The sequence below is a fragment of the Cornus florida genome, unplaced genomic scaffold (genome assembly GCF_030987335.1).
Source record: "Cornus florida cultivar Cherokee Brave unplaced genomic scaffold, ASM3098733v1 CherokeeBrave_3.0.0_Hap2_Chr06, whole genome shotgun sequence".
Taxonomy (NCBI): domain Eukaryota; kingdom Viridiplantae; phylum Streptophyta; class Magnoliopsida; order Cornales; family Cornaceae; genus Cornus; species Cornus florida.
In genome coordinates this window covers 90,292,270-90,355,280 of record NW_026775576.1, presented here as the reverse complement: position 1 = coordinate 90,355,280, position 63,011 = coordinate 90,292,270, and the positions used below count along the sequence as shown (strand labels likewise).

Sequence of the window (63,011 nt, the reverse complement as noted above, 5' to 3'; positions counted from 1 at the left end):
GATTTCCTCTTACGAGGAGCGGTATCTTTTGCACCGACTGGTCTGCCACACTTCAGGCGTGTTTTAGATGCATTTACTGCATTACTAACAGAAGGTCCCTCAGGGACAGCAATTCGAACTGGAATATTTGCAGCTGGTATATGTGATTTTATCACTTCCTTTGTATCAGTAAATGCATCAGGCAATTGATTTGCAACATTTTGCAAGTGAATGATCCTCTGAATTTCTCGTTCACATTGATTTGTGCGAGAATCAAAATAAGACAATTCCAGGGCATTCCAAGTAAGATCACGTTGCTACTGAGCCTTTTCTTCCCCTAATGGTGGGAAAACTGTTTCATCAAAATGACAGTCAGCAAATCGTGCTTTAAAGACATCACATGTTAGGGGTTCAAGATATCTACTAATAGTTGGAGAATCAAAACCAACATAAATTCCAAGTTTACGTTGATGACCCATTTTAGTACGTTGGGGTGGTATAATTGGAACATGTACAACACAACCAAAAACTCGTATGTGAGAGATATTTAGTTGTTGACTAAAAACAAGTTGCAGTGGTGAGTACTTATGATAAGCAGTTGGTCGTATACGAACTAATGATGCAGCATGTAATATGGCATAACCCCGGGCATGAACAGGTAATTTTATTCGCATAAGCAAAGAACAACCAATAAACTGAAGTCTTTTAATAAAAGATTCAGCCATACTATTTTGAGTATGAGTGTGTGCAACAGGGTATTCAACATTAATTCCAACTGACATGCAATAATCATCAAAAGTTTGAGAAAAAAATTCAGCGGCATTATCAAGACGGATTGTCTTAATTGGGTAATCAGGAAAGTGTGCCCGTAATTTGATGATTTGAGTAAGGAGTCTAGCAAATGCAACATTACGGGTAGAAAGCAGACAAACATGCGACCATCGTGTTGAGGCATCAATTAAGACCATAAAATAGCGAAATGGTCTACAGGGTGGATGAATTGGCCCACATATATTCACGTGAATTCGTTGTAAAAATGAGGGAGACTCAACAATGACTTTTGAGGGGGATGGTCTGATAATCAACTTATCTTGTGAGCAGGCGGTGCATAGATGATTATTTGGTAAGATGATTTTTTGATCCTTTAGTGGGTGTCCATGTGAATTTTCAATAATTCGACGCATCATTGTACTCCCCGGGTGACCAAGTCGATCATGCCAAAGCATAAAAAGTTTTGGGTCACAAGATTTTTTATGTATCACAGCATTTGACTCAATTGTCCTAATAGTTGTATAGTATAACCCAGAGGAGAAAACAGGAAGTTTTTCTAATATCAACTTCTTGCCTGAGGTAATGGAAGTAATATAGAGATATTCCACATTTATTTCATTTCCAGTCTCAATATGATACCCTTTACGACGCAAGTCTTTAAAACTTAACAGATTTCTCCGAGACCTTGTAGAATATAAGGCATCACTGATTTGTAATTTTATTCTATGTGATAAAATGATGTTGGCTCGTCCGGAGCCTTCAATCAAGTCAGTGGGACCTGATATTGTACTGACACTGGCGTCTGTCAGAATTAAGTAGGAAAAATATTTTTGATCTCGAAGGATTGTGTGTGTCGTTCCACTATCTGCAAGACATATATCTTCTCTATTTATTTTGGAACTAGTAAGATCCATTCCTATGCATGCAAATTTCTTTATCAGAAAAGAAACTTTTATAACAAAAGAAACTTTAATACAAACTAGAAAATAAAAATTTTAATACAAGAAAAATAAAAACATAGTAGACAGAACATGAAAAGAAAATAGGTTTAATTGGTGTGGACATTTCCATCATCGATCAGGAAGTCTATCTTTCCATCACGGTCCTCAAAAAAATCTGATACATCCAGATTTGTGACTGGCTTATTACGATCAATGAAATTCATTTCCAGATTTGTGATGTCAACTGGCTCTCATCATGATCAAGGAAATTCATTTCCTTTTGTTTCCCCTTTTCTTTCATTGAGGCTTGGTAAAGTTCAGTCAGATGCTTAGGTGTACGATAAATGCTTTGCCAATGCCCTGTCATTCCACATCGGTAATAGGTATTATCATGTGTCTTGGAAGGTTGAGCCACATCATTCCCTTTTCCCTGTTTCATTTCATTATGATCTCTCCTTTAGGGATATGGTGTGGATCTCTGATTGGGAAAATGTGAGGATTGATATCCTTCACGGTAATAAGAATGATTCCTACCACGACCATATTCATTGTTGTAACAGTTATTTTTACCCCGACCATATTCATTATTGTAGTCATTTCTACTACCACGACCACGTCTACGTCCGCATCCACGACCATGAGATGAAGCAACATATGTTTCAGGGATCGGTGTCGATCCAGTTGGACGAGACTGGTAGTTTCTTAACAAAAGCTCATTATTTTGCTCTACCACAAGCAAACATGATATCATCTCTGAATATTTTTAAAATCTACGCTCTCGATATTATTGTTGTAAGAGCACATTCGAGACGTGAAATGTGGTGAATGTTTTTTCCAACAAAATTTCATCAGTAATAGTATCACCACATAATTTCAATGTAGAGCTGATTTTGAATAGGGCAGAGTTATATTCAGCTACAGTTTTAAAATCTTACAATCTCAGTTGCTGTCAGTCAGCCCTGGCCTTTGGGAGAATAACTGTTTTTTGATGATCATATCTTTCTTTCAAATTGTTCTACAAACAAAGTGGATCTCTTTCAGTGAGGTATTTAGTTTTAAATTCCTCACTAATATGGCGCCAGAAGAAAATCATGGCATTTGCTTTATCATGTAATGATGCATCATTTTCTTCTTTAATTGTGTCTCAAGGCCCATGGTATCCAAATGGATCTGAGCATCCAGAATCCAAAATAAATAATTTTTGCCAGAAATATTCAGGGCCACGAATTCCAGCTTTGTCAAATTTTACATTTTCAGAATAACTAGATGTGACAACAATATAAAAATATAATTTAGCATCGTATATAAATAAAATGGCATTAAATGAAATAATAACATAATATGAATTATTTAAATAACAAATGTGGTAAAACCAGCCATAGGGAATAAATTATTAAATAATAAAGCAAGTAAGACCAACCATAATTAGTAGATCATTAAATAATAAAGGTGGTAGAACCGACTATAGTGTAAACACATATATCATTTAAGTAAACAAATTTATTTTATGAACAATAATACATAATTAAAATTTTCTTACCCTTTGGAGTCAGAAATACTATTTTCTTCGATAAAGCAAACCAACCCAGCAATCTATCAAAACTAATATCACAAAATAGATATATAGTTGGGAGAGAAAGCTTCTTCTTCAAATCTCAGATGGATAGAGCTCGTGCTGATAACGTATAATAAATAGATGTATGTGTGTGTGTATATATATATATATATATATATATATATAGTATAATATGTATTATAACTTGCAGAGAGAGAAACGAAAGAGAGAGAGAACGAGTATAACAGAGAGAGAGAATTTTATTTCACACTTTCATTTCATACATATAAAGCCTATTTATAGGCATATACTGAGGCTTCTCTTATAAGCCAATAAAGTAATCTTACTCCATACGCCAACAGGAAAATCTTCATTGATACCTTTAAGAATTCGTGGACCCCACACATTGATAGATATATACATAACATTTAACCACTAATGTATTTAATTAATACAACTGTAATAAATAATACTCCGTAATAATAACACTTGATTCATTGTTATTTGTTAACAGAATTCCCCAAAAAAAAAAAAACCACCACCAATTAAAAGATGAGTACAGAGGCAAAGATTCCGATTTACAAATCACCGAAAATAATTTTCTCAAAGTGCTATGGCAAGGGTGCAAATCCTCTGTTGTGCAATTTCTATGTTGTCTCCTGCTATGAACGTTAAGTGGTCTTGATTTGGCCACGTTTTACTCCACTTAATAGACACTAATGTTACGTTTGGTGTGCAGGAATGAAATGGAATGGAAGTAGGAATCGAATGAGAATGGAAATGGAATGAGAATGAGAATGGAATAGAATGGTCATTCTCATTCTATTGTTTAGTTGTGAATATGAAATGTGTAGGAATGAAATGATAATAACCATTCTAGTGTTTGGTTGGACCAATTTAAAATTTAGAATGAAATAAATTTCTAATTGAATTCTCCAAAATATCCCTCTTAGTAACAAATAAATTAAATTAAATTAACAAAATGATATTCTCTAATAATTTTTTAAAAATAAATGGTGGCAGTGGCTGTGGTGGATGGTAGAAAGCAGTAGTAATGTAGGTGGTGGTGTTAGAAGGCGACGGTGGTGGCAATGGTGGAAATTGGTGGTAGCAGTGGTGGTGGAAGGTGGCAGTGGTGTTGGTAGAAGGCGGTGGCAGTAGTGTGGTGGTTGTGGTGTAACTATAGTGGTGGTGGAAGGCAGTGGTGGAATGTGGTGAAGGTGGTGATGGAAGGTGGTGGCGGTGGTGGTGATGGAAGGTGGTGGCGGTGGTAGAAGGTGGTGGTGGGTGATGGCGAAAGGTGGTGGCGGTGGCGGTGGCGAAAGGTGATGGTGAAAGGTGGTGGTGGCGGTGGCGGTAGTGGAAGGTGGTGGCGGTGGCGGTGGCGGTGGTGGAAGATGGTGGTGGTGGTAGTGGTGGTGCAAGATGGTAGAAGGCGATGGTGGTGGTGGAAGGCGATGGCGGCGGCGTTGGTGGTTGTTGAAGGCGGCAGCGGTGGCGATGGTGGTGAAAGGTGATGGTGGCCGTGGTGGAAGGCGGTGGCGGTGGCGGTGGTGTAGGGCTGTGGCGGTAGCAGTGGCGGTGGTGGAAGGTGGTGGTAGTAGTGAAAGACAGTAACAGTGGTTGTGGTGGAAGGTGGTGGCAGTGGTGAAAGGCGATTGCGGCGGTGGTGGTGGAAGGTGGTGAAAGGCGATTACGGTAGTGGTGGTGGTGGAAGGTCGTGGCGGTAACAATGGTGAAAGGCGGCGGCGGCGGTGGTTGCGACAAATGGTGGCGGTAGCGGTAGTGAAAGGCGGTGGCGGTGGTGGTGGTGGAAAGTGGTGGGCGATGGTGAAAGTTGGTGGTGGTGGTGAAAAGCAGAGACGATTGTGGTGGAAGGTAATGGTGATTTTTAGACTTAAAATATGAGGGTGTTTTGGGAAATCGATTTTTTTAAATAAATTACTTGGGAATGGAATGGCCATTCCATAGGTTTAGTTGTGGAATGGATTTTCATTCCCAGGAATGAATTTTCATTCTAATGGAATGGTCATTCCCACTTTAAGTTGCATACCAAACAAAGGAATGGTTGGAATGGGCATTCCATTCCATTCCATTCCTGCACACCAAACGTAACATAAGATTGTATTTGGCAATTACACTACTGTTTATCAGTAATATTTCACCACCATTTATAAGTAACATCACAAAAGTCTAAAAGTAATATCACAGGAGTCTAAAAAGTAACATCTACGAGCAAATAGAACACCTTTCAGGAGTATCAATACCGTCACATGAATCGTAAATGCATAAATGTGATGTACCAAAAAATCTGCAGTTCCTAATAGAATAGGTAACAAAGCCACTTTGCCGCCCACGGCTACTAAATCATCACGTCATTTCTAAGAGGGTAACATCACTACTTAAAAAGTAAAGGTTGTTGACAACCTCATAATTCCCTTCAAAATCCTCTTAAAATTAACATGTGACTATTTTTTTGGATGTTCTTTTTTTATTATAAAATTTAACTTAAAAAATATATAAATAATATGTTAAATTGAGTTAGATTTATGTGTGATTATTAGTTTTTCGATCAGTACTATGTGAATACCTTTTATTGATGATGAAGGTGGTGAGTGTGACAATTAATATTAAACTTTACCAAATTTTTTCTTTTGATTGTGAAGATGATGTGTGTGACAATTAATATTAAACTTTGTAAAAAAAAATTCAAAGATATGTTAAATAATTTAAAACTAAGTGCATGTTTTTTTAATATTTTGAAGGAAAAAAAAAAAAAGATGTGGCGAGTGTTTTGTTTGTTGTCTAGAGTTAATCCAAGTGATTTTAATTTTGGTTTAAATTCTTTAAATTAACATGTGTTTTTAAAATACTTTAATTTCAAATTATAACATAAATGATATGTTGAATTGAGATGTTGAATTGAGTTACGTTTGTATGTGACATGTGCATACCTTATTTTGAGGGTGAAAATACTTATAAATGGTGGTAAAATGTTACTTATAAATGGTGGTGAATTGAGTTACGTTTGTATGTAACATGACTTAGTCTGCATTATGTGCATTCCTTATTTTGAGGATGAAGATACTTATAAATGGTGGTGGTGAATTGAGTTACGTTTGTATTTGACATTACTTAGTCAGCATTATGTGCATACCTTATTTTGAGGGTGAAGATACTTATAAATGGTAGTGAAATGTTATTAATAAATGATTATGTAATTGCCAAACGTAGTCTTAGTATATATTAAGTGGAGTAAAACGTGGCCAAACCAAGTCCACTTAACGCTTAATGTAGGGACGGCATGGAAATCACAGTAGAGGATTTGCGCCCCTTAATTGTCGTTGCTTGTCAATCACAATCAATATAATAATATATAACACAATCAATATAAGAATATATAACACGAGGAAAATAGTTATTAATGCTGAAAATAGTTTGTATATATATAGATATTGAATTATTTATTTATTTTTTTGGTGTGCAGGAAAATATATGCACAATTTATATATTAATCGTTAAATTCTATTAGGCAGTGAAAAGGGTAACACCAAGAATAATATATAGATATATATACTATATATACACACATTATATAGGGTTTCCTTTCAAGAGGTGAACAGTTAAACAAATCACTCATCCAAATGATAACACAACACACATATTTCCAAAATCCAATGGCAGGGCAAAAGAACCCACTAGATATTTTCTGACACTTCTGATCTCCAGAGTGTTTGATGCATTTAGAATCTCATTATGAGAGACAATGAATTCAGGAAGGCCACACAAATTTCTAGCCAGATGTGTACCAATTACATATCCATAAAACCAGCAGAGTAGAATCCATAAAATTAAAATAAAAATAAAAATAAAAATAAAATTATATGTATACAGATAGATATACTTACAGAGAGATTGACCACTAATGATTTTAGTGAAATGCTGGGCAGCCATCAACTGAAATGCCTGGGGCAGTAGGACAAGAAGCCAACACGCAGCGGTCACCTAGATCGCTGCTTCCCCACCAATCAAGCGAAATGTTCTTCGATTGCAGGGCAAAGAATAACAACACGGACATGAAGGCAGTTCCGGCATCAAAACCACCGGAAAGGACATAATTGTAGCGCTCCCACCACTCGGGTCGATACCTGAAGATGACAAAGCCGGACAGGAACCCAACGATGATCCAGCTGGTGAAGTTCACGGCAGAAGCTGGGGGCATCATTGCTGTGGCGCCCAACAAGACTGGCATGTGGATGAGGCGAATCCATCGCATCTTTGGGAATGTCTTGTGTGCCAACCACACTAGTAGAGGAGCAACGGCTCCACCCATAAAGAACCAGTTCACCTTCGAGTATGCACCGAGGTTTCCAAAGATCCTGCGCGGCCCAACCAGGCCCCAAATAACCGAGGCATCGTAGAAAACACGGTCCATGGGGCACTTCCACTGGCTGTCATGAGGCAACACCGAGGTATCACAGAGGTCGGGAATGGCTCCCATCATCCACCATGCGGTTGCCTGGTATACTACCACTGCTATAAGTGTTCCCACCACCTGAAAATCGATTAAGTTTAGCTTTCCACTATTCTTGTTAATTGGTTTCATAAACAATACTGAAAGTATTTTAAGGCGGGAAAAGAATCCGACCTGTGCCATGAACATCATCCTAGGAGGAATCTTCATGTAATGTCCCAGCTTGAAGTCAGATAGAAATGTTAGAGCCTGAGTCATACTGATGTATCCATACACCTTAAAGCACATGTTGGCGACAGGTCGCTCTGGGTACATATACCCTATAATATACTCCGTGATAATGTTCAAGCCTGGTTGCTGTGAATGTCAACAAGGAAAAAAGATGAGTGTGAATTAATGTCAAAATAGTTTTCAATTCATACAAGGCAATTCCAAAAGCTTTGGTTTTTTACCTGGTTCGTGGTGGCATTGATGATCCCTATTGGAAGGGTGAAAATAAGAGCAATGGCGCAAGCTAGCAACACACCCCACCAAGGCAACTGAAGTGTGTCATTGTAATACTCGCAAGCAAAGATAATGGCGGCAATGTTCACTATGAGAATTATTATAAACCACCACATGGGCACTTGTTCGTATTTCTTCATAAGCCTAGTGTGTACATCCATCTTCTTATTCCCACCAAAGGCCTTCCTGCTTTGCTTCCAAATATCACTGCATGTATCAAGGTTCAAACAAGCTTAGCGCGGCCTGAAAACCCAAGGAATTTACTTTTAAATGGAAAAATGCAAGCAAGTTAGTTAGCATTATAGACACCAGGCAGACTTGTTATAAAGAGAAAATTTAGGCTGAGAATAATAAAAATGAAGGATTCTATTTTCAAGGTATTGATGATACGGCGGTGCATACCTTCCATTAAAGAGGAGGACATGGACAAGAGTTGCAGAAAGCGTGGCGAATCCAAGACCATATGTCATAGCAAAGAAGGTGCTCATATAGACTGGGCCAGAGTTGGTATAAGCATCCACGTCAAGATGAAAGTTGGAATCAATGATGCTTGAAATGTTGTATTGCGAACCACTCGACATGAAAAGCTCGTTAGAGTATATGGGGAAGTTTTTGGCGTTGTAGAAGTTGAGAAAGTAAGTAAGGGGTGTCATCACATACATGACAAGGCAAAATCCAAGGGCAACATTGGCAGTGGCAAACCATGGGCTAGCTAGTGGACTCCCAAGGTATGATGCAATTGTAGTCCAGTCAAATCCTAAGGCGGCAATTCCGAGTCCATTTGTACCCGAGCCTAATTGTTGCACCAGGACAGACTTGGGAGCAAACCAACAAATCCAGGAGACAGATGTTAACAATGTAAAAAGATAGCCCGGAAAGGCGTAGTAAGCGAAGCTGCAAAGGAAGGTTATGAGGAAAAATTGGGTCCGAGTCATGCCACCTCTGGGTCTCTTCTCTTTTTCATGTAGAGCCCTGCAATACTAACATATGTTACACTTTGATCGGCAATGAAATTGAGTACAAAATAATTATCAACAGAAAGAAAATAAACACCTGAATAATGAGACTTGAACCAGATTCCCCGGCCACCACATTTCTCCTGGCTCAACCAGATGTTTTCGGAAAAGCCCAGCCCAGCCGAAACCCAACACCTACCGTTTAAATAAGAAGAGCAGGTTGGAAGAGTGATGAATGTAAAAACTCATACATAAATGGTTATAACAAAAATAAATAAAAATTTTAATTAGTTCCTAATTTAAAATTTAATTTCTTATAATGGAGTACCTGAAACCGTGATTCTATTGAAATTCCCAAACTCCAATAATCTATTTGGATCCTTATAAACAAATTCCTAGATTTTGATTTGCAATTGAAATTTAGGTCAGAAGAAGAGATAGGGTACCCTGAGTGGTGATCATAACAACAGAAACAGAGAGAGATAGTTTCTTCTTATTAGTGTTTAATTGCACTTAATGTAGCATAATGTAGATTCAAATTTTTATTAGTTACACAAATAAAGTTTGTTACCTAAATACATACATGCTCTCAATTTGAATCTTGATAAACAAATTAATTGATTTTGATTCTCTATTTTAAATAGAATTAGTAAATTGGTTAGAAAAACAAACAAAAGAGTATTCCATCAATCAATCAAACAAACAAACAAAAGCAAGTAGATAGAGATAGAGATAAGAGTACCTGGGTGGTGAGCATAACCAGAAAAGCAGGGAGAAATGTGAGCTTCCTCTTGTACAAGAGTTTAATAGCACTCAATATGTGAGTTGCATAAACGGTGCCAGCACCCGAATTCGCAAAAATGGTGATCAAAACATGTTCTTTGATGTTAAAAGGTCCCGGATTCAACGTGAACTGCCACCGGCTACCCTGAAAGAAGACCCGATTCGTAATGGTCCTCGCCATCAAGTGCCCGAGAGGCACCACCGCAATCTGAGCCGATATGGAGCCGATTGTCAATGGCTCCGTCCGGTACCAGAAAAACTGATTGACGAAGGACAAAACAAGACACGCAGTGATGCCCAAAACCCACATTCTGAAAGTGAGCACGGGCATGGTGGGATCATCAGTTTTGGGCACCGTCATGTCCACTTGTTTGATCGGGCAGACATCGGAGGACTCCATGGCCGCCGCCGCCAGACCCTCCTCGCGTATCTCAGCCATGAATGTGGCTCAAAATTGATGATGAATGATGTTCTTGTTCTCTGATACCAAATAGTGTCGTTATACAGAGTACTACTGCAACTACTTATGATACATATATCATCGTCAAATCAAATCACAAATAATACATATATGTGTATGGATATATATATATAGAGGGAGGTACCATAATGATAGTAGTGTTGGTGTTTGACTAGGACGTTTAACAGAGATTCCAGAGTATCTGTGGAGTTAACTTCCTATTGGATAGGTTAGCGCACTATAAGGATCCTAAACCCACACTGATTTTTTTTCCTTATTGGACGGAGTGGTATTTGTTAAATTAGTTGGACTTACCTTAAAATAAAAGTACATTAATTTTTTTTTTTTCTAAAAGTACATTAATATTATATATATATATATATATATATATATATATAGCATTCCTTTCTGTCTCTATATAAGCTTGAGAATCTATTTATACAATATAGGTAGGTAAGCTTCTCGGATATTTCGTGATGCTATAAAATTCCAACTGTAAATAGATATTTTTGTATTTATGACACGCGGGAAAGGAAAGAGTGGTAGCTGTCGATGCGTTGTTTGTTGAATCTTTTGATTCTTTTTTGTTTTTTATATCAGGATTTCTCTCTCTTTTCTTTTCTTTTCTTTTCTTTTCTTTTTTTTTTTAACACATAAGCAATAAAGTGTTTCTGAATTGGAAAAGGAACCCTAACCTAATCCCATGTGGACCACGAGGTGGTGTGGAGCTCACCTGGTTAAGAGGTGAGTCCACCCACATTTAAAACACAATTGTTGGATTCCTCGACTTTGTAATACCACTCATATAAAAATAAAAAATTTCCATTATTAGATTTTGTAATTATTAAATGATCATCATCAATTTAATCAAAACTAATCTAATGTTTACATTTCTGTGTAATATAATACACTTTTGTGAGTCAATTTTTCTTAATTGAATTAATCATCTAATAATTTATGGTTCGAGATGGGCAAGAGCCGAGGGAGAGAGGGGGGCCAAACTAGTAATAAAAAAAAAATTAAAAATAAAAATAAGAATTGGAGGGCCAACTTTAAAATCTCTATACAAAATTACTATTATTAACTACAAATGCATGCCCTGGTCACGAGAAAAACTTCTTTGTACTTGTTATGCGCATTCGGACCATTCGTATAATACATACACCGCTCAGGAGAAAAGTCGTTGCACATCCGAACTGTCTATCTAATACACGTGCAATAAGAAATGATTGAATGTGCCCGTTACACAGTACAAGAAGTCCAAAAAAAATTTCTCCTCGCCCTTCCCTCCGTCTGTCCCTAGAGATGGGAATAAATTTTTTGAAAAGGAAGTTCTTTCAACAATAATTAGACAATAAAGGAACACAGATTTTTTTATTTAAAAAAAAAAAAAAAGAAAAAAAAAGGGAAAACATTTTTGTTTGAGCATGTCCTTGTGATGCATGCACAAGAGCAACAGTGCTACCCTAAGGCTTCGTTTGGTTAGATGGGAAATTTAATGAAAAGTGAAAGAAAGAAAAATTAAGTTTTCATTGTGCATTTGGTTAGCAAGAATTTTTTTGTAGGAAAATATTATTTTGTTAGTTTGGATAGCATGAAAAGAAAAAAAAAAAAAAATGATTCTATTTACCAGAAACACCCTTATAATTATAAATAGTAATAAAATAAATAAATTTGAGTTAGACTCATATTCTTTATACTTAATTATTTATTTTAGTAAGCAAATAGTGAAATATGAAATAAAATAATATGTGATATCATATATAATTTTTTGTATTTTTTTACAAGGACTAAAACCTCGAAGTTTTACACTTTAAAAGTTGAGTAAGTACCAATATAATTGACTAATTTAACTTGTGTATATGAAAAAATATTGATTATTATTACTACGAATAAATTATGCCAACTCTGTTCTATTTTTAACAAAATATTGAGTCATTGGATGTATCTCATTGAGTGGAACACTCTAGCTAATATATACATATATGTATGTATTATTATGGTATGTTGTCTTGAGATGACATGGTTTATGAAATAATAGTATTACCAACTGCGAAAAATTGAGCAATTGCAGCCATCATTGAAAAATAATGAAAAATAATAATTTAATAATGGAAGGAAAAATTAAATTAATTTTACAAACACACATAAAATAACAAACAATTAAATTAGTAATAGACAAATTAAGTAATTTACAGAACAAGGAAACTTTTCATTTTCAATGAAGTCTATTTAGTTTAGACAACAGATATGGGCATAATTGGAAAGCAAGAAATAAAGTGCTCAATTTTTATGGAAAAGTAGATTTTCATGTGTTTTAAGTTTGAAAAAATTTGAAGAAAATTTTCAAATGTGAAAAATTTACATTTCTCAAAATTTTCACTTTCTATCTAACCAAAGTACTGAAAAATTTAAAAAAAATTCGTTCTTTCCCTTTCTTGCTGCTTCTTGTTGACCAAACGGACCTAAGTGAATTATATAATTCAGAGTGAGTATCAAATGGTTTATTTTAATAGCACTTGAAAAAATGTCGTCTGTGATGTCTTATCCTAATAACAATTGGCAGTGAGTGACAAAGCTGCCAAAAATCATGTGTGGCGCACTTACACTTACTAGATCGTTTGGGTCGTGCTGAAAATCCTTTTTGACAAGGACACACAAACACACACACACATATATATATATATACTATTATTAAATATTTCAGTATTTCAGTATATAAATTCTATATTAAAAAATATTACATGAAAAGCTCTTATAAAACTATAGAGCTAAAGAAATAATAATCACACCTTCTCGGCCTTTTGGCTAAGATTAAGTGTAGTACTAAATTTTTTTGGATCGGTCTTTTGGCTAAGATCAAGTGTAATAGTACTTTCTCGACCTTTGTGCAAAAAGTTTAGTCTATATAAAACTCTAATTTTTAGTTCAATATAAATAAATAAAAATAGTTATTTTTTATGAATAATTATCATAATATAACCGGCCAGGCCCAGTTATGATTGTGTAATTATCAGAAAAGGATACGTGTCATCATCCTATTAATTTCAGAAGCCTATAAATAAAGGCATGAAGGAAGGAGGAAGGGATACAGAAATTGAGAATTCCAGAGTAAAATAGAAAAATTCTGTCAAAGAGTTTCAGTATTTATTTATTTATATAAAAAAATATTTATTAATTGATATAATACTATTATTAGATGTGCAAAAAATTTCAATATTTAAGTACAAATTACCTATTTATCTATTTATTATGAGTTTTGCTCTTGGGCTTCACCCCAAAAGGCCTCATATCAATTGGAGGTGACACACTTACATATAAGCACTTCACCTTTCCTCTACCCAGGCGATGTGGGACTGTGCACCTGTAGCTCGCCAGTGTGGTAGCCTGACAGTGTCTCTCGCACCCGCTCACGGCACACCCGCCCACAAGGTCATCACAATCCACCCCCCTTAGAGGCCCGACGACCTCGTCGGCACACTTCCAGCTGGGTCAGGCTCTGATACCATTTGTAACGACCCACTCCACCATATGGTATGATATTGTCCGCCTTGGGCCTGAGCCCTCACGGTTTTATTCTTGAGTTTCACCCCAAAAGGCCTCATACCAATTGGAAATGATGCACTTACATATAAGCACTTTACCTTTCCTCTACCCAGGAGATGTGGGACTTGTGTACCCGTAACTCACCAGTGTGGTAGCCTGACAGTGTCTCTCGCACTCGCCCACAGCACACCCGCCCACAAGGTTATCACAATCCACCCCCCTTGGAGGCCCGACGTTCCCGTCAGCACACTTCCGGCTGGGTTAGGCTCTGATACCATTTGTAACGACCCACTCTACCACATGGTATGATATTGTCCGCTTTGGGCCTGAGCCCGCGCGGTTTTGTTCTTAGGTTTCACCCCAAAAGACCTCATACCAATTGGAGATGACACACTTACATATAGGCACTTCACCTTTCCTCTACCCAGGCGATGTGGGACTGTGCACCCGTAACTCGCCAGTGTGGTAGCCTGACAGTGTCTCTCGCACCCGCCCACGGCACACCCGCCCACAAGGTCATCACAATCCACCCCCTTGGAGGCCCGACGTCCTCGTCGGCACACTTCCGGCTAGGTCAGGCTCTGAAACCATTTGTAACGACCCACTCCACCACATGGTATGGTATGAGGCCTTTTGGGGCGAAGCCCAAGAAAAAAACCGTGCGGGCTCAGGCCCAAAGCAGACAATATCATACCATGTGGTGGAGTGGGTCGTTACAAATGGTATCAGAGCCTGACCCAGCCAGAAGTGTGCCGACGGGGACGTCGGGCCTCCAGGGTGGTGGATTATGATGACCTTGTGGGCGGGTGTGCCGTGGGCGGGTGCGAGAAACACTGTCAGGCTACCACACTGGCGAGCTACGGGTGCACAGTCTCACATCGCCTGGGTAGAGGAAAGGTGAAATACTTATATGTAAATGTGTCACCTCCAATTGGTATGAGGCCTTTTGGGGTGAAACCCAAAAGCAAAACCGTGCGGGCTAAGGCCCAAAGCGAATAGTATCATACCATATGGTGGAGTGAGTCGTTACAATTTATTAATTGAAAATTACCTAATAAAATCATGGAAAGTGTTTCTGTATTTCAATATCTATTTATTTGTATAAAAAAAAAAAAAAAAATTATTAATTGATATAAAAATAGTTTTTGTAAAAATAGTTTCTATAATACTCTAAAAATTATCTAATAAAATCAATCACATTCTTTATAAAACTCTAATTTTTAGTTCAACATAAAAAGAATAGTTATTTTTTATGAATAATTATCACAATATAACTGGCCCGGCCCAGTTATGATTATGTAATTATCAGAATGTCTTATTAATCCAAGAAACCTATAAATAGAGGGAAGGAGGAAGGGGTACAGAAATTGAGAATATTAGAAATCCAAAATTTTAGAATAAAATACGAAAATTTTGCCAAAGAATTTCACTATTTATTTATTTATATAAAAAAAATTATTAATTGATATAAAAAGAGTTTTTATCTGTCCCATTATTAGATGTGCAAAGATTTTCAGTATTTAAGTATTTATTTATTTATATAAAAAAATATTTAAAACAATAAAATCTACATAATAAAATTTAAATTAACCTATTTATCTATTTATTATTATGAATTTTTTAATAAAAGAAAATCTAATTAGACAATAATTACTGATATAAAAAAATATTTATTAATTGATATATAAAACAAAATAAATTTTCTAAAACTCTACCACAAATTAGCTTTTATTATGAGTTTCTTTATAAAATTAAATCTAATTAGACAAGGATATAGTTAAAGAAAATAAAATAATTTCTATAAAACTCTATCACAAATTATCTATTTTCTTTTCAATAAAACTCTATCACACTAGATAAAGATATATTTAAAGAGATTCTATAAAAGTGTAACACAAATTACTTATTTATCTATTTATTATGAGTTTTTTAATAAAATGAAATCTAATTAGACAAGTATTATTAATATTAAAAATTATTTATTAATTGATATAAAAAGAGGTTTTAAAAGAGTTTCTATAAAATTCGAACACAAATTACTTATTTATCTATTTATTATGAGGTTTTTTTAGTAAAAGTAAATCTAATTAGACAAGAATTATTAAAATAAAAATATTTATTAATTAAAAATTACCTAATAAAATAATGCAACGTGTTTCAGTATTTTCAGTATTTATTTATTTATATAAAAAAATATTTATTAATTAATATAAAAAAAAAATTGTAAAAATAGTTTCTGTAAACCTCTAAAAATTACCTAATAAAATCAGTCACATTCTATATGAAACTCTTATTTTTAGTTTAATAAAAAAATAATAGTTATTTTTTATGGATAATTATCACAATATAATCGACCCGGTCCAATTATGATTATGTAATTATCAGAAAATGACATATGTCTTCATATTACTAATCCAAGAAGCCTATAAATAGAAGCATGAAGGAAGGAGGAAGGGGTATAAAAATTGAAAATTCTAGAAATCCAGAATTCTAGAGAAAAATACAGAGACCCTGCCAAAGAATTTCAGTATTTACTTATTTATATAAAAAAATATTTATTAATTGATATAAAAAGAGTTTTTATCTATACTATTATTAGATATGCAAAGAGTTTTAGTATTTATTTATTTATATAAAAGAAATTTAAAAACTAAAATCTAAATAATAAAATTTAAATTCTAATTAGACAATAATTATTAATATAAAAAAATATTTATTAATTTCTATATAAAACAAAATAATTTTTCTAAAACTCTACCACAAATTAGCTTTTATTATGAGTTTCTTGATAAAATTAAATCTAATTAGAGAAGGATATATTTAAAGAAAATAAAATAATTTCTATAAAATTCCATCACAAATTACCTATTTTGTTTTTAATAAAACTCTATCACACTAGAAAAAGATATATTTAAAGAGTTTCTATAAAACTCTAACACAAATTACCTACTTATCTATTTATTATGGGTTTTCCAAATAAAAGAAAATCTAAGTAGACAAGTATTATTAATTTTAAAAATTATTTATTAATTAATATAAAAATAGGTTTTAAAAGAGTTTCTATAAAACTCTATCACAAATTACCTATTTATCTATTTATTATGAGTTTTTTTTTTAATAAAAGTAAATTTAATTAGACAAGAATAAAATAAAAAATATTTATTAATTACAAAATTACCTAATAATATCAATTACATTCTATATAAAACTTTTATTTTTAGTTCAATATAAAAAGAATAGTTATGTTTTATGGATAATTGTCACAATATAACCAGCCCGCCCTATTATAATTATGTTATTTGCAGGAAATGACACGTGTCATAATTCTATTAATCCAAAAAGCCTATAAATAGAGGCATGGAGGAATGGGTACAAAAATTGAGAATTCTAGAAATTTAGAATTATAGAGTAAAATACAGAAGCTCTGTCAAAGAGTTTTAGTATTTGTTAAAAAAAGTTTGTATCTGTACTATTATTAGATGTGCAAATAGTTTCAGTATTTATTTATTTATATAAAAATAATATAAACACTGAAATCTACATAATAAAAAGTTTCTATAAAACTCTAACACAAATTACCTATTTATCTATTTATTGTGAGTTTTTTAATAAAAGAATCTAAATAGACAAGTATTACTAATATAAAAAATTATTTATTAATTGATATAAAAAGAGGTTGAAAAGGGTTTATATAAAAAACTCTAACACAAATTACCAATTTATCTATTTATTATGAATTTTTTAATAAAAATAAATCTAACTAGACAAAAATTATTAAAATAAAAATATTTATTAATTGATATAAAAAGAATTTTTAAAATAGTTTATATTAAACTCTAACACAAATTCCATATTTATTTATTTAATTATTATAAGTTTTTTAATAAAAGAAATTATAATTAGACAAGAATTATGAATATAAAAAAAAAAATTTAATTGATATAAAAAATAAAATAATTTTTCTAAAATTCTATCGCAAACTACTTTTTATTATGAAATTTTTTTTTTAAATAAAAGCTAATCTATTTTGACAAGGATTATTAAAATTTAAAAATATTTATTAATTGATATAAAAAGAGTTTTTAAAAGAGTTTCTATTAAACTCTAACACAAATTATTTATTTATTTATTTATTATAAGTTTTTTAATAAAAGAAAATCTAATCAGACTAGAAAAACTGTACCACAAATTAACTATTTTATTTTTAATAAAATTATATTATATTAGACAAAGATATATTTTAAGATTTTATATAAAAACTCTAATACAAATTACCTATTTATCTATTTATTTTAAGTTTTTTAATAAAAGAAAATCTAATTAGACAAATATTGTTAATATAAAAAATTATTTATTAATTGATATAAAAACAGGTTTTAAAAAAGTTTCTATAAAATTCTATCACAAATTACCTATTTATTTATTTATTGAAATATAATTAGACAAGAATTATTAATATAGAAAAATATTTATTAATTAATATAAAAAAAGTTTTTAAAAGAGGTATTTATCTATTTATTATGAGTTTTTTTAATAAAAGAAAATATAATTAAACAATAATATATTTAAAGAAAATAAAATAATTTTTATAAAATCTACCACAAATTGGCTATTTTATTTTCTAAAAAACTCTATCACATTATCTACAAAACATTCAACACGTGCATCGCATGTGCCTTTTCCTAGTATACTAATAAAGGCACGATGCACGTAATGAATGTTTTATAACTTATCGAATTTTTTTTTTCATATATTTTTTAATTATTTTATAAAAATTATTTTATTTTATTTATATATATCCTTATCTAATTAGATTTTTTTTTATTAAAAAACTTATTTTAAATAGATAAATATATAAGTTATATGTGATAGATAACCGTTTTAAAATTAATTAATAAACTTTTTATATTAAAAAATAAATACTAAAATGCTAAAATCTTTACACTTTTATACTTTATTTATATGTATTATTATATTTTTATATATTTTCTTTAAATATATCATTGTCTAATGTGATAGAGTTTTATAAAAAATAAAATAGATAATTTGTAGTAGAGTTTTATAAAATAATTTGTCATTTGTGGTAGAGTTTAATAGAAATTATTTTATTTTCTTTAAATATATTCATATATAGATTGTTTTTATTTTCTTTTATTATAAAACTCATACTAAAAGGTAATTTGAGGTAGAGTTTTAGAAAAATTATTTTATTTTTATATCTATTATTAAATATTTTTTATATTAATAATTCTTCTCTAGTTATTATATTTTTATTTATTAAAAACCTCATAATAAATACATAAATAGGTAATTTGTATTAGAGTTTTATATAAATTCTTATAAAAAAAATATTTTATTTTCTTTAAATACATCATTGTGTAATTTGATTTCTTTCATTAAAAAACTCCTAATAAATAGATAAAAACAGGTTATATGTGATAAAGTTTTAATGAAAATAAAATAGATAATTTTTGGTACTATTTTATAGAAATTATTTTATTTTCAGAAAATTTATTTATAATAAATAAACAAATAGGTAATTTGTGTTACAGTTTAATAAAAACTCTTTTAAAAACTCTTTTTATATCAATTAATAAATATTTTATATATCAATAATTCTTGTCTATTTAGATTTCCTTTTATTAAAAAACTCATAATAAATAGATAAATAGGTAATTTGTGTTAGAGTTTTACAGAAACTCTTTTCAAACCTCTTTTTATATCAATTAATAAATAATTTTTTTATCTTAATAATGCTTGTCTAATTAGAATTCTTTTTATTAAAAGGCTCATAATAAATAGATAAGTAGGTAATTTGTGTTACAGTTTTATAAAAACTTTTTAAATATATTCTTATCTAATGTGATAGAGTTTTTTTGAAAATAAAATATTTTTTACATTAATAAATCTAGTCTAAATAGATTTTCTTTTATTAAAAAACTTAGAATAAATAAATAAACAGGTAATTTATTTTAGAGTTTAATAGAAATTCTTTTAAAAACACTTTTTATATCAATTAATAAATATTTTTTATATTTATAATTCTTAATGAATATTTTTTATATTAATAATTTTTGTCTAATTAAATTTCCTTTTATTAAAAAACTCATAATAAATAGATAAATAGATAATTTGTGTTAGAGTTTTACAGAAACTCTTTTAAAACCATTTTTTAGATCAATTAATAAATAATTTTAATATTAATAATACTTGTCTAATTAGATTTTCTTTTATTAAAAAACTCTTAATAAATATATAAATAAGTAATTTGTTTTAGAATTTTATGGAAACTCTTTAAATATTTTATCTTTATCTAGTGTGATAGAGTTTTATTGAAAATAAAATATGTAATTTGTGATAGAGTTTTATATAAATTATTTTATTTTGTTTAAATATATCCTTGTCTAATTAGATTTAATTTTATTAAGAAGCTCATAATAAAAGTTAATTTGTGGTAGAGTTTTAGAAAAATTATTTTATAATATATCAATTAATAAATATTTTTTATATTAATAATTTTTTGTCTAAATAGACTTTCTTTTATTCAAAAATTCATAATAATAAATAGGTTAATTTAAATTTTATTAGATTTTAGACTTTGATAGACTTTTTTATTATTATTTTCTAAAAAAACTCTTTGCATATCAATTAATAAATATTTTTTTATATAAATAGATACCTAAATACTGAAACTCTTTACACATTTAATAATAGTATAACTAAAAACTTTTTTTATATCTATTAATAAATATTTTTTATATAAATAAATAAATATTGAAATATCTTAGTAGAGTTTCTGTATTTTACTGTGAAAATTAGATTTTCTTTTATTAAAAAGTTCATAATAAAAATTCATAAAAATTTAGTACTACGCTTAAAAATCACAAAACAAATAATAAGCATATTACTAGTATAAACATATAGATAGACTTTATTAAAAGATCATTTTATTTTTTACGTCTAAGGTCTCAAATTATATTGAGCCGCCCCTGACAACACTTTAACTGTGTTGTAAAGGATGCCAACTCGAGTAATATACATATTTAAACTTTAAAAGAAAAAAATACATTGATTACATGTCATCTTAAAAACTTCTATGAGAAGGAGGGAGTAGTTAAATTTTACTACCATTTAGTAGTGAGTTTTCATTAAGCGGTGAAATTTAAAATACCAATGATATTCAGATAAGCGTCTAAATTCTTTGCATGAGTGAATTTGTATTGCAATGTATCGCGTAGACCTTATGCATAAGAATTTATCTGAGATAAGCGGATTAGATACAATCCTTATCTGGTGGTTCACAACGAGTCAAGTGAGGTGTGATTCTGTACATGTACGAATGAATTGTGAATATTCAAATGTAGTACAACACTTCAACTGTGTTACAGAGGATGCGAACTCGAGTGGAAGGGGGAGACTGAGACATGTGATGGGGGTTTGCTTTCCCAGATCAGTGGATACAGCTGTATGAGTGAGTGGTGGAAAGGAAGTACTGGACAAAGTCATTTGGCTGCATTTACCAAAAGTCTTGTGGAGGGTCTTAGGCTATGTTTGGTAGGATGGGTTTGAAAGGGGAGGATAACATTAGTTATAAGGGAAAGGGAAGGAAAGGGAAGGGAAGGATAAGTTTAATCCTCAATCGTGTTTGGTTGATTAACGAAGGAAAAGAAAGGGAAGGATAACAATCATGTTTGGGCAAAGAAAGGAAAGGGAAGGATAATAAAAAATTTACTATTATGCCCTTTATATATTTTAACAGATAAATTTTTAGATCTAAATATGCAACAATATTTTTGCCCCAAGATTCGATTCTAAGGCTCAGTTTGGTAGCAAATGCCACATTCATCTTCTCTTTCCAAATCAATATTTCAAAACTCAACAGCACTTAACTAATTTATGCAGTGGTATTGAGGCTAAGCAGCCCAACTCTACCATGAGAAAATTTGCTCGTGTGCAGCTGATTAAGAATGGAAAGAAGATCGCTGCATTTGTACCCAATGATGGTTGCTTAAACTATATTGAGGAGAATGTAAAAGTCTTCGACAAAACTAGTGTAGATCTTCTTTAATTGCTTGCTTTGTGTTGTAGGACACAAAGCAAGCTAAATCTTATAAAAGGAGCCGGCTCAAGTAAAAGTGGAGGAGGCTCCAATATGAATGGAGCAGGCTCTACTTTAAGTAGAGGAGGCTCCAATATGAATGGAGCAGGCTCCCAAAATGGGAGGCGGCTCCTTTCAAGAAAAATGGTTCTGGGAACCAATTTTTTGTCATGTTAGATGGCAGAAGTAAAACAAAGAAAAAGAAATGCAATTTACCCAAAAATAAAAAATAAATAAATAAAATGTAACTCACTTTTATTCCTAAAATGAAGTTGAAATAACATTCATACTCAAGACCACAAATGAATTTGTTATTAAAAGTTTGATTTCCTTCAACAAAAAAGATGATAAAATCAACAAAACAATAATAAAGTCAATGAAATAATCATATTGGTAAGTGCTAAAACAATCAACAGATCGCATAGAAAACCCAATTACTAGATCTTCCTTCAAGCAAGTAACAACAGAGAAAAGTAATAAAATGATCATTAATTTAATCTTTAAATTTGGCTTCTTACTTTTTTGGGTGAGAGGGGTTTGATGACAAGATAATCAATGATGATCAACAACATAAAACAGTAAGTTAGGTTCTTTCTGACTTTATTTAAAAAAAAAAAAAAACTTAACAACCCAAGGCATGAAGTGGATCGAACATACAGATCCACCAATTTCTTGCAAATACCATATCTTCAACTGAAAAGAATCAAAGACACCAAAAGATTCTATAGTGAATTATGTTTGTGCTAATTTCGACTAAAAATTACAAGTTTAACCATGTTGATATCAGGTTCAGAGCTTCATTACAGCAAGGAATATACTAAATACCGAATTAAAAGACTAGGGCTTTGAATCAGAAGCAAAAGAAATTGAAACCCATAAATCAAACCTGTTAATCTCAGATGGGTTGTTGAGATCTTCCTCCAAATCAATGGCAAAATAAGGATTATAAAAAGAAAATAAAAAATGGCATGCAGTTTAGACAGAGTGAGCTCCAACCACTAACATTAAACTTTAGCTACTGGAATGAAGAGAGCAGGCTCTACCTTGAGTGGAGGCGGCTCTATTGCTGTGCAAGACTAAAAAATAAAATAGACTTCTACAGAAGAACTTGTGCACATACTCCATCAGTAGCGCATCAGTTTCTCAAGGGGTGATATAAAATTACAGAGGAGTGACACTGCAGAATGTGGCAGATGAGAAGCTTGAATGGGCAGTTTCTCAGCATAAAGTGAGGAACTATTTCATTAAAGTTCGGATTTCCTATTGTTTTGTTGACTCAGCTGCCTCATAGGTACTTTTAGGAATCTTATTATTATTCTTATTATTATTTGTGTCGATAATAAAACTTCCAGATGGACCATTACCTCAATTTTATTTTCCTATTTGGTATTGCAGGTGAAGAGCTACAAATTTGCTATATTGATGCAAGTATGGATCATGGTGCTCGGCAAACTATCCTGTCTGAAGGGTTTGGTATGGAATGCCATTGTCTTAGGTGCTTATCTGTGCACATAGAAACTTAATCTAAATTAGATACTAATCCATAATTTTGCCTTGAGTTCTGATCTAATTGAGGAAAACTGAGACATATCTAGTCCGTCGAAGTTTATTTCAAAGCCCTGTGAAATTTTTTACACTTTTGATGATCTTTAGGCTTTATGTTTGAAGACTTCTACAACCATCAGGTTATTCCAAAGTTTATTGTGAAAAATAAGTTGAGAAGACTTCAATGTAGATAATTTATTAGCAATTATTGTAGATTCTTGCTTTACCGTATTTTGAAATATAAATTTTAAGGTTTTCTAGTGCTGTTAAGATTTTATTTATGAATATTTGAGCAACATGGTATTTCGTATTTCGTAAACAATGAAATAAAGGGCAAATGAATAAATATGAAGTAAATATTTCATTTTATAGATTGCAAAGATCAATATCCCTCCGTTTTCAAGTATGAAGTAAATATTTAATAATTTTACAAGTTTTTTTTTTTTTTTTGGTCCTTCCTAAATAAACTTACAAGATTGGTTCTCTGGGTCAAAGTTATGAAGCGTTGCGCTATATTTTTAAACATGATTATAATAGCTGTGTTTTATCTAATTATTTTTCCTTCTTTAGGTACATCTCTTCTTCTTCTTTTTAAAATTAAAATTGTTGTCTGCCAAAAGTTTCTAATTTCAAGAGTTCCCATTCCCGATTGGTCGTGTGATTCTACGTAAGCAAGTCCTATGGTGACTAACATAACAATTATCATTGGATTATTCGTAAACATGGAACTCAAATTCATCTTCTTCTTTATTTTATTTAACACACTGTTATGTGCACCTTTTACCTACAGCGCCATTTTACCCCCATTTTGGCTTCAGTGAGTATTCTCCCAAATTCTGAAGTATTCAGCCTTCACTTCAAGACTTGCCACCATCCAGACAAAGGTTTTCTAGTGCTGTTAAGATTTTATTTATGAATATTTGAGCAACAAGGTATTTCGTATTTCGTAAACAATGAAATAAAGGGCAAATGAATAAATATGAAGTAAATATTTAATTTTATAGATGGCAAAGATCAATACATAAGGAGAGTGAGGACACAGCTACCATGTTCGACAAAAACATTGATCATGAAAACGACTTTAACAGAAAATCCTGTCAATAAATAAAACATAGCAAAAAAAAATTGGCCTATGCTTCCCAAAAGCGAATATGGTAAGTGAGGGCACACAGAAACAGTTTGAAACGGAGGGATATTGTTCTAAGGTGGAGGAGGACGATATGCTCTTCGAAATACTTGAAAATCATCATTAAGATTATCGATTGTCACTTGCATTTCGTCAAGCTGAGCTTGTTGACTGTCAAGTTGATCTTGTTGTTTTTCAAGAGTGGCTTGATTTTGACGAGTGCCTTTGAGAATTTCCAACAACAGATCACGATTGGTGCATTTCAGAGTTGGAACTTCCTCATCTTCAGTACTGTCATCACTTTCTGGTTCTTCTTCATCCCCATTATCAACATCCTCAATCTCTTCTCCTCTAGCTCTAGCCTCTTCGAACTTTCGTTGCCTAGGATAAAACCACTCACCGTTTGAGTCCCTTTTTAGCCCCATTTGGTCAAGATTGAAAGCATCGAGTATATCTCTTGGGCCTTGTTTGGCTGATTCACTTTGATCAAGTGGAACATGTTTATCCATGAAGATGTGAGTGAGAACCATGGCATAGTGGAGGGGACTCTTTTTCTTTATCTTGCATGCGAACATGTGATGAAAAATGATATATACCAAATCAAATACTTTTCCATTTAACACGCACCAAATCAAAAAGATTTCCATGTGAGAGACTTTTGAGCGGCTGCCGGTTTTAGGAAGAATGGAGTATGCAATGATTTTGTGGATCAAGCGAGCTTCCATGGTTAATTGTTTGGATTTGACCTCTTTGGTATTGGTGGTGCGGGAATCATAGCTCATTTGACGAATTGCTGCTAGTTTGTCAAAACCTTCCCCGCTGTACCATCTTTGTGGTGAGTAGAATTGAATACCATCCTTAAGATGAAGAATTCTGGCAATGCTGCTAACATCAAGATGGAATACTATTCCAGCCACATAGCATTGAAGTCTCTCTACACCAGGCATTTTCTCAAGGTGGGTGTAGAATAATTGCACAAGTCTAGGATAATACTTCTTGTTCATCCCAACAAATGCACCAAGGCCAATAGCATCGAAGAGTTTATAGGTGTTGAGGTTGAGGTCGTCACAAATTGTCTGTGACAAAACTTTTCCTTTGGCCACTTTCCTAAGATTGAAATTTTTTTCATATAACTTCTTGTATGTAGGAGTTCGATACAACATTGTTGCAGAGATTTGAATGGGAGGATTTTCTTCACTAGGGCCGGATTCATGATCATGGGTACGTCTACTATTCCTATTTTGGCCACGAGAAGGATTTTTTCTACGTGAAGAGGAAGCCATAGAATAGAAATTTTGAATGCTCAAGAACCATTCAATGGAAATCAAATTTAAAATTCCAAGAATTTGTGCAAATAAAAACTAATTTTATTTGCACATCCAGTCAAGTTATGAGTGCTAAGAAACTTCATTCTAGAGACCCCAGAACAGTTAATGAGCATCAAGCAAAAAGGTTTTGGAATTGATAAAATCAGCCTTAAAATGTCAACCCAAGATGGAACTTGAATGGAATCGTACTAAAATTTGCAATTTAGAGCATAGATTCACAAAGCCAAGCCAATTTGTGTTCAAATCAGTATATAATATTTCTAGGGTTTTGAGGGTTTGACAGATATGAGATTGATAAAGATACAAATAGATATTCAAGCTTGAATAATGATGCCAATGAACATCAAGAAAGCATGAATTCAAGAGAATGAACAATGAAATCTTACCAAAGATGATGAATTTAGTATTTGTGAAGAAGAAAGATAAATGGCGAATTTAGATGAAATGAGCATGATGAAAGAGCAAAAGAAACAAATTAAGAGCAGGAATATATATAAATTGAAGAGGGAATTTCATGGATTTAACATACCAGTGAAGGAACCCATCATATGGAAGAATTCGCCCAAAGCAAGGTGAAGTCTCCTAAGTCAGTTTGCTCTCTGGAATGTTTCAATAATGAATAGAAATTAGGAAGTGCCGAGATATAATGGGTCAATGAGACACTTGAAGGGAGCCGGCTCAACCATATCATGGAGCCGGCTCAACCATGATCATGGAGCCGGCTCAACCATGATCATGGAGCCGGCTCTTGAATTTTTCTCAATTTTCTGCAAGTTTTTGCAATTGAAGATGCAAAAGGATTTGGAGATTGATGTGCTTATAAAATATATGGAATGAGACTAAAGGATAAGAAGATTGATGTGCTTAGTTGGAGTCGGTGGTTCCAACTAATTCTAACTTTTTTTTTCCATCCATATCAGTGGTTAGGTTGTATATAACTTCTACCACTTTAATTCTTGACTACTACTCAAACACTAATTTCTTGCATATGTTACATAGAACTAGTTAAATTTAGATCATTCAGAAACATAAAATTTGTTTATATTCCAAAAATCTAAATCATTCACATATCGAAATGGGTCAATGAGTTAGGAATTTAGTAGAACAAACTACTACTAAAAGAGGGATGAAGCAATGAGAATAAAATTTCCAGAGATGACATGCATACACACCATGAGGTAATGAATACATGTTCAAATTATTTCATATATTAGCAGTCAAATACAACAAATCTACCTCCCATATGATTGCTGACAAATCTACCAAATTTACAATAGATACTGCAGATTAATAGACTATGTAGTCCATTCAACATAAAGAAAGATTTTTATTTTTATTTTGAAAAAAAGAAGGAAAAGAACAAAAAAGAAAAGAAAAAGAAGTTAACAAACAAGATTTCAAGCTGAGGTAGAAAACATAGATAACGATTGTTGATGATGTGTTTCAAAGAATAAATAAATAAAATAATGATCATTGTAATCTATAAAAAATAGTCATCACAGTATTTTTAATCCCAAATTCTGACCAATATCCGTATTACCCCTGAAATACAAACATGTAAATGTGATTGTCCTCAATTTTCTATGACATGATGAATTTCTCATTCTAATTTTCAAGATAAAATAAAATCGTACACAAAAAGTACTGTATTCTCCCCATTCCCTAGTTCGCTAGATGCTAACAATGTTCCAACCTAACTCTTCATATATGGCACAATTGCCAGGGCCTTCTCTAAAACCTCAGTCTTGCCTCTAGTGTCATCACATGCCTCTGACCCTACCTCTTTGAAATTTAAACAAGTATACATACTTAGCAGCTGCAACACATCATTGCCTTTTAATATCATGTATCCAGTACTCTGATCCCTTCCTTCCCCACTCCCATGCTCTTACATGCATACCCATCATGCATGTAAGGAGAGTGAGGACACAGCCCGCGAAAAGGAGCGGAATATGTGAATGATTGAGAGGTGCCGAGTGGAGCCGGCTCTTCCTTTTTGTAGAGCCGGCTCCACATTTTTTTTGGAGCCGCCTCAACTAATTGCTGGAGCCGGCTCTCTTGGGCATTTGAGAAATCCCGAGAGTTGGTGTATGCAGGCCAATAAAGGAGCCGGCTCAACTTATTTCTAGAGGCGGCTCTTCTTGGAGATGCCGAGAGCTCCAATTTAGGGAAAACAATAGAGCCGGCTCTTCCTTTTTGTGGAGCCGGCTCTATTGTCTGCAGTGGAAGATCCTGAGAGTATAGACATTGAGAATTTTTACAATTAGTCTGTTATGCATTTCTAAAGATGCAAATTAAACATCACTGTTAACACTCAGTTTATTCTAATACAGTTAAATTCAAATATTGTTGTTTCCTTTTTTTTCTATGTCATTTCGGTTTTTTTCTTCTACAAATGGAACCATTTGAAATCTCCATTCTCATTTGTTAATATTTTACCAGATTTTGCAGTTTGAGCTTCATATGTGATATCATCATCTTCTGAATTTAATGTTGGGAGGTGATAAATGTACTCTAGCTAATACACTGCACTTGAATATGAAATTACAACAATAACATTTTAATTAATCAGAGTATAAAGAATATTTTTGTCATTTAATTTTAGTGAGGAAAAAAAAAAAATGAGAGTGCATCCATCATTTTTTTCATTATATTGATCAAGTTCAGGGTTGGATAATGTAGTCCTCATGTGGTTCTCACATGATGCAGTTCTTACTATGATTTGGCTGTTGCGGCCTGTATGGTAGTTGAAGGGAGGTGACTAATTTCTCATAATTGGGGTTGACAACCTTAAGTATAGCATCAATATATTGAATTTGAAAAATAAGTATAGCATCAATATATTGAAACTGAAATTTAAGTATAGCATCAGTAGTATATGCTGTAATTCGAAGCAAAGAAATCTATTTCACTCTGCTTTGATAACCACTAACACAACTGCAATTTCAAAGGAAAATGAATGCTACGCAATCAACAAAAGAAACCTCAATAACCACAAACATCACCTGCTAAATAAAACCAAGAGACCAGAAATATAATCATTATAAAATTCCATAACCAAAAGAGTAGATAATAATAATTACATCATAGTCAAGTTCCTAGATTTACATCATTGTAAAAGGTTTCCAATACATACTTTTTCCGTAATATAGCAACACAAAGTTTCACCAACAAAAAAGGAATTCATTGCATTCCCAGAAGTGTTTCTCAAAAAAGGAACCTATACCCAACAAAAAGAAAGACTACCCATCATCAATCACCATCATGTTGAACCATACATCATTTTCTCCAAAATATTCTTACGCTTTGCAACTGGAACACCAAGGAATATCCTCGTTTGATCAGGATGGTTAGCGAGATAAAAGTAAGCATCATCAATTAAAAATGGCTCAAGTCCAATTGATTCTAGCTCATTATAGATTTCCTCCTCCGAATGCACCTTACGATTATATTTTTCATAAAGAGCATTTCTCTCTTTAATAGATTCTGCAACAGAGGAAATTGCATTTGCTATGTCTTGGGTATCATTAGAGACACCACGTGAAGACCGTTTCCTCTTTCCTTTTGCACTTGAAGATGCAATAGAAGTTGCCTTAGGGGACATTGTCCTTTCAATCTCATCAGCCACATGCTCAACATTTTCCAAAGTCACCTCATTTTCTGCTACTAGCTGATCAATACCATCAATACTTCCCATTAACTCGTCATTGGTTGAGCTAGCCCATTGAAAACGTTTCTCCTTAGCAGTTGCAGCCTCATCACCCGTCGCTCTATCTTTTGCAAACAACTCTAGCAACTTATCATAGTTGTTAATAGGTGTAGTTCTCCATTTCTCCGCTTGCGGTTTTGCCTATTACAAGCATATAAAAATATATATATATATGCTAAACATTTCATAGTGTAAAACATTCTTTGGGTAAAACAACGACACTAGAACAACATAGAAAAAACATTTCAAGAGTTTCCATATGAATTAGGCCTTAAACATACTTTAATAGTAAAAATAACTCTAAATTAATAAAAAAAAAAAATAGTACCTCAATCATTGAATTCCAAACCTCTGGCTCCGCACTCCACATCTTTGTCTCACGACTCCAAGCAAATCCGCTCAATCCATTCTTAAACAGGTCATACCACTCATTGAAATGAGTCTTTATAGTCTTCAATCGATTCTTAATCCTATCTTTGGTAAAATCCATTTCAAGTTTTGCACACAATTCTTTAACCATTTCATCATATGCTTTACTAGTAAAAGTTCCATCAACCCTATTCCCTTTAATATGTTGGTAATACAGCACATCAATGAATGCATCTTCCATTTGTTGCGTCCAAACAAACCTATCTTTCTTGTTCCCTTCATTTTTGTTTGTTGTGTTACTCATTTTCTTATCTACATAAGAAATTAGCAAATGAGTAGAATCTAATGTAAAATTTCAAAATAGAGTGTGACCAACAAAAATAATAATAATAATAATAATAACATCATGACAAACAAATTAACATGAGTAATATAAGAATCAAAGACTATGCTTTTTCTTCTTTAACAATATATCATCAAATCAAACTTGAGCTACCAATAAAGTCTTAGTAAAGACCAAGTACTTGTCATAAGAGAAAATAAATAAAACTAGGGTTTTAAGCATTTATCAAACAAGCAAAAGATTTAGACTTATAACACACATAACATTAGTCACATTTGATTTGCTACATAGTCATTCCACATGTTCATTGCAATGATGTCCCTTATATGTTCTCCTTCAACAATATCCCTTGGAGTTCGATCATCATCTACATCTTCATCTTCATCTTCATCTTCAACTTGAACTTCAACTTGGTTTAAGAGTTCCCGATCTACTTCATCAATATGTCTTTCATCAGGATCAACGCCCATTAAATAATTATGCAGAATGCAACATGCAAGGATAATCTCTGTTTGTGTTTCGATTGAGTAAGTGGGCTCAGTTGTGCTTCCTATAATTGGAAATCGTTTCTTTAATACACCAAATGCTCTCTCGATCGCATTACGTAACGACGCATGTCGTAAGTTAAACAATTCCCGAGGATTTTCAGGTCGATGTGAAGCAAATTCTTTCAAGTGATATCGAACACCTCTATAAGGCGTGATAAGTCCACCTCGTAGCATATATCCACCATCAACAAGATAATATTTACCTATTAACAATAAAAGTTGTTATTATTGAATAACTATAAATCAGAAAATAATATTTTATAAATTTTATATAGAAATTACCTTTAGGGATTCTCAACTTATCCTTTCTTTCAAATGCACTCTTAATTACTCTCGAGTCTGATGCAGTCCCTTCCCATCCAGGCAAGACATATGTGAATCTCAAGTCAAATGAACAAGCAGCTAACACATTTGTGGTTGGAAAATTCTTTCGACCACGATATCTTGGAGCGTCTTCAGTAGGTACTCTCACACGAACATGTGTTCCATCAATCGCACCCACACAATTCTGATATAAATTTATTTTATAAATTTTTTATATCAACATATGTATAAAAATTTTAAAATAAAATTATAATTTTACCTTGAAGTATGGATAGAACCTACTATTGCTAAGTATCTCCGGAGGGATTTGTAAACCATTAGGCTGTCGGAGAAATTTTTCTTCTAACGAGATTATTGACCTTAACACACTAAGGAAATGGCGACTTGTAGTTTCACCGGAGCGACGAAAAAAAAACTGAATCGTGCGATTCCTCACATTGTGTGATAATATGTGAAGAAATTTTGCAACTTGTTCTTCAACTGATGCATTTTTTGTTGCCTTAAGACCAGCATCCCTTTTAAGAATCTCACATAAATTTTGGAAAGCCTCTGGTCCCATTTGAGTTATATCACGACATCTTTGATTTGTCCTAAGTTGGTTCATAAGTTCATTTCGTACCATTTCTCTTTCAAAAGTTGATTGTCCAGTGAGTCGATTAACATAGTTTCTCCTTTGAAACTTTTTCCGTAAAAGCCAATACACAACCAAACAAATAACTTGAGTTGCAGCCAAACGCCTTCTTTGTTCCCACAAAAACCATTCATTTGTTGCCATATTATTTCGCCTCTCCATCTACCATTTCAAGACTTGTTGTCACCCTCAAAATTCAATAAGTGTAGATTAATAAAATAAGGGTATAAGACACACTCAACAAATATATGATGTTCTGATAGTATATATATATAAGAATACCCACCCAAACATAACCTATGATAATTATATGACACTTATGATCAGACATAAACAAATTGATTATGTTGGTATTGCAACAAAAATCTAGTTGCAATATTTCAAATAATGACCATAATAAGACATAATTCGGACTGTATCAATGACATTCTCATTATGGCATGCTGTTTTTCATAATATTTCATGTCCATAATCGCCCACTACAACTTCATAACACCTGACCAGGGCGTGAAATAAAAACAGAATATGCATTTTTTTTCTTCTCAAGTTTCCTAGTTGCTTTTAAATCCCTCAGGAAATAGGAACAAAACTTTGCAAGGACTAAATTTATGTCAAAAGGCACTGGGACTGCATATTAGTGGGGTTATTACAGTTTGCCATGTGAGTTCTCCCCCCTACAGAATAAGGATTATCAAGTCTGTGTGTGTGTGTGTGTGTTTTTTTTTTTCTTTCTAAATTCACATTAATTAAAGATAATCGCACAAAATTACAGAGTTCACAAGAGAGAAACTATAACAAAAAGATAAAAGAGAGAAACCCACAAAATTACAGAGTTCACAAGAAAACCATCGACATAATTAAAGATAATCGCAGGAATTTTTTTCCGTAGAATATAACAAATCTCCAACTGTATACGGATAAAGAGGAAAACTTAGATGGATTGAAGAAACACACCTGAACATCCAATACTCCAAGAAGATGATGAATTCAGATGAATTTTCGAACGGTTTGCGTAGCTCCAAAGCCGGTGTTTGTAAACCAATGAATTTAACAGTGACGCTTTCCCTTCTATCTCTATCATCAACTTCCTACTCCTGCACAGAGACCATGCAGTGAACCCACTTCCCCCTTTTCTCTCTCCTGTTTCTTCTTATACCAGTGAATTTTGGCGCCTTTGTTCCCGCGCCTTCCTTTGTTCCCGCGCTGAAGACAGGGCCCTAACAAATATGAAGAGCAAATTTGAGGGTAAAATTGGCCTAACAAATATTTTGATAGCCATTGCTTGCCATTCCCTTCCCTTTCCTTCCTTATCATCCCAATTATGAAAGGTTAAGAAATTACTGTAGGCCTTCTTATAAATAACCCTCCAAACCCCTCCCTCTCCTTCCCTTTCCCTCCACTAACTTTACCCAAACACAACTTTTTTATTACCCTCCATCCCCTTCCCTTCCCTTTCCCTTCAAACCCATCCTACCAAACTGACCCTTAATGATTTGGTCATTTGGAAATTGGAAAGGCCGCCTCCAAACCCTGTTGCCAAAAGCTTCGACAGACAAGACAGGTGGCACCAAAATTATTTGAAAATTATTAGATTTGGCATTTTTCACATTGAGGTAGTTTATAAATATTTTTAAAATAAATAAATAAATACGAAAACTTTAAATTTATTTTTATTAAAATATTTATAATTATAAATTAATAAATAAGTTAATTTTAATTTTATTAGGTAGATTTTAGAGTTTTATAGAGTTTTTTTTCTTCTGTTTATTTATTTTTTTTTTATAAAAACTTTTTTCATATCAATTAATAAATATTTTTTATATAAATAAATAAATACTGAAATACTGAAACTTTTTACACATTTAATATTTTATTTTCTTTAAATATATCATTGTCTAATTAGATTTAATTTTATTAAGAAACTCATAATAAAAGTTAATTTGCGGTATTTTACAAAAATTATTTTATTTTATATATCAATTAATAAATATTTTTTATATTAATAATTCTTGTCTAATTAATTTTTTTTTATTAAAAAATTCATAATTATAAAAAGATAAATAGGTTAATTTAAATTTTATTAGATAGATTTTGGAGTTCGATAGAATTTTTTATTTTATTTTATTTAGAAAAACACTTTTCACATCAATTAATAAATAATTTTAATATAAATAAATACTTAAATACTGAAACTCTTTGAACATTTAATAGTAGTACAGATAAAAACTCTTTTTATATCAATTAATAAATATTTTTTTATATAAATAAATAAATACTGAAACACTTTGGTAGAGTTTCTGTATTTTATTCTGAAAATTATATTTTATTTTATTAAAAAATTGTAATATGTAATACGCGTTATAGTGTTATAGAAAATATTTTTAAAACTTTTTTTATATGAATTAATAAATATTTTTATATTTTAATAATTCTTGTCGAATTAGATTAACTTTTATTAAAAAAACTCATAATAAAAGTAATTTGTTGTAGAATTTTAGAAAAATTATTTTATTTTTTATATCAATTAAAAAATATTTTTTATATTAACAATTCTTGTCTTATTAGATTTTCTTTTATTAAAAAACTTATAATAAATTAATAAATAGGTAATTTGTGTTAGAGTTTAATATAAACTCTTTTTATATCAATTAATAAATGCTTTTTATTTTAATAATTCTTGTCTAATTAGGTTTCCATTTATTAAAAAACTTATAATAAATAAATAAATAGGTAATTTGTGTTAGAGTTTTATAGAAACTCTTTAAATATATCTTTGTTGATAGAGTTTTATTGAAAATATAATAGGTAATTTGTAATAGAGTTTTATAGAAATTATTTTATTTTCTTTAAATATATCTTTGTCAAATTAGATTTAATTTTATTAAAAAATCATAATAAAAGCTAATTTGTGGTAGAGTTTTACAAAAATTATTTAATTTTATATATCAATTAATAAATATTTTTTATATTAATAATTTTGTCTAATTAGATTTTCGTTTATTAAAAAATTCATAATAATAAATAGATAAATAGGTTAATTTAAATTTTATTATGTAGATTTTATTTCAATTAATAAATTAATACTGAAACTCTTTGCATAAGGGCCGAGAAAGTATTACTACACTTGATATTAGCCAAAAGACCAAGACCAAGAAAGGTTAGCCAAAAGGCCGCCCAAAAAAATTTAGTACTACACTTGATCTTAGCCAAAAGGTCGAGAAGGTGTGATTATTATTTCTTTAGCTCTATAATTTTATAAGAGGCTTTCATGTAATCTTTTTTACTTAAAACCAATGTGGGATTTTGCAATTTGAATTAAACTTTTTTTATATTTTGATAATTTGAATTAATTTTAATTTTATTAGGTAATTTAAATATTGAAATACTATTCTATATATCGTGGGATATAATAATTAATGAGAGCCTCTTTATTGTGAATTAAACTCTTTTTATATTTTGTTAATTTGAATTAATTTGAATTTTATTAGGTAATTTTGAGTTTTATATAATTTATATTAATTAATAAATAAATACTGAAACTCTTTGCACAAAGGCCGAAAAAGTAATACTACACTGATCTTAGCCAAAAAACCAAGAAAGGTTAACCAAAAGGCCGACCCAAAAAAATTTAATACTACACTTAATCTTAGCCAAAAGATCAAGAAAGGTTAGCCAAAAGGCCGACCCAAAAAAATTTAATACTACACTTAATCTTAGCCAAAAGGCAAGAAGGTGTGATTATTATTTATTTAACTCTATAATTTTATAAGAGGCTTTCATATAATCCTTTTTACTTAAAACTAATGTGGGACTTTGTAATTTGAATTAAAGTCTTTTTATATTTTGTTAATTTTAATTAATTTTGTAATTTTGAGTTTTATAGAATTTATATCAATTAATAAATAAATACTTAAATACTGAACTTGATCTTAGTCAAAAAAACCAAGAAAGGTTAGCCAAAAGGCCAACCCAAAAAAATTTAGTACTACACTTGATCTTAGCCAAAAGGCCGAAAAGGTGTGATTATTATTTAGCTCTATAATTTTATAAGAGGTTTTCATGTAATCTTTTTTACTTAAAAACAATGTGGAACTTTGTAATTTGAATTAAACATTTTTTAGATTTTGTTAGTTTGAATTAATTTTAATTTTATTAGGTAATTTAAATATTGAAATACTATTCTATATATCGTGGAATATAATAATTAATGAGAGCTCTTTATTGTGAATTAAACTCTTTTTATATTTTGTTAATTTGAATTAATTTAAATTTTATTACGTAATTTTGAGTTTTATAGAATTTATATTAATTAATAAATAAATACTGAAACTCTTTGCACAAAGGCCGAGAAAGTAGTACTACACTGAGATTGATCCATCGGGAAGGTTCGGCCGTTACAGTGACCTGCTAGGCTCTGGTCTTAGCCAAAAGACCAAGAAAGGTTAGCCAAATGGCCGACTCAAAAAAAATTAATATTATATTTGATCTTAGCCAAAAGGCGAGAAGGTGTGATTATTATTTTTTTTAACTCCATAGTTTTATAAGAGGCTTTCATGTAATCCTTTTACTTAAAACCAATATGGGACTTTGTAATTTGAATTAAACTCTTTATATATTTTATTAATTTTAATTTTATTAGGTAATTTTGAGTTTTATAGAATTTATATCAATTAATAAATAAATACTTAAATACTGAACTTGATCTTAGCCAAAAAACCAAGAAAGGTTAGCTAAAAGGCCGACCCAAAAAAATGTAGTACTACACTTGATCTTAGCCAAAAGGCCGAGAAGGTGTCATTATTATTTTTGTAACTCTATAGTTTTATAAGAGATTTTCATGTAATCTTTTTTATTTAAAACCAATGTGGGACTTTGTAATTTAAATTAAACTCTTTTTATGTTTTGTTAATTGAATTAATTTTAATTTTATTAGGTAATTTTGAGTTTTATAGAATTTATATCAATTAATAAATAAATACTAAAATACTGAAACACTTTGCACATTTAATAATAGTATAAATATAGATGTAGATATACAAACATGCAAATTGTGTACAAGAACTTGTTTTGAACCTTTTATTTTATTTATCTTTTAACTAAAAAAAAACCTTTTCTTTTATTTTATTTTGATGTAAGTTACAAATTGCGTGACAACTTCTCAAGAGTAGGTAATACCGACGACTGTATCAATTTTTAATAGAATGACAAAAGGATCAACTAAAAGTAGTAAACGGAAATTAATACGAAAAAATAAAAAATCAATGATGACCTAACTTTGTGTTGGGTGGTGGGGGAACATTTTCTGTGAGAGAGAGAAACCGCACAAAGCAAATACAATGTGCAATGTATGGACGGACCATGCAAAATGAGGGGATACAAATCCTCCACCGCCATTCATTCATTCCTTTATGCGCATGCTTCTTCTCATTCTTAAGAGATAGCCATCAACTCACTACAACACTAAAAGTAGCATTCCAATAAAAATCATCATTCATGTCCTCCCCTGTACTACTACTGTTCCTATCCATATCATAATATATGGCGCACCACACTCTAAGCTGTTCCAAAACGTCATATCTATGTAGAATACGTTAAAACCAAAAGTTGCCTCTAAGGGCTTATCACCGCTTCTACTTCTATTTTCTACTAACATATAACAACATACAACTCACAACACTTTAACCTAATAAGCCATCTTCACATGCACAAACCAACTGTGTTTGTTCAATCTGAAGGTTTCTCGCCATGCTCAAATACAAAACAAACCCAACCCAACCCAACCCTAACTTTTGTGTAGACAGATGTGGCCTAAGAATAGAGATGATTATTTTCATCACAACAATCTACAAGATTGCAATGCAATGTAAATATTAACGGAGAGCTCTTCCTCAAGCTACAAAAGTCCAAAAATTCAAGCCTAGTTCAAGTCCAAAATGATCATCATTTAATGATACACAACTAGAAAGTCTATTAACATTAAGATTCAACAGCAGCTCCGACATATTTGCGATGAATCATTTGATGATACACAACTATAAAGTCTATTAACATAAAGATTCAACAGCAGCTCTGACATATTTGCGATGAACCATTTAATGATACACAACTATAAAGTCTATTAACATAAAGATTCAACAGCAGCTTTAATGACAAGAGGTAACGGGTCTTTCTATATGATTCGACTGAACCAATTATAGTCAAAAAAAGAGCAATTAGCAGGGTGGCACCCACAACGCAAAGCGATTTGAACAAAATACCCATTCATGAAACCAAGCTGATTCACCAATTTCAGAAAGAGTGTTGTATATTTTTTTTATTTTTTTTATTTTTCTTTTACAAGTAATGCAGAAGCACCCATGTCCCCAACTAAGACTTCAACCCCGCACTTCCTCTTTCTCAGCATGCAGTCAATTCCCACTCGAGCTGACAGCTAGTGGTAAAAGAAGAAACCGTGTTGACATCTAGAGCTTGCAAGACAAACACAAGGTCACAAGCCTTCATCATAATACATTTAAGACGTAAGAAGGCGTAAGAAACACTTTCCAGAAACTCCAGTACAATAAAATTTTGTTTTCGAAAATGAAATTTATTGATTTCATTCCTCAAACTACGGATGCTATGCAATGTTGGAATCTTTTACATAGCATAAGTTTAACTGGCATTTCTAATCCTAAAGAACCGTAACACATCCCTCAAGCATATAAAACCACGAAAATATGCAAGTACTCAACTGCTAATAGTCGAAGGTAGAAAATCAAATTCGAAATAATTTTTTACAAAAACAAGTTTTTGTAAAACTATGGATACTTTTAAGAAAAATCAGAAAACAGAAATATAAATTTAACCAACTGAAAGATATGAAATAGCTGCTGTATGTTGTATTAAGAAAACCTAAGTTAAAAATTAAAATAAAGGCCAAGGAGGGATGATGTTGTTTATGAAGCTAAAGAAAATCTTAGAAAAATTAATAACAAATTAGAATAAAATACAAATCACTACCCACCGCTTCCACCACTATTCTCGAATTACTCAGTATTTCAGACACAAAAATCCTAATCTCTAGACATAGACAAAAGCAGAAACATTCTTTTCTAGATTCAACTCGAGATAAAATTTAATAATAAGCGAGTCTAGTGAAACTGTATAAAACAGAAGTATAAAGCAAATAGAAAAGTCAGTATTCTTTAAAACTCGAGTTGTCGTCCCTCAATATCAAAAGCCCACCCGATTCATGCTTGTCCTAATGAAAGCTCCCATTCAGCGAGGTATGTAATTCTTGAAACTGCAAGGTGGTTGTAACATCCCTCGCTATCGTGAATCTCCCGACTCGAGTGGGTCCTACACAGAAGCGCCATTCAATAATTTTAGTTTGGTTCATTGTTGTATGATAAGACTCTTTTTCAAGAACCTAATGGCCATTAATAGATATGGGCACGAGCAAATGGTAGAGGCAACTGTCACCTGTAAAACTGCATAATTCAACGTTTGCCACGATGTGGGCCACCAGACCTCGCACCAGGATAGCGAGCAAATTGCAGCCTTAAATTGACCGAGTCACGGTCATGCTCATCGAATTTATAACCTGCAAAATTGAGTTCGACTAATTTATGCTGTGCAACACATTTCGAACGTCAAAGGGGTATCAGCAAACAGGTTAATGTTAGACTTGCAATTTTCACTTCAAATTGAATAGATAAACTCACACGGACAATATGGTCAGTCACTTTCTAATACACTTAAGTCATAATAGCAGGTCCCCACTATTTAGAAATAAGGGCAATGGGATAAAAATAAGAGACTGTCCAATCACGATAAGTTCCATGTCAGAACCCATTGGATTCAAACATATCTTGAGGTGTAGTCTCTGATACGCTGAACGGTTCTGCTCCACCTGTCTTCCGGTTCACTTTAATTAGTCTCTTTGGTTGAAAGGAAAAACAAGCAAAAAATGTGTGGCTAAAATAGTGATGATGATATTGACAGCACTGTGGTCAAACTCAAACCATCACAAACCAGCATCAGCAACTAGAGATCTGATCTGAGAAGCCTACACTACCCCAAGCATCCTATTTCTTGGTCTGCAATGTGTAAATCAGAAACACACTTTTTAGGCTATCCAAACTGATTATTTACACGAAGGATTTGGGCCACCATCCATCACGGTTGATATTTTAAGATTTTGAGAACTTCTGAAGATATGGGGCGACATTGTATTTGAGATACAGTGGAAGCTCAAGGACTTCCAAAATGAAAATTTTCAATCTGTGCAACATTTACTAGAGTGATGGTCATGCCTGAAAGTCCATATGAAATTTCAATATTGTATATATACAAGCACAAACACGCATATATATCTATATAGGGAGCTGATATTCATGCTCCAAAATTATACTAAGACGCTCCACTTCTGTATCTTTATAACTAAATGACAAAAACAACCCTAAATTGTTCCCATACAGTTCTCTAGCTTTTTTCTCTCTCCTCTTTGGTAGGACTCTCTCAGCTTACTCTTCATCTATTGTCTCTTTTGTTTCTCTATTTCACTCTTTTCTCTCCTCTCCCTACCATCTAGATTGCCCTCAGAGCAATACAGAGGTAAGGTGAAAAAGAACCCGTAACAGAGAAAGAATGGAGATAAAAACAAAATTATTCAGACAATGTTGACGATAAAAATGAGGACAACAAGACAAACATGTCCTAGTAGAAACCTCAAAGGCTATAATCATAAACAGTGTGTGTCCCTAAAAGTAGTTTCCTTTCTTCGATAGCTTTTCATCTTCTTCTTTTTTTTTTCTTTTCTTTTTTTTTTCATTTTTTTTTTGTTGTGAGTGTGTGGCAAGTATAGCTTTTCCCAACTTTGATAGCTTCTTCTCTTGAAAGAAATAGACACTCCATGTTCTTAATTTATTAATTTATTTTCAATCTAATCCCAAATTTTTACCATAAAAGGCTAAGTGACAATATGGTTTGCTGAATTATGCATATTTCCATTCGCCATTGTACACAAAATAACTAATATTTGCTAAATAGATATTTGTAAATGGTAGGTGTTCGTGATTCAGTTGGAGTAAAAAAGGAAGCCTACAAAAGAGAAAGAAAAGAGATGGAAACGAGAGTAATTTGATGGTAGGTCTTCATGATTCAGTTGGAATAAAAACGCAAGCAAACAAAGATAGAAAGAAAAGAGATGGAGACCTATTCGGATAGTTGAGGGTTACTTATTGTCATTTGATTTATAAATATATAAAAATGAGGCACTTGCGTACAATTTTGGAGCGCCAATAACAACTCCCTATATATATATATATATATATATATATATATACCGTGTTTCTTAGTTTAAATTTTCTCCATGCATGTCCTTTACATTTTACATTGCACATTGCAAAATATCATATCAGTGTTCCTGGTATGTCAACAATCCTCCAAGATTTCTACAACCTCTGATTGAAATTGTACCCATATGCGTATGCATAAACATATACAAATGCATGTGCATTCTATATATATCCATATAAACATAGTATATAAGTAAGTATACACACATGAATAAGAAATTTATGTAATATTGATCACTTTCATCACGTTAATACAGTTACGCTCCATTTGGCAGGAGAGACGGAAAAATGGATGAAGGGAAGAACGGGAAAGATGGATGAGGCATCCCCAGGGAAGAGAGAGTGTCTTCCTCACTTTTTCTTTTGGTTGAATGGAAGGGTGGTAGAGAACAGTGGCATCAGCCTTTTAAAGTATTTAAAAGGCATGGCAAGAAGGATTCTAGAGCTCAAACCTTTATTTGGCACATGCTAGACGATGGGGTCCACTTGGAGTCTTGCATAATTAAGGGGTTTGGTCAAATTGCATTAGTTTGGTAATTGCATTAATTATGGTGAATCTGAATCATTTTGGTAAATTGCATCATTAGGGGGTTTGGTCAAATTTCATTATTTTGGTAATTGCATTAATTATGGAAAATCTGCATTGTTTTGGTAAATTGCATAATTAGATTAAATTGCATCAATTAAGTTATTTGTTACTTTATTAACTTAGAGTCAACTTTTGATTACCTCCATTGTAGGGTAATCCAAGGGTCATCTTTTATTATAAAAAGGTTACTATGTAACTCTGAATACTCAGCGAATGATTGAATAAAATTATCCATTGAGATTTCTTTGTGAGTGATTCACAAAGGCCTTCTCTAGGTGTGATACCTAGGTCCTATTGGAGTGATTCCAATAGGCTTTGCTTTGTTATTTTCAATCCTTCTTTTCTACTAACAACCCCTGAATCTTAGCTTTGTTTCTGAATTTCCAGCCCATAACTCTTATTTACTTTCTTCTATTTGAGTATGTCCTTTGTCCTACATCAGTTTTGGTATCAAAGCCTAAGTAGACATTATGATTACTCAATCAGCCAATGAAAGATTGGACAATAATCAGAAGACTGAGTTGCTGTTACAAATTTTGGAAAAGCTTAAAGGGCTGAATGCTCAATGCAATAGGATAGGGGCTCGAATTTCCCAGCCTTTTAACAAATTGGTAGCCTTTAAAGAAGAATATGCATTGGGTACTAATGATGGCAGAAACCGCAAGCAACAACAGCCTTTACACTCTCTGCAAAGGTGTAATTTGAAGGTTGATCCACCACTCCATCCCGTGTTGGAGTTTCCAAGAAATCCATTAGAGATGAATCATCATGAGCCACATGATGTTACTGGAGATATTACAAAGAAGTTACGTGATGGAACTCACCGCACACAAACAACAACAATGCAGCCAAATGATGGATCGAAACCATCTTTATCTGACATGGCTGATCCTGAAGGAAAGAGTAATATGGTTAGCAAGGATTGTGAGAACCTGCTTGATGATGAGACCTGCAACATTGATCATGTGAAAGAAGTTGGAGAGATTGTTTAGTCCATCTCTGTTGTAACGCGCATCCTTGAAGACCCTAAAGTTGGTGGCAAAGATGGGCAGCAGACCTCTCATTTTGAGGCGCAAGTTCATTGTGAAAATCAAGCTCAGAAGCCTACTATTGATGGCGGTGGCAGCCCAAATGTTGTCTCCACAAGCATGGTTAGGCATCTCAAAATTTCCATCAAACCATATCCACAACCATTCAAAACGTCTTGGATAGATAGTACTTCTATTCTGAATCTTCCAAAAGACGCAGCTATTGGAGTAGATACTTGGTGTATATTAGTGGGCACTGCAAAGAAATGGGAGCATGCTTGTGCCAAGAAGCAACAGAAGCTGGTTCAGATATCCACCAACTTGGTAGATGAGGTCTGGAAAAACCAACTGCCAGAAGAAACTTATCCTGTAAGTGATAAGCTAGAGGGGTCTCGCACATCAAAAGATCATTTTAGAGGGTTAAGTTTTCCTAATATTTCCTCAGTTGGTCCTAATGCAGCAATTATGCATTATAAACTAGAGAAAACATGTTTAGGACTTGATCCAAACAGCATTTGTCTATTCGATTCTGGAGCACAGTACCTAGATGGAACCAACTGGTTTGCTCTTTATGTTCTTGCTCGAATACATTCGTGGAAGGATAGCCTTGAGTTTCGACATGGTACTGGCCATGGAGTTCGTATCAGAGGTGATGGGTCAGATGCTAATTTTGTAATGGTGTTACCTAGAACTAGTCGAGGACATGATGCTATAACCATTGTTCTGGATCTTTTTTCGAAAAAGGCGCATTTTCTTCTATGTTCTATGACCTCTAATGCTGTCCACAATGCCAAACCTTTTTTTCAAGAAGTTGTCCGACTTCATGGGTTGCACAACACTATTATTTCTGATCGAGCTTTGAAGTTTATGCATTGTTTTTTTGGTGCAAATTATGGAAATTGCTGAATACAAGGCCGAAATTTTCTAGCTCTTTTCATACTTATGAGCAATTTCATCCCTTTAACTCGTCGGAGCCGAGTTTTTCCAAGCCGGAGAGAATTGGTAGAGAACAGTGGCATTAACCTTTTAAAGTATTTAAAAGGCATGGCAAGAAGGATTCTAGAGCTCAAACCTTTATTTGGCACATGCTAGATGATGGGGTCCACTTGGAGTCTCGCATAATTAGGGGGTTTGGTCAAAATTGCATTAGTTTGGTACTTGCATTAATTATGGTGAATCTGCATCATTTTGGTAAATTGCATTATTAGGGGGTTTGGTCAAATTTCATTATTTTGGTAATTGCATTAATTATGGAAAATATGCATTGTTTTGGTAAATTGCATAATTAGATTAAATTGCATCAATTAAGTTATTTGTTACTTTATTAAGTTAGAGTCAACTTTTGATTACCTCCATTGTAAGGTAATCCAAGGGTCATCTTTTATTATAAAAAGGATACTATGTAAAACTCTGAATACTCAGCGAATGATTGAACAAAATTATCTGAGTGATTCACAAAGGCCTTCTCTAGGTGTGATACCTAGGTCCTATTGGAGTGATTCCAATAGGCTTTTCTTTGTTATTTTCAATCCTTCTTTTCTACTAACAACCCCTGAATCTTAGCTTTGTTTCTGAATTACCAGCCCATAACTCTTATTTGCTTTCTTCTATTTGAGCCTACATCAAAGGGATAGTAGAAAGGATGGTGGGTTGAAACATTTGTTTGGATAAAAGGAAAGGAATGACGGATTACATATATATACATATATATATATATATTTTACCAGTATACCCTCGTTATTAAACTAATACACAAGTACTAGTTTATCTCTAACCATTATGAAGAGTGGAATTGTCAATTTATAACTATGTTTCCCTTCCTTTCTATGTTCTGTACACTTTTGGAGGGAATAAAATTTTGAGTGCCAAGAAGGATGGCTCACCCATTGATTCTTCCCTACTCTACTTGTCTCCTCTCTACCAAACGAAGGCAGCCCACCGCTTCCTTTATATCTTCCTTCCACCCCACTCCCCTCCTTCCAACCAAATGGAGCATTAGAAGATCTTCACATGTACATACGCAGGCACTTTCAAAGAAGCTCTTAAAGAGTATACTGATGAAGGAGAGAAGAAAAGCACCAAAATTGCACCACAAAGAAGTGCACGAAAAGAGCTAAGAGCCAAATATGTCCAAGAAACATAGAAAATACAAATGAAGATGGCCACAATGGCTGCAAGTGCAACTCAAGAAACAAATTATTAACCTTTTAAACATGCTAGCTTGTGAAAATTAGTTTGGGTCTTCACCTAGGAAGCACAGATACGGATACGGATACGGGATACGGATACGACACAATACGGGTATGGCAATACAGCAAATCTCAAAAAAAAAAAAAAGGATACGGGTACAGTAGGATATGGCAATAAAAAATTAATAAATCTTATTTATATATATATAAATTAATTTTTGGTCAATTTTTTAAAAATATTATGAATCTAAATGCAATCATTAATATAAATAGAAGTTCGTTTCACAACACATAAAACAAGCATCCCTAGTCATCACTTAATAAAATTTGAACTTTTTTAAACAATTATACTATGTTATTATTGTTGAATAAGTTGCATTTTAATGTTCAAACTTGTTTAAAATGTGTTATGAAGTATCCGAAAAGTGTTGGATACGCAGTGGAAATACCTAAGTATCGGATACGTGTTAGAATTAAAAAATGTATTTTAAAATTATAGATACGTTTAAGAAGTATCGGACACGCATCCGAGAGTATCCGTCGAGTATCTGTACCCAACACATATCCGATACGGGTACGTTGCTCTCCTAGAAGTATCCGTGCTTCCTAGGTCTTCACCAACACACTAACTCCAACTGTGACCCACAGGTCTACAAAAGGCAATTGAGTGAAGATACCAAAACTATCATGGGCGTTGGAAGAGCATCCAAAGGGGTGGAGGTAGGTGGGCGGGTGGAGGTGAAGGGTTAAAATTTTAACAACTGCCTATATATATATATATATATATATATATATATATATATAGAGAGAGAGAGAGAGAGAGAGAGAATCATTGCTCGTGAATATTATTTCTAGAGAGGCATGTCTCCAAAGTTTAAACCAAACAAAATTCCACATAATCTGTCAATGTGTCCATACCAATAATACCTACTTAACTCGTCAAGTCTCTCCAAAATGCAAGTTCCTAAGCTACCAACTAATTTGTGGCATCCAAATCACCTACTCCTCCAATTTTGAGCATGCTATCCTCTAGCCATAGTTATAAAGAATATAGAAGGAATCATATGGCAAAAGCAGCTTTTCTGATAAACAAAATCTGTCAGTACTAGGAAGGAGTGGTTTCCAGAACTACAGGAGAACTGTCCTTAGCCATAAAAAGGAAGGGGAAGAAAGTCTTCAGGACATCTAGAGTTACTCAAACATAACACACTGCATGTCCTAATACTCACCATCGCGTTTCAAACTAATTATTCTGAAAAAATCAATACATGCCTCCATAACTACCACCACATTTCAGCTAAAGATGGTCATTACACATTCTCATTTGGCAATCACACAAAAAATAATAGCTAAAGTCAAGCTAAGCGTACTTATACTAGCTAAGGTCAGCGCCACACTAGAGCCACACTCTTGGCGGACAATTTTTCACAGTAAATCTCAAGGGAGTGAATTCCAACCCCATCCCACTCCAAACATAAAATGGACAGCCATCAAATTGGTACTGGTCCCTATTACCTGGTATTTTTTGTTTGCTTCAATATACCTTCTCCACTAGCGATATAAACAAGAACAGAATAGATAAGAGACAAATCATGTAAGCAATTTTTACATGCTATAATATCCCTACAACTCTGAAGGAAAGAAATATGCTTGTTCAAGCTTTACCTTGCAAGGCGTCCAAAGCAGTAGCTGCATGGGCTGGACTCTGAAAATCAACAAAACAAAGTACCAGTGGATCACCCCCAACCTGCATAAACTAATGGTAAGTAAATTACTGATCAAATACTAAATATCAAATTTGCACTTCGAATTATAACAAAATAACTTACATGTCTCGATTCCTTGGTTACAAGTCTCACTTCTTTGTAGCCTACAAAAGGGCGAAAGATATCTACAAACAAAAGTGAAGGAACAAGACTAGAAACAAAATGAAAATAATAATAATAATAATAATAATAATAAAAGGATAAATAAATAATAAATAAATCAATGGAAAGAGAAAATTTGGTAGACAATAAAAGGATACGAGATACTTCTCTGCGTGTACAGTTCGCAGGCAAGCCCTCCACAAACAGCGTATTGGTGGCATCAGGAGGAAGGGCAAGTTCATGCCTCCCGCTTCCCAATCCCAAGCCCCGGCCTTTTGCAGTCACAGCTGGATCTGAGCCCCCAATACTCATAATGCGTGGATCATCAACAGGACGACTGCTTAGTCCACCACTCATAGGTCTAGCAGACTCTCCTCCACCATAAGAAGGCATTTGCTGGTGCATTGCAATAATACATTAGGCCTAAACATACAACTACATAAAAAGGCACTGCAATCCAAAAACATGAAATACTATACCGCACTGCGCAGGTAATGATCATAGGATGCTCCAATGGAGTCAGAATCTCTAATTACACGGTGTGCTCCTCGTTCATTCTCACGAGCATAATAGCTCGGTAACTCATGAGCCTGGACATCTACAAGATTAAGCACAAAATTTCAGCAAACCAACAACGAATAATATACAGCAACCTATGAACCCAGATGAGCAACTTTGAAGATAGAAGCATACAACACATAACTACCAGAAGCAACAGAAAACAGACAGTAACTACCAATTCCTAATCAGGTTTCAGAACTTGAAAAGTCGCCAAAGAAACCTTGCTGATCTCACTAAACACTTAAAACAGCCAAGTAACAATATCCAGGATATTAATGATTATTCAGATCACTGAACATGAATAGTTGCCAAATTTACTCCAAGGAAAATATTAAACCTCAGAAAAGAAGTGTACTGCATACATATGTTGTTTGATGGTGTGCTTCACACTATGATTCTCATGTCACTGTGCTTTTCTGGGAAAAGGTACTTGAATATTAAAACATAAATAAACATCGATCAACCAGTTCCATGACGGTGCCATAGACTCCCATGTGAAGTACCTTCCAAAGATTGGGTATTGGATTCTGTGACAGTTCCTCAAGATGCTTCATGGGATCAGGTTTCATGGAGGACGAGATGATCAGATTAGACAGAAAATTTCCTAAGTATGGCATTTAATGCTGGATCATTTTATAAGGCACTCTCCACGACTGATGTGTCAACTTTTCCTGGATGGGCATCTAGCTTATGAAGACTACCCTAGATGTGTCTTTTTATACTTGGTTACAATTCGTAAGAGAAACCTTATAACTCTAGTATGAAGTACAAATTTGAAGGCAAATAACGAAGGTAAGAGTGATCTCTGATACCCTTTCTGATCCATTTTGACCTACAAATTGTTATTTAACATAAAAGACAATAGGAACACGCTTCCAACTCAATTAGACCCAAGTCTCACAATAAGTTAACTTGAACCCGCTTATTCACAATGGGTTCGAACAACTTTAGCAGATTTGTGTTATAACTGTCATTCCTGGTATAGACACATTATTAGCACAAAGTGACTATGACCAGACTCAAACTTGTATTCCTCCAACAACCCCAAGCTTTTAACCACTGCATCAAGAAATGCCCCCCTATAGTTCATAAGGACCGGGCCTTATAATTATTTACTACAAAATGTTACTGAATCGCACAAAAGCATACGTGTGCCCACAAAAACCCAAATTTTAGGAAGATGAATTTAGATATAATTTGTTGGATTTTCCTTGAGAATATCTGAAAAGGCTTTTTTTGGTCGAGTTGAGTAACCTAATAAATCCCGTACCTTCGAAAATCTCATCAAACACTTGGAATTTTGAATTGAGTTGAAGTGGAATAAACCACCCTGATAGCTTGTTTACAAGGCCCCCCATGCACTCTTTTCAAGCCACTATTTGATTATAATTCAAATTTATCATGTATTCAAATAAAATAACAACACCACATGAGGTGATCGCAGATGTCAACTAGTTACAGCTAATTTGAGTTGAAATCAGGTTAACATAATCAAATGATATCCAAATCAACTGGAGTGAAGAAAAAAGAATCCTCGCCAAGCATAGCCGTGGGGGATGAACTCCCACTAACTAGAGAGGCACAGACCCTTTATTTAAATCCACCAGGCATCTCATGCCGAATATTAAATAACTCCCAATTTCCTTTGGTCTCACTTAAATAAATAATACCACCTCTCTGTGGGGAATAATGTATTAGGCCAAGCATCAAGTGTAACCATCATCTATCTCAATATTTTTCTCAGAGAATCACCACCTCTCCGTGGAGAAAACTTGTGCTTCTTTTTTAACTATATTGAGAAATCGCCCAGTATGCCACCACTTTTGAAAACGGAAATTGTTTTCGAAAGCATTATACTACAATTGATAATGGAGTTGTAGGGCTTTGTTTGTAAAACCCTCACCAACTTGATTTTTAATAAATTGAGGGTTTTCCTTTAAAACCATACATCAAATGCAAGCCAATAATTTAATTTAGACAATTAGACCCATCATTAATTTTAGAGAAAATTGGACCCACTTACATCATCTAATTCTCAATTGGAGACCGTTGAGAATAATTTTCAAAGAAAATGCCCATTTCCTTAACTCTCCAATTTAATTAGATAATTCTTGGTCAACAATTTAATCTCATAAATTAACAATGCTAAATAAAACTATTTAATTATATTCATGGATCCGTTTGCACATCACAATTATATAATTAATTCCATTCATACTTACTGATGCAGGCATAATTTCAAATTCTGCAAGTGTAATCTGTGTTTTTCATATAGTTTTCTGATTTTCATCAGCTTTCCTTTTTGAGTAGTTTTCTGATTTTCAGCAGCTTTCCTATTTTGATTTTATTTTATATTTGGTAGTTAGCTAATATAAGACTAGGATTGGGGAAGAAGAAACTCTATATAAAGCCTTGTAATTGCTAGGGTTTAGAGATTAGTGAATAGATTATTATTTTTACATCAAATAAAGTTTGCTTTGCAACTTTGCAAACATCATCATTCTTAGCCATCCAAATTGTCATCCGGTGAACAATTTCAAATTTTAAACATGTTTTTTGTCCCCCAAGTCTTAACCTCCAAGCAAAGCATCTTTAACTCAACTCATTTTGTGATCCGGTGAGTTAACTTATCCAACTCAAACATTCATCGAGTGTGCCCATGCAAAAACTTGAATAACCAACATGTAGGATTGCATATATTGAATATGTGTTTATGTGTTGTGAATGGTTTATGAATGCTTGAATGAATGTTTACATGTGTGTTTGTCCATGGATGGTGAGTTTTTAGGTTTGTGGGGCTTGTAAATTTTTCAATTGGATGAATGTACGTATCTGGGTTTGTATAGGTTTTGATTGTTCAATTAGATGAATGAAACTAAGGGTTGGGGTTTTGTTGTTCAATCTTTATATTCATTCAATTTGCATCAAAATTCATGTAAATAGCATCAAAGCCTTGTAATATTTGAAGTTCGAAGACTAAGGGAGCTTCAATGGTGGTTCAAGAGCTTGAAGGAGCTTGAGGTTCATCAACAGAGATCCAAGGTAAGTGGGTGAGAAATAAAAATGGTAAAAGGGGCAATGGAGGAGGAAAAGGGGCTGTCCGGTCAGCAAGCTGAAAAAGTGCTTTTTCTCCTTTGAATAATATCCACGGAGCGGTAAGCTTCAGAGTACCCATGGGCTTGTAGATTGTTGAGTTCTCCTTGGTGCTTCCTTTCAGTCCTAGGCTCAAATCCTGGACAACCAAAGCCACTAGAGGCTACTCTTTTGATATTACCAAGGCTGAACAAATCTTTGATTTGCTTCTGTCCAATAATCAATTGACACCCATTTGGGCTGGCCGAACAGAATCCGACGTCACCAGACGCCATCTGGCACAGTTCCTCGCTCGAACAGTGCCTAGCAAGGACGCTGGGCATTTGCTCAGTGAACCGGGTGGACCCGCCTTGCCCGGGGCATTGCCTAGCCCAACTCCTTTTGACCCGGATTTTGCTGAGGTTTTGACCCAGTACCTTTGACTGATTTTTTCTCTCTCCGGGTACTTTTCGAACACCATTTTGGCGCGCACGCGCAATTCGTAAATGGGTTATTCAAGTTTTTGCATGGGTATACTCAAGAAATGTTTGGGTTGGATGAGTTAACTTAATAGGTTATCAAATGAGTTGAGTTAAAGATGATTTACTTGGAGATTAAGACTTTAAAAAAAAAAAAAAAACATGTTTAAAATTTGAAATTGTCCACTTGTCTCACTAAAAGACAAAAACGAATGTTGGATGACACTTTGGATGGGTAAGAATAATGATGTGACACATATTCTTCATTTTCTACAAGTTTAGAATTCTAAAAGTCCATAGACCTATTGCCTTGCAATTTTATATTCATGTATGTACGCATGAATGAAATCAATTATACAATTGTGAATTTGCGACATGCATACAGATCCATAAATATAATTGAATAGTTTATTTTAGCATTATTAATTTATGAGATAAAATTATTGACCAAAAATAATCTAATTAAATTGGAGAGTTTAGAAAATGGGCATTTTCTTTGAAAATTATTTTCAGTAGTCTCCAATTAAGAATTAGATGATTCAAGTGGGTCCAATTTTCTCTAAAATTAATGATGGGTATAAATTAAATTATTGGCATGTATTTGAGGTATGCATTTGGATCGTAGTATGATGTGTTTAAAAAAAAGGTAAATTACACTGGTCTCCCATGAGGTTTTGCCAAATTACACACGGATAAAGCACTTGTGGTTTATTACTTTGACCTCCCTTGAGGTTTGGTGCGTGTGCTCAACGGAACCCCTGCCGTTTTCTCTCCGTCACAGTTAAAATAAATTTTATAAAATGACCATATTGCCCTTCCATTGTATGAAAAGACAATAATAACCTTAGTTTTATAATAAATGACAAACAAAAAAAATGACCAATATATGGACTAAAATACACTTAATGTCCAAACCACATCTCTCTCTCCTCTTCCCCACGCTTCTCTACTGTAATTTCTCTCTCATTTTTCCATTTCTCTATTTTGTGACGGATAACAGTATTGTTCCGGTGATGAGAGAGATGGAGTGTATTGAAGGGTCCACGCGGTAGAGTGTGGTCGGAGACAGCCACCTAGCACGATGACACCCACCGCGTGAACTGACGCACCATCTCTAACACCGTTGGTTTTGTTGCGAATCGCTCTCTTGGGTGTTCAGGATAAGCGATTTCAATTCGTTACTCAAACCCAGTGGGCAACCACGGGTTTTTCGAAAGGTGGGTTTAGTTGTCAATACGAATATGTGATGATGGTATTCTTGGCTTGATGGAGAGTGGAGGGACACTTCAAACGCTCCCTTAGAGTGGGCTACTTTTAATCCAGCTAAAGTAGTAGGTTCTAAAAGGGTTGTTCAGTGATCTTGAAAGAAGGGTTGGGAGAGGAGATCGATTTTAAATTGTCGAATCTCTCTCTCTCGTCAAAGGTGTGAGAGCCGATCGAACTTGGGAGGAGGCTGTTGCAACCTAATCTGCTATGGAAGAGGAACCGAGGACAAGGCTGGGGAAGATTAGCCTTTAGAAAGCCGCCGGAGATTTGACGGTATGGTGGCTATGTACATCTATATGCATTACACATTTTAAAATATGTGTGTATCTATTTGTATATCTAAATATATATAATCTATATACCATATATATATCACATATACATATATACATGTGTTCGAGAAATGCAATAGGGGAAAGAAAGAATGAGTGTGGTGTTTTTTATAAATGTTGGACAAAAAAGAAATTTCTCATATAAAAATTCTTTCATTTTACAAGTATTTAAATATAAAAGGCATTATTGACTTTTCACCCTCAATTTTAACTTTCGTCAGCTTTCAGGAGAGGTTAAAGTAATAAAACTCACTCCTTGTTGCTTGCTTACCTTAAGCCATACTAACCCATTAAAAGGAAAATCAAATCCACAGTCTGGCTCGTCCACACACTTTTTCAAATGCTCGACGGGCAAGAATGCCAATGCCGCTTGGATGCCAAGTATGAAATATAACTCCAAGGTTCGCGGATAATCCTCTGTACCCATGTACTTTCCGGTTCATAATAAGCTGGGTGTAAATTATTGCCGGCTCCATTAAAGCGGAGCCAAAATACCGAAACGCTCCACCGGAGTGCAATTTGACCAAACCTCAAGGGAGGTCAGCGAAATTTACCCTTGACAATAATCCGCCCAACGGAAATTGTTTTTAAAAGCCATGGCACACACGACAATTTCTCAGTATAGTTCAAAAAGAAACGCAAATTTTCCACGCAGAGAGGAGGTAGTGATTCTCTTTGAAAAATATTGAGATAGATAATGGTTTACACCTAATTAGTAATATATGTGAAAGGAAGCACATCATGCAAGAAGAGTAACTTCAGTTTAAGTAACATAGGTCTTTTCCCCCAAATAAAAAGCAAAGATCCGAAACTTTAACTTCTCTTCTTTATTTCCATATTTTTTTCCCAACATTTGCTCCGCCACAAACGTACGATTTCCTTAAAACCCTAACAAATCTAAAAACAGCTCCCTAGAATCCTTTGTTTCAAAAATAATTTAAAAAAGAAAAAAATACAATCTTTAATCCAAAACCCTAGCTTATCCACTACTACCGATAAGTGTCCTTCTACATATTCATATATGCATATAATTATGAATACATAAAGAGAGAGATGTTACCGAAGTCCGAGCGAGGGCGTTTTCCGGCAAGAGGATGAAGAGCAGGCTGCTGCCTACTGTCGCTGTACCTCCAATAAGCGTCTCCCATTGACTCTTGGACAGAGAAAGAGACAATTACAAGTGAAGAGAGAGAGAGAGCGAAGTTCGATTTATTGAAGTAGTCGCGGTAAGATTGGTGCAATTCACTCCCTGAAGTCTGAGATTCTTTTGAGAAGACAAAATTGGCAGCAGATAGGGGAAGCGAGCCAAATAGTAAAGGTAGAGAGACAACCCTATTATTTCGGTATACGGTCCTCTCCCATGTATTTTTCTCTTCTACTTTCCTTTTCTATTCTTTTCTTTTCCTTGCAATGGGAAAAGGATAAAATAAATAATTATAGTAGTATGTATTTATTAGATAGTAAAACTCAATCAATGTCTTATATATACATAATAAAAATAAAAATAAAAAAACTGCAAAACTAAACAAAAACTCACTCCTCGATGTCTTATACAAAATAATAATAAAAATAAATAAAACAAATTACAAAAGAGGGAGTCCATATAAGAGGCGGAGTCTATTAAGGCCCGGAGGGACACGTGTACCCGCCTTTGCTCCAATCTTCTATACATAAATATATATATATTTTTGCTATATACATATATTTATATGGTAATTTTAAATAGTGCCTTTTAAAATTTTTAAATTTCTTTAATTTTCTTTTGCATATATCCCCTTCTTCAAGTACATCATATATTTTTCTTTTTTCTTTTTTTTTTTGTTTCTTTTTTCCTTTATGTATAATTATGTATTGTTCCATTTTTTCTACTTCTTTCTCTTTTTATCGATGATATTTGTGATTGTATTTAGTTAAAATATTATCAATCAATATTATGATTCTTATATTTGTAACTATATTTTTTTGTAGTACTTAATTTGCGAACTGTTTTTTTTTCTTATCTGCCTTTTGATTTAAATTTTTTTTTTCAATAATTACATTGTGCATCTCTAAAATAAAATCCTGACTCTACACCTGTCCATATAAATCATTTTTATTTTTATTTTTTATCAACATATAGATTCATTATAGATTTAGATAATTGTATTAAGAACATACTAGTCAAATAAATTTATATATTAACTGATGAAAAACAAAAACTATTTTCAAAATCTATTAAATGACAAGGAGTACAGAAGAAGAAGTAAAGAAAATGAAATGAAGTTAATATAGAAATAGTAATAAATAACTTAGTCAATAAAAAAAGGTGGATGACACATTTAGGAGGATGGAGAGTAATAAAGCTGTAAGTCCCAATAAGATTATTTAACAATAAAACTTAAAAGGAAAAATTACACTTAAGTAGATTTAGGAAATTTAAATAACAAATCAATTTATTTTTAAATTTAATTTTTAATTTCGTCGAGTTAAGTAAAATAATTACATATGCATTAAAATTATTATTTAGGTCAAAAATACCCTCTAAATTCTTATTTCAAAATACCAAAATATCCTTCCTAAATTAAATAATTATTTCATTCATAAAATTTAGAAAAACAAGGTTTGTAACTCTGAAAACAGTTCTTATGAATTCAGATAATAGAAAACAGTTTTATGATAAAAATAAAAGACAGTTATCTGAAAACAGACCTTTTTATAACTGAGTTTTCATAAAACAGTTTTCAGAAAATTAAACAAACCATAATTTTTTATACAGTTTTCTGTTTTCAGTTTTTTGAAAACAGAAAACTATTATCAGAGTTACAAACCAAATAAACCCAAGATTTATAAGTTGAATTTCAACTTGGCATTTTTGCATATGGTGTATATATTACCAAAATAAATAAAATAAAAAACAACTTTTATATATATATATATATATATCTGTGTGTGTGTATTATATAAATTTTGCGCAAAAAACTTTAACATATCTCCTAATCCATATGGTTTAAATCTGCAATTTTTTATTTTTTATTTCACTAAGTGAAAATTCATCCTATATATATGTATATATATAAAATTTTAGTTGCACATAATTTTAATCATATCTCCTAATTTATAACAATATAAACCTGCAAAAACACACACACACACACACATACAGTACACATGCACGAGAGAGGGAGATCATGAAAAAACTAAACGTTGCTTCAGTAAATGGTACCAATAAAAAATAAAAAAAAAATTTATAAAACAAGTGTAATTAATTGAGCAAAAAAAAAAATGACGATCATCTCAAGGCATGTACCACAACAAAGACAATTTATTTATTCTTAAGTTTAATTATATTTTCCTTTTTGGGGACTAACCTTTGATTGCCCCATTTTTTACCATATTGAATTTTTTAAATTATTTTTATAAGTGGTGTGTGTATATATGAAAATTGTAACAATATGGTTCAAAATTAAAGGAAATAAATTACTACGTATTTAAAGAAAGTACTTTATTTTAGGGGAATAATTTTTAGTATCTTGGAATAAGTGTTTGGAGGGCATTTTGGACCTAGACAATAGTTATTGATGCATATGTAATTATTTTATTTAATTAAGTCAAATTGAAAAATGAAATTTTAAAATAGACTATTTTGTTATTTAAGGCTCCTAACTCGATGTAAGTGTAGTTTTTCCAAACTTAAAAAGTGAAGAAATGTTATAAATTCGGAAGGATTAATCGAACTAATACCGAATATATAATACAAAATGATAGACAAGAATATATAAAGGATGTAAATTAATATAATTAGAGCATGTTAAACAAAATGGAGACAAGCTGGTGAGATATTATGTGAGAAAAGAATGATACACAAGAGAAAGTATTAAATATTCCAGAACAATGATACCCCGGCAGTGGAAGTCATTGGATCATGGATGTAGTGGTGGGTCCCATCACATTTAAGGACCGGGAAGATCCCAAGGTATTTAATATTTTCACGATACATAGGCTAAAAGAATAAATTTACAGCACCATTATTTGACCAACTACGTTGTATGGAGCATAATGGGTTTAAAAAGAAAAAAGAACAATGCTATTTTGCAATGAAAATGATAGTGTTAAGGTCAATGGGTGAAGTTACTAGAAGAAATACGATCACTAATTAATGATAGTGTGAGAGAAATTATTTGTGGCATGGCTTGCGCCAATTATATAAAAAATTATAGAAAGTATACTTAGATAGTTTGGGTAAGTATACTTATATCTAGTAATGTGCCAGATAACGAGAAAAAGTAGTTGTAATAAGATGTAAGATATGAAATGGCCACAAAAAATTAAGATGTGAAAAATGACTTTAAAAAGTAAAATATTATAGGAAAAATGACAATCTAAGGGGAGAAAAAAAAAAAAAAAAATTAGAGAGAGAAAATTTATATAGCTTACGCGATTCATATGAGATGGCAAGATTCGCAAGAATGATGACGAATATAAAAACATTCTCTCTTAAAGTTTGTAATTATGCACTTGGCTTGGTTTGAGCTGCAAGAAACAAAATAAACTTTCTCCTCGTCATTCAATTATGTCCCACTTGTTAACGATACACAAAAAATTCCTCAGTATTTATTTACTACGTATTATATTCAAATATATTTTTATATTGAATAAATAATTCGACAATGGCTAAAATGGTATAATAAAGTTATATATTTACTTATGCCAGCAAAAATATCAATCTGAATTTCTGAACCATTAACAAATGAAATGATAGTACTTTGTGTTTGACTTGAATATTTTTTTTCATAAAACTATATTTAAACTGGAGGTAACAATAATGGTACTAATTTGGCAAAAACAAATTATTTGAAATGATAGTACTTTGAGTTTGACTTGAATATTTATTTTAAAAATTTGGGTTTGACGTTTAACAAGTGTTTATACTTTGGACTAACAAATTTTTTTTTACATATTTAACAATTGCAGTATCGCAATTTAATTGACTCGAACAAATATTAATGTAAATTGGCCAAACTAAATGGTTCATGGAGCTATATCAGGATCTTGAAAAAGAATTACGAATTAATCAATATATGTCGTGTAACAGCCGATATGACGAACAATCATTCTTATCATTTGTGATATTGGATCATAAGATGAAAAAGAAAGAAAAAAAATATTAAAAGACATTTTATTCTTCATATATGTTTAAATTTTTTTTTTTTTTTTGCAAGAACAATCAAATTTTACCTAGAGAGTGATTCGGTTAAATTGGCCCAAACAGCACTAACGGCTCCATAATACTGTAGCATTTTTTCCATTGTCAATAAGTACACAATTTATTTATTTTTTGAAATCTAAATCATTTACAAATGGGGCAAATATACCTTTATAATGACGTAATAATTGGACCAATTGCTCCTTAAGAGATTGAGTTTTTTTTGTCGGCGATTAAAATTTGAACCATTCAAAACAAATCTTATACTGTAAATGTAATTTGGATAACACTTAACAGCAAATAAATTAGATGAAGACTTTATTTACAAGACTCCGTTTTTGTAGTTCTCTTCAATAATAAGGTCATTTTGTTAAAAAGCAAACTGACGTGTTCACTCCACTGACACGGACCGCCCGACAAGGACAACCCGCCAAAACTCTGACGCGGAACGGTCGTCAACTCAAAAGAAGACCTACAATCGTCCTCCTCCTCTCCTCCATTTTCCTCTCTCTCTGTGTCTCTCTCTCTCACACACACACACAAGCCCACATGGCTAAACTATACTCCATGGCGGCAGTGTCCATGTTAGACTATGCACAAAGAAGCTGAAATTCGATGAACATTCCAAAAAAACCTCACTTTTATTTTCGTGGTGGTAGGTGACTACGAATAAAGAGTTATCATGAAATATGATTACTTGATTAGCCTTTCTTTTGTTAATTTATGTTAGTCTTTTAACTAATCACAAAGGATTTTGAGTTTTACACATCACATCCTCATCCACTACCATTATTTTATTCTCTATAATGATTGTACTGTAGATTATATTTCAATACCTTCCTTCTCATTGGCTTTGATATTTACAATTATATATTGATTTTTATCATGTCTTTATCAATCCCATTTCTTCTTTTCAAACCCTAAGACTTTAATTGGAATCTTTTACTCAGTATAGCTTGTTTCCCAATTTTGCCCAATTTCCCACTCTGACTCTCTCTGTGTTCTTCTTATTTTTGGGTGCAGGGTTTTGGGTCATCACTGACTTTTGTTTAGGTAAAAAGAATTCAATGCTTTTTTCCTTCTTTTTGGTTATAATTTGATTCCAGATATTCATATAGATATACTGCAAATTGGGTGTTCAATTTTTTCTATTTTCTGCTCTGTGTAATTTTGATATATTTTTTGAAGGTGTTTGTTGCTCAAATTCTTTTTGAATGGCGGAATTGGTCTGGCCGAGGTTGTACAGCTGCTATAATTGTCGAAATCATGTCTCGCTTCATGATGATATAGTTTCTAAGGCTTTCCAGGTGAAATTAAAGTTCATAATATCTTTGTTGAATCATAGTTTTCGGATTCAATTGCTTTTATGCCCTCTTTATAAGTTTTTCTCTGGTTTTTGCTTATATACATGTTATGTATAAAAATCACAAAATTATGAAATTTACCAAGGGAAAACACATATAAGTGGGTTAATTACAAAATGAAAGAGTCTGATCATTCTTCAAAATGATGTTGTAGTTTATGTACATAGTTTATGTACAACTTTTCGGGAACTTTCTTTGTCTTGCATCCAATGTCATTGAAACTATGTTCGGTAGCATGGAAATGGAATTGCAGAAAATTAGTTCATTTAGTTGAAACAATCTCATTGTTCTGTTTTAGGCTTGATTTTTATGAGTACTTTGTTTGCTACTTCTAAAACACATAATCATGTTCAACATTTTTCCATAATCTTGTTGATAGGGAAGAAATGGCCGAGCTTTTCTGTTCTCCCATGCAATGAATGTAATTGTTGGGCCTAAGGAAGACAGGGAGCTCACGACTGGTCTTCACACAGTTGCCGATGTGTCTTGTGCTGATTGTCGTGAAGTGTTGGGTTGGAAGTACGAACGAGCTTATGAGGCAACTCAAAAGTACAAAGAAGGGAAGTTTATACTTGAGAAAGCGAAAATTGTAAAGGAAAACTGGTAGCCTTCTGTCAATGTCCTCATTCCATTTGTCTCGACTCTCAAATGTTGTTGTAAGTGTCTTGATTCTTCCTAATGTTCATCTTGTACAGAAACTTGTCATTGTTGCAATGTGTGCACTTTCACCGTCTTACATGTATGAATGTTTCAACAACTTCTTTTGTTAATAAAATTGAACCGTCATTCTTGTCTCCAATTCCTCGTGTTATACTGTAGTTAACTTCTGATAAAAATACATTGGCTGCTCTGTCCGGAAGATTTGTTATGATGCATCATGGTAGTGAGCTTCCCAAGCTTATACAAGTAGTTATGGAAATGGTCTTCGGAGTTTGAGAACATAGAAGAGAAGCTGCATAATTAGTGGGGAAGTGTTTCATAAAAGCTATGAAGCTGAGTAAATTAGTGGAAGTGTTTCATAAAAACTATGAGGTCCTTTGAATTTAAAAAGATGCTGGAATTATCATAAGACCATCTTATTAACATAAGGATGTGGTTCTTATTAAGATTGTATGGATTTAGTTGCGTATAGAAAATATGGATGTGATTGCCTGAAAGGAAGAGGAAGTGGTAAAAATGGAATCCTATAGTTGTTTTGGTGTGTTCCTCAAGAGGGTTTTTAGACCCCTTCTGGCACATTCTATCTGGGTTTCAGGTTTGAAGATCGATTAAAGAGAAGGGGGAAAAAGGATGGAGGGACCGGGAATGAAGATTTCATCTATGTATCTACTTACTAAGTTTGCAGAAAATGGCCCCTCTTCAAGCTTCAATGGTTACTTTTTTCTTTTTGCCCTATAAAGAATGGATCCTAATATTTAGAAGACTGAAAATGCATTACCAAGTGTGTGGATCATGATGTTTAGATTTTTTTTTTTCAGTACCGGTACAGAATTGATAGTTATTGAAGCAGAGGTTAGAGTTCCAATTTTCATGAATGTTTTCATTCAGGTGCTTCATTGGTATTGATATGCATATCTATTTTTCTCGATAGACATGTATAATTGTGGGACTCCATTTTCTGGTTCTAGGTTTTGTGTGTAGCACTCGGTTGAAACAAATTTCTGATTTAGGCTTTGTTTGTTTCTTTGGAAAATATTTTTCTTTATTTTTATTTTTCGATGTTTGGCAAAGGTCTAGATTGAGATTGAGATTGAGGTCCAGTTCATCAGATGGTGCGTGTAATATAGTTTGCCGAAAATAGATGAATAAGTAATTTTTGTTAATTTTTATTTTTATTTTTATTTTTTCTTTATAAATATTTTACGACAACCAAATATCAAAAAACTCAGAAAATATTTAATGATCAAACAAACGGAGTAAGTATTATAAATTGTGGCATTTAGTATCAGTATCACAAACATGATCCCAAGAAGGTATGTTTAACAGAATTGGCATTAGTATTTCACTGCTGTTATGCTACATCTAAAGAGAGTTCCAAAATTGATAATATTTCCATATGTTGTTATTGAAGTACATATTCTGCATTGCATACTTCAAGTATATGCACCGTTGTTGACTACACAAACAATACATTGAAAAGAAATAAGGATGCTTGAACAGTGAATGTGTAAGAGAAGATGACTTTGAAAGCTGTCAGAGAGTAATGAAAGCAGAGTTCATGAAAATATTGCTACATTTGGGGAAAGTCTATCCAAATTGTAATAACAAATGCCTAGCTTGCAGTTAAAGAATATCTAATAGATGAATTATAAGCGAAGTCTAACTTCAAAATTTTATGAAAAAGATGAAATAAATTGTTAAAATCTTAAAATTCATCCTTCTCTATGAAAGATTTGTACTGATTAGAAGTCACCACCTTATATAACATATCGCTTTACCCTGAAACCCAAGCAGAGGACCAGAAAATCAGAAGCCAATGCAGAAAAAGGAAGAGTATTCCACTTATTACCAGTTAACACACATCTACTCGAATAGAGATTGTTTACTATGAATCAGTTGTTCATCAACAATTCGACTTCATAATTGTTCAACAAGCCAATCAAGCCTAAAGTAATAGAGGGTAAATTATACAAACCTCTTGGTTGTCTAAATAATAGGAACCTCCCTCTAGTTTTAAAAACAATAGTGACCTCTATGTAGTTCTGGTCTAAGTAACACCATCTTCTACTGTCATTAAATTCGTTACTATTATCCGCTGATATCATGGTTTGAAATTGAATTAAAACTCAATTTTGCCCTTAGAAAATAGAAAGCCTGTTGTCCGTATGTTGTAATTGTAATGATAAATAATAGAGTAAATTACACTTACACCTTCTGAAATTTGTCCTATTGACAAATATATACAAATTAACTTAGTTTTTAACAATGATACTCCTACAAGTTTGCTAAAGTTAACAAAGACACCCCCAATTGTCTCTTACCACTTTGAATTGAAATTATTGCCCTTGGACTTGTTAGTTGATGTGTTTGAACCAAGAATTACTTTTTAAAACCTTTACAAGTTATTTTATTAGACCAAATTAACCCTCACTACCATTTGCTTCATTCTTTATCAACCAAACTATATATAGAGAGACTATATATACAAGATACATATATATATAAATTTACCGATTACATACCATTCTTACCAACTATATAAATATAGTAGGATAAAGATGTAAATAAACTCATTTACTTTAATCTCCGTCATTCTCTACAATAGTAATTGTGAGAGATAAGCATTGCCTTAGTAATTTGACATAATTAAAAATGATTTAACTTAATTCTTCCATTTCTTACAAAGTTGTAACTAAAAAAGACAATAACCTATGTATTATATTTCTTACTATAAGTTTTCTATTTATTATCAGCATTTTATTGGATTCCAACCTCATTAACATTTTATCGTCAAAGAATATGATTTATTGTTCTAATTACATGATTGGAAAGGAAAAAGAACTTAATATATAGAAAATGACATATTAATTATAAAGAATTGGAAAAGAGCATTTTAAGTACTAGTAATTTTCAGATTCGATACTTATTCGGGGTGAATTCATCGGTCTCCCTATCATTATTCATATATATATAGAACAATGATAGAGAAACATAATAGAAGTCCCCGAATAAGCCCCGAAACATGACTTGTCTTTGCTACGTCATTTACGTAAGCACATTCCTAGGAAATAAATTGTTTAACTAATTAAAAGA

The 63,011-nt window shown here is 32.6% G+C and overlaps 5 protein-coding genes and 1 pseudogene across 6 annotated transcripts; 1 reads left to right on the top strand and 5 right to left on the bottom strand.

Annotated features, from left to right (window-relative positions):
- Positions 1–6,855: 6,855 nt before the first annotated feature.
- On the bottom strand, positions 6,856–10,765 carry LOC132312790 (oligopeptide transporter 6-like). The gene is made up of 6 exons (XM_059811294.1): positions 9,923–10,765; positions 9,278–9,375; positions 8,627–9,196; positions 8,173–8,431; positions 7,895–8,077; positions 6,856–7,801 (listed from the first exon to the last, which is right to left on the bottom strand). The coding sequence occupies exons 1-6, from the start codon at positions 10,400–10,402 to the stop codon at positions 7,178–7,180; spliced, it is 2,214 nt and encodes a 737-aa protein (XP_059667277.1). The 5' UTR covers positions 10,403–10,765; the 3' UTR covers positions 6,856–7,177.
- Positions 10,766–29,095: 18,330 nt separating this feature from the next.
- Positions 29,096–32,725, bottom strand: LOC132312788 (uncharacterized). The gene is made up of 3 exons (XM_059811291.1): positions 31,619–32,725; positions 31,318–31,543; positions 29,096–31,238 (listed from the first exon to the last, which is right to left on the bottom strand). The coding sequence occupies exons 1-3, from the start codon at positions 32,150–32,152 to the stop codon at positions 30,757–30,759; spliced, it is 1,242 nt and encodes a 413-aa protein (XP_059667274.1). The 5' UTR covers positions 32,153–32,725; the 3' UTR covers positions 29,096–30,756.
- LOC132312789 (uncharacterized) lies at positions 29,096–33,254 on the bottom strand. Its single transcript, XM_059811292.1, has 2 exons — positions 32,945–33,254; positions 29,096–30,456 (listed from the first exon to the last, which is right to left on the bottom strand). Exons 1-2 carry the CDS (start codon positions 33,069–33,071, stop codon positions 30,047–30,049), a joined length of 537 nt encoding a protein of 178 aa, XP_059667275.1. The 5' UTR covers positions 33,072–33,254; the 3' UTR covers positions 29,096–30,046.
- A 3,370-nt stretch (positions 33,255–36,624) lies between these two features.
- LOC132315127 (U2 spliceosomal RNA) lies at positions 36,625–36,785 on the bottom strand (annotated as a pseudogene).
- Positions 36,786–38,945: 2,160 nt separating this feature from the next.
- Positions 38,946–54,091, bottom strand: LOC132312787 (RNA-binding protein 1-like). Of its 2 annotated transcripts, none has more exons than XM_059811289.1 (7): positions 53,773–54,091; positions 47,482–47,600; positions 47,161–47,398; positions 46,964–47,025; positions 46,800–46,890; positions 39,452–39,572; positions 38,946–39,328 (listed from the first exon to the last, which is right to left on the bottom strand). In XM_059811289.1, exons 1-6 carry the CDS (start codon positions 53,858–53,860, stop codon positions 39,469–39,471), a joined length of 702 nt encoding a protein of 233 aa, XP_059667272.1. In that variant the 5' UTR covers positions 53,861–54,091; the 3' UTR covers positions 38,946–39,328; positions 39,452–39,468. The 2 variants fall into 2 exon arrangements, with proteins under 2 accessions (XP_059667272.1, XP_059667273.1); XM_059811290.1 differs by having other exon boundaries at positions 46,800–46,881; positions 53,773–54,090.
- A 4,262-nt stretch (positions 54,092–58,353) lies between these two features.
- On the top strand, positions 58,354–60,057 carry LOC132312786 (protein yippee-like At4g27745). Its single transcript, XM_059811288.1, has 4 exons — positions 58,354–58,549; positions 58,918–58,947; positions 59,083–59,201; positions 59,638–60,057. Exons 3-4 carry the CDS (start codon positions 59,109–59,111, stop codon positions 59,863–59,865), a joined length of 321 nt encoding a protein of 106 aa, XP_059667271.1. The 5' UTR covers positions 58,354–58,549; positions 58,918–58,947; positions 59,083–59,108; the 3' UTR covers positions 59,866–60,057.
- Positions 60,058–63,011: the final 2,954 nt, after the last annotated feature.

Bases quoted from the DNA above. Each gene is read 5' to 3' on its own strand.
- LOC132312790 (XM_059811294.1), bottom strand. From the start codon at position 10,402: ATGGCTGAGATACGCGAGGAGGGTCTGGCGGCGGCGGCCATGGAGTCC. The intron at 9,197-9,277 runs GTGTTTATTTTC...TTAGTATTGCAG, and splicing joins GTTCAAGTCTCATTATTCAG to GGCTCTACATGAAAAAGAGA. The intron at 8,078-8,172 runs GTAAAAAACCAA...TGACATTCACAG, and splicing joins TCAATGCCACCACGAACCAG to CAACCAGGCTTGAACATTAT.
- LOC132312788 (XM_059811291.1), bottom strand. From the start codon at position 32,152: ATGGAGAGGCGAAATAATATGGCAACAAATGAATGGTTTTTGTGGGAA. The intron at 31,544-31,618 runs GTAAAATTATAA...AATTTATATCAG, and splicing joins GGTTCTATCCATACTTCAAG to AATTGTGTGGGTGCGATTGA. The intron at 31,239-31,317 runs GTAATTTCTATA...TATTGTTAATAG, and splicing joins TAAGTTGAGAATCCCTAAAG to GTAAATATTATCTTGTTGAT.
- LOC132312789 (XM_059811292.1), bottom strand. From the start codon at position 33,071: ATGATAGAGATAGAAGGGAAAGCGTCACTGTTAAATTCATTGGTTTAC. The intron at 30,457-32,944 runs GTGTGTTTCTTC...TTTCTTATGTAG, and splicing joins TTGGAGTATTGGATGTTCAG to ATAAGAAAATGAGTAACACA.
- LOC132312787 (XM_059811289.1), bottom strand. From the start codon at position 53,860: ATGGGAGACGCTTATTGGAGGTACAGCGACAGTAGGCAGCAGCCTGCT. The intron at 47,601-53,772 runs GTAACATCTCTC...TTAATCTTGTAG, and splicing joins ACGCCCTCGCTCGGACTTCG to ATGTCCAGGCTCATGAGTTA. The intron at 39,573-46,799 runs GTAAAGCTTGAA...TCAATTTTGCAG, and splicing joins TGCTTTGGACGCCTTGCAAG to GTTATAAATTCGATGAGCAT.
- LOC132312786 (XM_059811288.1), top strand. From the start codon at position 59,109: ATGGCGGAATTGGTCTGGCCGAGGTTGTACAGCTGCTATAATTGTCGA. The intron at 59,202-59,637 runs GTGAAATTAAAG...TCTTGTTGATAG, and splicing joins TAGTTTCTAAGGCTTTCCAG to GGAAGAAATGGCCGAGCTTT.